This window comes from Theobroma cacao, chromosome 3, assembly GCF_000208745.1.
Source record: "Theobroma cacao cultivar B97-61/B2 chromosome 3, Criollo_cocoa_genome_V2, whole genome shotgun sequence".
Taxonomy (NCBI): domain Eukaryota; kingdom Viridiplantae; phylum Streptophyta; class Magnoliopsida; order Malvales; family Malvaceae; genus Theobroma; species Theobroma cacao.
In genome coordinates this window covers 5,092,176-5,164,264 of record NC_030852.1, presented here as the reverse complement: position 1 = coordinate 5,164,264, position 72,089 = coordinate 5,092,176, and the positions used below count along the sequence as shown (strand labels likewise).

Genomic DNA, 72,089 nt, shown 5'->3' with positions numbered 1-72,089 from the left:
AACTTATCCATTCAGCCCAAAAAGAAGAACAAAATTCCAAAGAAACAAACCCTACACAGATACAACACAAGAGCTCGCTCTAAGATCATGGGGGACGAACACTCGGAGAGAATAGACAAGATCGAGAAGAAGCAAGAAGAGATTATGGGTCAGTTGTCAAAGATTTTGGAGTTGATGTCGACAGATAAAGGGAAGAGAGTGGCGGGGAGTTCTGATGCACCAGAAGATGTTCAATAGACAGAAGCCAATACAAACCCTGTATATCCACCAGGATTCACACCACCACCAGTAAGGAATGCGTCTATGCCCATGCCATTGATAGGACAATATCCGTTCTTTGGGATGCCAATGCCTATAGGGCCACCACCGACTTATGCCTAACAGATGCCAATTGGAGGGGTAAGTCCTTCAAATTCCATCTTTGTACCTGATCTGGATGATCTGAAGGAACAAGAGAAGCTCAAGTGTGGATTCGTTGAATTAAAAGATAATCCCGATACCCATAAAAAATTTAACCTTTTTGAGGAGAGACTACGCATGATCGAACTCTGTCTCGTTCCAGATGTGGTTATACCCCCAAAATTCAAAGTTTCAGACTTTGAAAAGTATGATGGAACCAAATGCCCTGTCACACACATCACCATGTATTGCAGAAGGATGGTTGCATATGCTCATGATGACAAGCTCTTAATACATTGCTTCTAAGATAGCCTCGCTGGTGCTGCAGCAAAGTAGTATGTCTAACTGGACCGCAATCGAATCCACAAGTGGAAGGACCTTGCTCGGGCATTTGTAACTCAGTATAAGCATGTTACAGATATGGCTCCGAATCGCCTTACTTTACAAAACTTGGAGAAGAAACCCACTAAAAGCTTCAAAGAATATGCTCAAAGATGGAGGAACATGGCTTCTCAAGTTCAGCCACCATTGACTGAGAAAGAGACCACAGTGATGTTCGTTAACACCTTGCGAGCCCCTTACTATAAACGGTTGATCGGTAGTGCCACAAAGAACTTCGCTGATATGGTGATTTCAAGAGAAATGATAGAGACTGCCATCAAGCAAGGGAAGATAGAAGGAGGTGATGTGGCACACATGAAAAAAGGGAGAACTTTTAAGAAAAAGGAAAGAGAAGCCCAAGCCATCACTTTGGGACAACCCCAAGGAGGAAGCTACAACCCTTATCAACCATATCCACCATACCCCTATGTGAATAACGCTTCACAAAGCCCATACCTATATCCACCCATGCCAAATGCCTTTTCTAACCTGTACCCATATGCTCCCATCCAACGGATACCTTACCCCAAAAATATCCACCCACCTACTTCCACACCCGTTACAGCTTCAACCACACAACAAACAACACCTTCAAACAACCATACTGCCGGTGAATCAAGACGATGGCGAAACAAGCACGAAAAAGTGCAGTTTGACCCAATCCCAATCCCATATGCTGAACTCTTCACTCAGTTAGTTGCAAACCATTTGGTGGCACCTTTATACATAGAGCCATTAAAACCTCCATTCCCGAGATGGTATGACGCTTTCGCCCATTGTGATTATCATTATGGAATCAAAGGTCACTCAATCGAGAATTGTACAGCATTCAAATATAAGGTGCAAGGGTTGATCAAGGTAGGAATCTTGAATTTTGAAAAGAAGCCAAAACAGAATGTTAACAACAACCCACTGCCAAATCATGCTGGGGAAGGGGTAAATGCAATCGAAGGGGAGGTGTATGTTAAAAGGAATAGTCGAGAAGTGGAAACCCCCATGGATAAAGTATTTAAAGCCTTGGTAAAGACCGATATGCTCGAGGTTTGGCCAAAATGTCCTCATGTGAATGACTCGAGAGATATCCAAGGACCATACTGCTTATATCACAAGGGATGTATGGGGCATTTAATTCAAGATTGTAGTTCTTTTCAGAAGAAAGTGCAAAGGATGATGGACGAATCAAGGATTGAATTCTACATGGAAGCCTCAAGGCCAGCAGTAAACATGATGGCCAAAGATTCCACTCACCCAACGAAGATAAAACCTGTAACCATTTTCTATGAACCAAGAACAGAGTCTGTGGAAGACAGAACCCATGCCAAAACAACCATCGAAGTCCCTAAACCTTTCCCCTACAAAAATGATAAAGTTGTCCCATGGAACTACAATTGCAATGTATAAGTTTCAAATGCGGGGAAATGGATGGCCGAATCTCAAGATAATGCTGCAAATATAACTGGTGTTGGGGGGATTACCCACAGTGGACTTTGCTATACACCGGAGGCATTGGAGAATCTCAGGAAGGAGAAAGGAAAAGAAAAAGAGCAAAATCTGAGAGAAGAAAAAGTGTAATCTCAAGAATTGACAAATGGCTCAAAAGGACCGATGTCGAAAAAAGAAGCTACAGAGTTCCTCAAGTTCATCAAACACAGTGAGTACAATGTGGTCGAGCAATTGAACAGGTTGCCTGCTTGTATCTCACTGTTATCATTGCTCCTCAACTCAGAACCACATAGGAATTCTTTGATGAGGATTCTGAACCAAGCATATGTGGATCACGACATTTCAATTGAAAATTTAGACTACATCATTGGGAACATTTCAGTGGGTAACATAATATCTTTTAGCGATGAAGAAATCCCTTCTGGAGGTAGGGGAAACTACGAAGCCTTGCATATCACTACCAAGTGTGAAGGCTGTACCGTCGCAAAAGTGCTGCTTGATAACGGATCGTCTTTGAATGTGATGCCCATGAGGACCTTGGCCCGTTTACCCATCAACATGCCTTACATGAGAAAGAGCCAGATGATTGTGAGAGCCTTTAATGGGACAAGGAGATAAGTAGTGGGGGACATTGAGATACTGATAGAAATCGACTCGTGCACCTTTACCACTGAATTTCAGGTTATGGATATCACTCTTTCATACAATTATTTGTTGGGAAGACCTTGGATCCACTTGGCTGGGACCATACCTTCATCGTTTCACCAAAAAGTCAAGTTCATCGTGGATGGGAAGATTGTATGTGTTAACGAGGAAGAGGACTTACTCATAAGCAAGCTAGTGGATATTCCTTACGTGGAAGTGACGAAAAAAATGCCTGAATGTTCCTTTCGATCCTTCGAGTTTGTTAACACCACATATGTTGGAGAAAGAACCACACCACCCATTCCGAGGCTTTCCAAAACCACCAAGATGGTTGTCAGTCAAATAGTAGGGAAAGGATACCGAGCTGGGGCAAGATTAGGAAGAGAACTGCAAGGCATTAAAAGGCCAACACGTGCTACCAAATATGAAGAAAGGTTTAGCCTAGGATATAAGCCGACTAAGAAAGAAAAGGAAAAAATAATAGCCGAAAGAAAAAGGGAAAGGTTGGCTCACTTTAAGGGGCACGGGTTGGAAAACCATAGAATGATATATCCTCATCTCAACGAGACATTTCGGTTTGGAGGCTACATTTTTCCTAAATCACTCACCGTTGGGAGCCGAGAATCAGTGTCAGCATTAGGGGAAGCCTTTTCTGATTTGTCAATATGTGTAACGAAGGAAGGTAAAGAGTAGCCAAGAAATATGGATGGGATTCCTACTACATACCTCGGGCCACCGAAGTTGAAGTTGAGTAGCTGGATCACCATGAGTTTACCAGTCACTTGTGATTCAATTTCAAAGTAATGCAAACTAAACATCCGTGCTTATGCTCAAGAGCATCGAAAATTTTATGTATCGACCTTTTTATCATTTATCATTTTAATAAAATGGCATGTGTAGTGCATTTCTCATATCTCCTCTCATGATTCACCATTTCCATTATTGTCATTTCATTTCTTTACTTCAACTGTTTGTGTTTACGATAGCTCTATATCCTTTAATTCCCTTTGTCTGCCAGGGTTCCAAGTAATGAATGCGAAGATGGTAATGACAGTGGTTTTGAAGTTAATTTTAAAAAAGGTACAAGTGTTAGTGAACTTGATGATACAGAAAATGTGAAAGATTATGATTTAACTCCGGACTTGTTAAGACTAGTAGAACAGGAGGGGAGACAAATTGTCCCACATCAAGAGACACTTGAAACGATTAATTTGAGAAATGAAGATAATAAGAAAGAAGTTAGAATTGGTACGACGTTGGTGCCGATTGAAAAAGAAAAACTAATAAAGCTACTTCATGAATATGAAGATGTGTTTGCATGGTCCTATCAAGATATGCCATGACTCAATACAAACATTGTAGCCCATAAACTGCCTTTGAAACCTGAATGCAAACCAATTAAGCAAAAGTTGAGAAGGATGAAACCTGAAATGCTGTTGAAAATTAAGGAAGAGGTGAAAAAGTAGTTCGATGCAGGATTCTTGGAAGTAGCTAAGTACCCTGAATGGGTTGCAAATATTGTCCCAGTGCCTAAAAAAGATGGAAAAGTAAGAATGTGTGTGGACTATCGAGATTTGAATAGAGCTAGCCCAAAAGATAATTTTCCTTTGCCCTACATCGACACTCTCGTTGACAATATTGCTCACCATTCCATGTTTTCCTTTATGAATGGTTTTTCAGGGTATAACCAAATTAAGATGGCACCAGAGGACAGAGAAAAAACTACCTTCATAACTATGTGGGGAACCTTTTGTTATAAGGTAATGCCATTTGGTTTGAAGAATGCTGGGGTAACTTATCAACGAGCCAAGGTGACTTTTTTCCATGACATGATGCACAGAGAGGTTGAGGTTTATGTGGATGATATGATTGTAAAAACTCACAAAACAGAGGACCATGTAACCAATCTTGAAAGGTTATTTAAGAGGTTACAGAAGTTTCAGCTCAGATTAAATCCGATAAAGTGCACTTTTGGAGTCACTTCAGGAAAGTTACTCGGTTTTGTCGTCAGTGAAAGAGGAATAGAAGTTGGCCCGGATAAGGTTCAAGCAATCCGTGATTTGCCTTCTCCCAAAAAACAGAAGGAAGTTAGAGGATTCTTGGGAAGGTTGAATTATATAGCCCAGTTCATATCATAACTCACACTCAAATGTGACCCAATCTTCAAGCTCCTTCGCAAACACAATCCTGGAGCATGGAACGAGGAGTGCCAAGTTGCTTTTGACAAGGTTAAAGAATATCTGTTGAGTCCGTCAGTGTTGGTACCACCTGTGGCTGGGAGACCCCTCCTTTTGTACTTGACAGTAAATGAAGGATCCATGGGATGTGTGTTGGGATAGCATGATGAAACTAGTAAGAAAGAAAAGGGCAGTTTACTACTTGAGTAAAAAGTTCACCGAAGTATGAGTCCAAGTATTCCTCGTTGGAAAAGATGTGTTGTGCTTTAGCATGGACAGCGTATCGACTCAAGCAGTACATGCTATATCATACCACTTGGCTCATTGCGAAGTTGGATCCTATTAAATACATCTTTGAAAAACCATCCTTATTAGGTAGAGTGGCAAGATGGCAAGTGTTGTTGTCTGAATATGATATTGAATATGTATCCCAAAAAGCTATCAAAGGAAGTGCAATCGCAGATTTTCTATCAGAAAGGGTGGAGGAGGATTATGAACCAATGGACTTTGAGTTCCCAGATGAGTACCTAATGTCGGTTTGTTAAACAAATGAGGAAGAATCAAAGGAGAAAGAGAATTAGAAGATGTTTTTCGATGGAGCTTCGAACGCTTTAGGGCATGGCATAGGGGTTGTGTTAGTATCACCAAAAAGAGGTCATTATCCCATCATAGCCAAGCTCAATTTCTATTGCACCAATAATGTGGTTGAATATGAAGTTTGTGTCATGGGATTTCAGGCAGCAATTGAGAGGAAAATTCGCATTTTGAAAGTATTTGGGGATTCTGCTTTGGTTATTTATCAATTACGAGGAGAATGGGAGACACGCGACTCGAAGTTAGTCCGGTATCATAAGTTTGTTTTAAAGCTGATTGAAAATTTTGATAAGATTTGCTTCACCCATTTGCTCCGAGAGGAAAACCAAATGGCTGATGCATTAGCCACGCTGGCAGCAATGTTCAAAGTTGGTACCGATGTCAAGATTCAACCCATCATGATTAATCTTTAAGAGCGCCCCGCACACTGCTCTAGTGTAGAGGAAGAAGTAGACGGGAAACCGTGGTACCATGATATTGCGCATTATCTCAAGTTTCAGCAGTATCCGGAACAAAGCCCAGAAAATGATAAGAAAACCATTAGAAGGTTGGCAATGAATTTCTTCTTGGATGAGGACATCTTATACAAGAGAAATAGGGATCAAGTGCTTTTGAGATGTGTGGATGCAGCCGAAGCTCAGAGAATAATTGAGGAAGTTCACGAAGGAATTTGTGGGGCACATGCAAGTGGGCATATGTTGGCAAGACAGGTCATGAGAGCAGGGTATTACTATCTCACGTTGGAAACGGATTCTATATATTTCGCTCAAAAGTGTCACAAGTGTCAGATATACTCAGACAGAATACACACTCCTGCAAATTCACTAAATGTATTGACATCACCATGGCCATTTTCAATGTAGGGCATGGATGTGATTGGGTTAACAACCCCGAAGGCATCAAATGGGCATCGGTTTATTCTGGTGGCGATTGACTACTTCACTAAGTGGGTAAAATCAGCATCTTATGCCAATGTGACCTAGAAAGTGGTATGTAAGTTCATCCAAAAAGAAATAATATGTCGCTATGGTCTCCCGAAAAAGATCATCACAGATAACGCTAGTAACCTCAATGGTTCAATGATGAAAGAGGTTTGTGCCAAGTTCAAGATCAAGCATCACAATTCAGTGCCTTATCGCCCAAAGATGAATGGAGCGGTAGAAGCAGCCAACAAGAACATCAAAAGGATAATTGAAAAGATGACAGATGTATACAAAGATTTGCATGAGAAGTTACCCTTTGTTTTGCATGCTTATCGCACAACAGTCCGAACTTCCACGGGAGCTACGCCGTTCTCTTTGGTATATGGGATGGAAGCAGTGTTGCCAATTGAAGTAGAAATCCCTTCCCTAAGGGTCCTTAAAGAAGTACAATTGGAAGAAGCCAAATGGGTTAACACTCGTTATGAGCAATTGAATCTCATAGAAGAAAAAAGGTTGACGGCACTTTGCCATGGGCAGCTATATCAAAAGAGAATGATGAGGGCATATGGCAAGAAAGTACATCCTCGTCAGTTCCAAGAGGGAGAGTTAGTATTGAAAAGAATTCTTCCAAACCAGCAGGATCCTCGCGGGAAATGGATGCTGAATTGGGAAGGACCATTTGTGGTGAAGAAAGCTTTTTCATGAGGAGCACTAATTTTGGCAAAGATGGACGGAAGGGAGTTTTCTAACCTAGTGAATGCCGATGCTGTCAAGAAATATTTTACGTAAAAAAAAAGAGAAAAAATTTTCAAGTTGAAAACCTGAAAAGAATGCTTGAATATGGGAGATGTGTTTAGGGCGAAAACCCGAAAGGGCAGTCTAGACACGAAGGAGGTCCAAGTACTACAAGGGCTTAACACAGAAAGGGTGAAAATCATGATCCGAGATGTTCAGATAAAAGACAAGGGAGCTGCAATTGTGCCTGTTTCGGGATAAAATTTCGAGACTACTGTCAATATCTATCGGAATAGTCATTAAGAAAGAACTGTATCCCTTTTGTATTAATCGATTTTCCCCTATTCCTCGTCATTATGCTTGATTGTAGAAACTTCTCTTTTTTCTAATGAAATAGCCTTTTTGCTCCCAACATTGTCATCATTTCCATTCTGCCATGAGAGAAGATATAAGTACATTGCATTGCATTTGTCATAAAATTGGAATGATATTTAATAAAGAGCATGATAAGGTAAGAAATGTTTGCAATATTTTGAAAAAGGATCGTAATTGACGGGGAATGAAATGGAGTCTGGTAATGTAAAAAAGAAAGAAAAAAGACTAAGAAAAGAAAGAAAGAAATGGAAATAGCAACAGAATGGAGAACAGTAAAAATGTGAAGAATGATTGGACCATGCATATGATAGAGGAAGAAAATAGTTGTGAGCAATGAATTGGTGAAGACGAGAGATCGAAAGTGTGATCGGTTCATCCCCCAATGATCAAAGAAAAGGCTCTAAATCACCCAAAAAAAAAAAGGGTTGATGAAAATGATTAGGATATTTAAATTGCCATGTTCAAAGTTTTTCACCATTTCAAAAAAGAAAAAAGGTTTCGTTGCCTCAGTTTTGAGGAGTTCATTTTTAAAGTTTCGTTGCCTCAGTTTTTGAGGAGCCACATTTCCTAAATCCTTCGGGTACATTTTAAAGACCACCGGGCACATTATTCTCTTAAAACCTCCGGGTAATTAGTTTCAAGACTTTAAAAAGTTTTGTTGCCTCAGCTTGGAGGAGTTCATTTTTAAAAGTTTCGTTGCCTCAACTTTGAGGAGTTCATTTTTAAAAAAAAAAAAGTCTCGTTGCCTCAGCTTTGAGGAGTTCATTTTTTAAAGTCTCGTTGCCTCAGCTTTGAGAAGTTCATTTTTTAAAGTTCCGTTGCCTCAGCTTTGAGGAGTTCATTTAAAAAAAAAAGTCTCGTTGCCTCAACTTTGAGGAGTTCATTTTTTAAAGTTTGGTTGCCTCAGCTTTGAGGAGTTCATTTTTAAAAGTTTCGTTGCCTCAGCTTTGAGGAGTTCATTTTTAAAAAGTCTCGTTGCCTTAGCTTTGAGGAGTTCATTTTTTAAAGTTCCGTTGCCTCAGCTTTGAGGAGTTCGTTTAAAGAAGTTTCGTTGCCTCCGCTTTGAGGAGTTCATTTTTAAAAGTTTCATTGCCTCAGCTTTGAGGAGTTCGTTTAAAGAAGTTCCGTTGCCTCATCTTTGAGGAGTTCATTTTTTAAAGTTCCATTACCTCAGCCTTGAGGAGTTCATTTTTAAAGTTTCATTGCCTCAATTTTGAGGAGTTTATTCTTAAAAGTGTCATTACCTCAATCTTGAGAAATTCATTTAAAAAAACAAAAAAAAATAAAAACAAACAAGTAAAAAAATAAAAAATAATAATAATAATAATAAAAACTAAACTTGGTAAGAGAATTAAAGAATTAGTCAAATACAGTGTCTACGTCTTTGCACTATTTCGGATTTTCGAAATGCGCCAAGAGGGGCAGCTGTAGACACTGTAAAAAAGAAAAATCATAATTAATTAAAAATAAATAAAAAATAAACAAAAAAAAGAGAGGAAAAAGGAGAGAGAGGTACGACTAGCAGGGTGCGGACGCACCCTGCCAGCCACCACCCTCACCCTACCAAACGCAAAAAATTCACGTCTGGCAGGGTAGTGGGAGTGTGCCCCCTTTAACCCAGTATAAATGGGGCACTATAGCAATGGAAAGGGGAGCCGGGGGGAAAACCAGAAACAAGCAGCAACCAAAAAAAATCATAGTTTCTAGCAACCACAATAACCCTAGCAACATCAAAAAACGAAAAAATCCTAATCTAGCAGCCAGAAATAACCACAAATCTTCAACCAAAAAAATCACAAAAAAATGAAATCAAAAAATATACAATGATAAAGGAAAGAAGGGTAGATTTTGATTTTTGAGGAAGGTTTTCTTTAGTTTAAGTAACCAGCGGACCAAAAAGGGTTTTGGTAACCGATTGGAGAGGAAGGTCTTGCTGTCGTCGGTTAGAAGATGAATTTTAGGTTTTAAGTGCCATTGACAAAGAGGGAAGCCCGACTAGGGTAGCCGGCGAAAAGGGAAAGGAGGAGATCTTATAGAGAGAACAGGTGAGACCGACAGGCACTAAAGGGAGAAAAAGGGGAGGAGACCGACAGGCACTAAAGGGAGAAAAAGGGGAGGAGACCGATCAGTGCCCAAAGGGAGAGTTGAAGGGTGGATTGGCTACAACAAAGGGGAACCCGTGGGGGAACCGGCGATGGTAGTGAAAAGGAGTAGCGCCGACGAGGGGAGCAAAGCCCGGTTCGAACAGCGAGAGAGAAAGATAGAAACCGACGGGCAGTGAAAAAGAGAGAAGATTTTACCGCTGGTCAGGAGGAAAAGAGCTTGGGTTCGGCACCGACAAAGTGGGAGAGATGAGGTAAGGGAGTTTTTAGGCAAAAGCAGGGGAAGAAAAAGTGTAGAGAGAAGTAAGAGAGTCGGTAGTTAGAGAGAGAAACAAAAACAAAGAAAACAGGAAGATAGAAAGGGAAAGAATGGTTTTATAGTTAGGGTTATAGTGGAACGGCGTCGTTTTGGAGGAAAAGGATTTGTAAATGGGAAGGTTGTGGCTTGTACACCAAAACGGTGCACTTTGGGAGGAGGATCTGCCGACTATAGAATAGCAGCTTGTTGAAGTGGGCCATTTATTTGGGTCAACCTAGCCCAGAAAGGTAAACCATTCATCATTTTCCTTGGATCTTTTGTGGTTTGGGCCAACTCATCTTAGTGGTCCTTAGGATTATTGTTTAATCATGTAGGATTAGTTTCAGAATATTTTAGCACAATGTTCAAAATTTTTTAGATATTATTTTTAAGTTAAAGAAGATAATACATATAAAGGAATATAACTCTATATATAAAAATAATATAATATAAAAATAAAGGCATATAGTTAATCAAGAAAATAATTTAAATGTAGGAGAATGTTTATTAAAGGTGAGTGAGGCAAATATGCAAAACAAAAAATAGATTGCTAAAAGATTTACATATAGATTAAATTAAGTGAAATTGGAAATTATTAGGTTATTAGTGAGGTATTCTTAAATAAAATAATGAAAAGAGCATGGGAAATATTTATGTATATTAAAATATATATTTGGTGAATAAAAATAAAAAGTAAAAAATATTATGTCAAGTATCAAAATAATTATAATAAGATAGGTATGAGAATCAACCTTAGAAAATTGACTCTTAAAAATACCATAATATTGGTTATAAGCATAATATAGAAATACCAATGATGGGATGATCGTTCGGGACGCGAGAAGTCGCAATCCCTGGCCCATATTCCCTAGGTTCAAAATTCGAATCAAGGCTCCACTAATACGATGGGAAAGCCTCGATTTCAAGATCCCAAAATTTTAATAAATAAAGAATTTGACTATACAAAAGTTATTCAATAAAAATAATAAATAAATAACAATAGATAAAAAAAATGATGATAAAAATAACAATAATATTTCAAATATATAGCAAATAATTAATTATGAACATGCAATATACATGACATTAAATAAATAAATAAATAATAATAAAAATCTAAGACAACAACTAATTTAAAATTAAGCATTAAATGGAATCATAAATAATTTATCTAATTATAAAAGGAAAATATAGGGGAAAGTTAGAATAAAAATGTAAGGTAAAAAAAAATAATAAGGAATAAAGTAAAAAATATAATGAAAATGAAAATAATAATTAAATAATAATAAATAAATAAATAGACAATTGCATTAGCATAGCATATGTATATATTGCATCATGCATATCATTGCATATAAATATTTTTTGAGTTTAAGCCCCGATGATGGGATCTCTCGAGGATCTGGCGAAGACGGATATTTCTCGAAAAGTTCTCTAGGTGAAAAGATATCCTCGGGTCCCACCAGTATGATAGGAGGGCTCGAAAAACATCTTTAATAAAAGGCTTTGCCCGAATTAGGTTCATTATGAACGAAAATATTATTTTAAAAAGAAAACGTACGATGACCCCGATGACGGGATTTATTCGTCGAATTTGCGAAGGCGAATTTCTCGAATAACTCCCTAGGTGAGGGAACACCCTAGATCCCACCAGTATGATGGGCGGATCCGGGAGAATATCCACGATGAAAGGTTATTCGTCCGACATATTTTTATCCCATGCCATGCATTTCATCTTGCCTCACATTTGCATTCCATTTTAGGTTAAATAGGAGATAAAATAAGAAAATAATAACTAAGAAAATATAATGAAATTAAAAATTAAAGCCTAATAGGATAATCTAAAAATGGTACTGCTCATGGAACGAGCGTCCCGGGGGTGCTAATCCTTCCCCGAGTGTAACCGTACTCCCGAACTTAGATCTAGAAAAATGTAGACCAGTTTAGGGTTCTTTTCGATGGGCTTATAATTAATTTAAGGCTTCATCGATTAGAATCGAGTCAATAGGTGACCAATCGCACCTAGTAAAAAAAGATTGGTAACGACTCTTAGATTTTTTTAGTTTTTTAGAGTTTTCACTCGTGTCTGGCAGTCGGGTTCCTAGACCCGCACGTTACGACAAAGGGACTTCTCAAGTTAAAGAGTCCAAAATCACCCTTCTCACCCATAATTATGAAATGTTCAAAATAAAACCTGGTGAGGATATTACTTCAATGTATGACCAACTCACTAACAAAGTCAATAAGTTCCATCAACTAGAAAAAGTCATACTTGAACATAAGCTAGTAAAAAGACTCCTTAAAAGTCTACTAAAAAGTTGGAAACCAAAAGTGACTACCATAAGAGAAGTAAAGGACTTCAATGCAATTACTTTTAATGAAATATGTAGTTCACTTTTCACACATATGCTAAAAATAAAGGAAAACAAAGAAAAAAAATAAGGCCAATGAGAAAAACAAAAATCTTGCATTAAAGGTGAATTTATTTGAAAAAGAGCTAGAAAATCTAACAAGTGATAATGATGAAGAGTTAGCCATGATTGCTAGAAGATTCAAGAAGCTCATAAGACAAAAAGACAGAAAATTGGGAGGAAGAAAGAAAAAAAAATCAATACTCTTTAAGGAAAAATCAATACAACAAAAATGATGAAATAGTATGTTTTGAGTGCAAAAAATCTGGGCACTTTAGATCTTAATGTCCACTACTCAAAGAGAAATCCTTAACGAAGACTAAGAAGTCAAAAAAATAATGATGGCCACAACTTGGTAAGACAATGACTTCTTTAGCTCGGAGGATGAAAAAGACAAAATGGAAGAAAGAGCAAATTTCTGCTTAATGGCCAAAGATGATGAATCCAAGATAACACTCATTTATGTGATATTTCATATGATGAATTTCAAGAGGAGTATGATTGCCCGTACGCTAAATTTGAAAAATTGGTTTTAAAGTATAAAGTTTTGAAAGAAGGCCATATCATTAGAAGATGGATTGGAAAAGATTAAGCATGATTTTAATTCTGTTTTAGATTGAAGGAATATTTTTTATATAGAGCTTGAGCATTCTAAAATAGATTTTGAATCTTTGAAGTTGAAACTAAAGAGCAAAAATGAGACCTTGCAAAAAGCATTGGATGATAATGTTGCTCTCGAAGCTTCAATGGAAAAGAGCTCAAAACTGAAGTTGAATAAAAAAAACAAAAAGAAATGTTGTTTTAGAAGAAAAAAATTATGTATCTCCATTCCATTGTTATGTTTGTGGCAAGAGAGGTCATCTCTTTTATGATTGTTATCATAAGGGTAATAACCTCCCTAAAACCAAGATGTTTGGGTGTTTAAAGGTTCTTATGTGCTTACTAACCCATAAGGACTCATCAAAATATAGGTACCTTTGAAAAAGAAATGAAAAATTATTTTGTAGGTTTAGCAAAAGCAAAAGGAACAATGTTTGAAAGCTCAACCAAAGGAAAGACAGCCTTGATACTTGGATAGTGGCTACTTAAGGCATATGACTAAAAATGAAAAAAATTTTGTCAAGCTTGATAGAAAGAAAAGCAATAGTGTCTCTTTTGGTTACAACTCCAAAGGTATCATCTAAGGAATTGAAACCATTGGTAACACTTCTCAAACTCAAATAAAGCATGTTTTATTTGTTGAAAGTTTAAAGCATAACTTGTTAAGCATTAGTCAACTTTATGATAAAGGATTTAGAATTTGTTTTGATTCTCATGTATGCCATGTGATTGATATTGACACTAACAAAGTTGTATTCATTGGTAAAAGATTTGAAAATGTTAAAGTGATTTATCTTGATAAAGTTAAATTTCATAATAAATCTTGTCTTATGACCAATGATGTTTGTGATAGTTGATTGTGGCATAAAAGGTTAGGACATGCTAGCATACACTCTATTTCAAAACTTTTAAGAAAAGACTTAGTCATTGGACTTCCAAATATCCCTTTTAAGAAATGACAAAGTTTGTGATGCATGTCATTTTGGAAAACAAGTAAAAAGTTCTTTTAAATCAAAGAATATAACTTCAACTTTTAGACCACTTGAACTATTACACATGAACTTGTTTGTACTTGTTGATGTCACTAGTTTGGGAGGCAAGTCATATGGCTTTGTTATTACTTGATGATTATTCTAGATATACTTAGGTATACCTTCTTGCTCACATAGTTTATGTATTACCTACTCTTGTTAAACATTGTAAAAAAGTGCATTTCTAAATGGTTTTATTCAAGAAGAAGTATATGTTGAGCAACCTCTTGGTTTTGAAGATTTTGAAAAAATTGATTATGTTGATAAATTGCATAAAGCATTATTTGCATTGAAGCAAGTTCTTAAAGCTCGGTAAGAAAGGCTTTCAAAATTTTATATTGAAAAAGAATTTTCTAGGGGGAGTGTAGATATTACACTTTTTATTAAAAAAAGTAAAAATTATTTACTTGTTTTTCAAATATATGTGGATGATATAGTCTTTAGTCCTATTGATAAAAAATTTTGTGAGAACTTTGCTAAAAAAATGCAAGATAAGTTTGAAATGATTATGATGGGAGAATTAAATTTCTTCCTTAGTCTACAAATCAATTAATGTGATGATGGGATTTTCATTAGCCAAGCAAAATACACTAAGTAAATGCTAAAGAAGTTTTGTGTGATGAATGTAAAGTCAATTAAAGCACCAATGCATCTTTCAACAAAGCTTGATAGAGATGAAAAAGGAAAAGAATGTGGACCAAAAGCTCTATAGAGGTATGACTATATCTCTTTTTTATTTAACAGCAAGTAGACCTAATATATTGTTTAATGTGTGCCTATGTGAAAGATTTTAATCATATTGTTGAAGTTGAATACATTTCAATAGATAGTTGTATAGAAACCTTATGGATTAGGCAACAATTGAATGACTTTAGCATGTTCATACATAATGTTCCTATCTTTTGTGGCAATACAAGTGATATTAACATCTCAAATAATCATATTCAACATTCTAGAACTAAGCACATTGAGATTAGACATCATTTTATTAGAGATCATATGCTTAAGGGAGATGTTAAAATTGAATTTATGGATACCTTGCATCAATTAACTGATATCTTCACAAAACCATTAAGTGAGGAATAATTTTGTAGAATTAGAAGAGAACTAGGAATGCTTGATGTGCATGAGCTTGAATTGAGTTGAATTGAATATGTTTTTGATGATGTATTATGTGATATTTGGCTTCAATTCTTACCTTAATTAGTTAAAAGGCATGCTCTAATTAGTTAAAGAAATCCTTAATGTAAGATAGGACATGCACTAATCAGTTAAGAGTTTCTTTAACCAATTAGAAAAATCTATATGCCTAATGTAAAGCAAAACCAGTAGTGTTTTAATGTCACGACCCGGAACTCCCATCGAGCCCGTAATAACAGCCGCGAAGCCTCGACAGACATTCTTCACCCCGAATGCCGATCAAAACCTCACAAGACTCTCGTATTAGCTTTCACACTTCCCCGGTAAGTAATAGTTATCAAATATTGTAATTCGAAGGATTACGAGTTATTTCCAAATCAGAACATAACATATTGTTTTCTAGCACACAGGGGCATTTTTATCATTTTTCGTCAAAAATCCCAAAACTTGCTAAAAATGTAGTAGGTAAGCAGAAAATATATATTTAGTGATTTAAAAACAAATTAAGTACTAAAACGTTCATTTGAAGTGAAAATTTGACCATTTGAATATAATAAAAATATTCAATAAAATAAACTATTTTCTTGTAAAATAATTTTTATAAAGCTATCGGTAAATAATTCTTATAGCGTAAAAGTTAATTATATTCATATATACTATAAAACAAATAACCAAAGTATAAAATTACTTTTACAGAGACAGGTGGGCCCACATCTAACCAAAATGTATCAAAAGTTGAAAACTTACAGCTTTTGCTGATTCAAGTCCAAATGAAGGTCTTTATCAAAATCAGCTAACTATGGAATTCCTTGAGCCTGAAATGTGAGGAAATGAGGGTGGTGAGATTATAAAATCCCAATGAGTAAACAGACACCATCTAAACTATCTAAAGGCGAGTAAATGGAGATGAATTAAAATAAGTCATCATATTGTAATTTCATTACCTTTCAACTTATTTCAACCAAATAAACAAATAGGCTTATGATTTCCTGAAAAGCTTGGCCCGTGCCAAAAATCATTCTCATACTTAGTTATCAGGGATACCTTGATCGAGGGTTATCCCAACTGAGTCTGCCAAGGTTGTTAAATGTCTTTACATCCGAAATTTTAGCCACACCTTGGCGTTGGCTGAGTCTCACTCTCACGCGGTGGTCCACGTGAAGTGCACTCAAATCTTTACCTTAGGAGATACTTCATCCAACATCTCCTCCGGAGGTAAATATATAATTGGGTTACCGTGCCCCTCTCATAGGTAGTCCACGGAAACCCCCACCACTACAGTGACTATGGATCATTTTATCTACCACCTGATTTATAAAATCGTTTTCTGCATGACATGGCAATTTATCGCAACCTAGCCTCTCAAGGCTGAATACACAGTACAAATAATTTTAACACCAAAATCAGTTTAGCCATTCATGCTCATTTATTGTCATAAGCCATTCAATTTAAAACCATAAATTTACAACACAAGCAGGCAATCTCCAATAACTTTATTTTCAAAACCAATATTCAATTTTCTAAAAAATTTATAAAATCACAATTTCTCCTAAAACATAATAATTTACCATTTAAACCCATTTTCTATAAAATCACACAATTGTATAAAACTACTCTAGATAATTAAGACGATAATAAGTTTACTCATAGTTCTAGGAGTCGATGTACTCCTAATCCCAGTCTCCAAACACAATCTCTGTACTTTTACCAGTGTGATTTTCTCACCACCTATCCACAATGTACAATACATAATTCACCACATCAATGCTTGACCATTATAAAATCAATTCAAGCTCGGTGTATATGCATGATATGATATGCAACTTATCCGACTACCGCTTAAATGCAGTACTGACCTAATTCGGCCTATTACCCGATTAAATGACAATTGTGTCCGATTTGGCTCCAAATTGGTCCATTTCATTTCTAATATTTCAATTCACTGAATACAATTTCAATAATCTAAAATTTAGCCTAACAACCCTCACAATTGTTCTTGAAAATTTCGGCCATTATGGTGCACTATCACTAAAAATTTTCCCATTCCATTTTTTCACCATAAATCATCATTTCATCAATTTTTCAACCAATTCACTTAATCAAAAAATCAATTCATTACTTCTACACTTCACATAGGGTTCGGCCATTGAAGGTTCATGGGGAAAATGGATTCTTTTCTTGTTGTTTTGTTTCTAAACATGCTTAACTAACTAAAAACACTAGCATAACTTAGAATCAAATCAATCTAACATCATTCTCTCTCCATACCCATTCCAACCAGCCATGAATTCATCATGAAAACATGTAATTTAACCATGAAAAATGAGGAGAAATGCATGGGAAAGGTAGATCACAGGTCAAATCAAGAAATTTTACCTTTTGTCACTTGTTTCCTTGAATTTTCACCAATTTTCCCTTGAATTTCTCCATCTAGAGTTTTTGTTTTTCTTTTCGCCCTTTGTTCTTCTTTGCTCTTGGTTTAGCCAACCATATGAAAGAAATGGGCTGATTTTTGTACCTTTTATAAAGAAACAATAAAATAATAAAAGCATGACACATGACATTTCCTTATTGGTTCAAATTTTAAATATTTAACTTTTAATTCTTTAATTCTCCACCACACATTTCTCATGTTTATCCATTTCCATGATGAATAAAATTCCTTGGTCTTGACAATTATCGGGGGTGAAAATTTACCGATTTACCCCCGGGATGGCAAAATTATCGTTTTTCCCATATACTCCAAATTATACCGAAATTAAAATTTTTCACTTCTAAACCTCAAATCATACTTCAATTACTCAAATCATACTCCAATAAGTCAAATGAAGCCAAAAAAATCTTTTCTAAAATTCTCATTTTGTCCCTAGGTAGCAAATGACCATTTTGCCCCTAGATAGTGAAAAATTTCGGTTTGACTCCGAATTACCATTTTGAGTCATCCCTGGACTGTGAAACTCTTAATTTCACATTAAAATCCCTATTTTAATTAGTTCAAGGTATAAATCGACTTACTTGTACTTCTAAGCACAATACTGACTTTTAAATATTCTTCCGGGGCTGTTCAAATATACAATCACTCTATCAGTCTCATGTGTAACATGGTAGATAATTTAGGGCTGGGCTTGACATTTAATCAGTTAAAAATTTTCTTAACTAGTTAAAACAGTTCTGTCCAACTAAAGTGTATCAAGTTAATAAAACTTTAATCAGTTAAATCTTGCTTTAACTGATTAAAATAGTTCTATTCTCCTAAACTAAAGCACATTTTTTCAAGTCATTAGCACTTTAATTGATTAAAGCTTGCTTTAACCAATTAATGCATGAAAGTTAGGAGAAAAGTTGTCACTCATGTTGATATTATTAATTCTTTTGTGCTTAATTGAACAACATTGAATTACTTTAAGCTTATGATTTTGCACAATGCATGTCCAACTCAAATCTTGCATGTTTCAAGTGCAAAACTTTTGAAAAGAAAAATCAAAGTTTAATCCAATTATTTTCTTGCAAAACTTCTTGTTTATTTTGATTGAAATTGATCTATTGGCTTTACTCAAATTTCATTCTGCTTGATATTTCGTTCGTGACTTGTGAATTTGAGTGAAAGTATTTTCTTAAGCATAATCTTAAATATGATAATTTGATGGCATTTTGAATACTTGTGACTCTTGAGTGTGTAATGATTTGAACAAGTATGCCTTACGTTGAAAAGTGTTGAGAATATTAAGTTAATTGCTTGTCATGCTTAACCTTGCCCAACATGCTTGTTGAACATTTGATACATCATATATATGCTTCATGATGAAAATTTAGCATAGCTGAACATATTAGAAATATGATTCTTCAAATGAGTTTTCAAACTATTAGCAGTTGTGAACAATGAGTAATAAAAGTCAAATTTTGAGTTCACATGTCTTCTTTAATAATCTTAAGATATACATGCTCAAAATAATGTTTTAAACATGGTCACTTTAAAAAATTCAATTCATGTCTACATAAATCCATGATTTGGATCCCTTGTGTCATAGAAAATTGCATTGTCTACACTTTTTCTAGTTGTTATGGTTCACAGATCAAACATAGTTAACCCTTAAAGTTTTATAGTTGACTTCTAAGTACTATGAAGCTAAAATGGATAGTTTTTGAACTTTAAAATGTCTTTTTACTCCACTCTTTGTCCATTGCAGTAAATCCTTTCATGAATATCTTTCAATGATGAGTTTTTATTCTTGAAAACACGCATTGTGAACACTCTCATGATCATTGGTTTTAAATACATACTTTCTTTGTGTTTAGAATGTTAAAAATAAAAAATGAGAAATTATTCATGAATGCTTGAACTTATATACTTACATAAATAATATCATCACTTGATAAAGAAATGTTCATGTGCTTATATTGAAAAACCATGTCTCAAGAATTTAAATGTTCAAATGCTTAAGTCTAGGAATAATTTTTGAAAATGTTTCATGTTTGTACTTAAATGATTTTTAAAAAATTGAATCATTGTTTAAGCTCATAAAATTGACTAGGATGAAATCATTGAATTGAAAGAAAATTTTTTTGTTCATCTATTGTTTTGGTCAAGTCAAATGCTTACATGACTTTTAACTTTACTTGACCTTAATGATTGATGCCTATAACTTGACTTAAGTGATCGAATTGCTTATAATGCTTAATTTCATAACTCAAGTCAAGTTTGATCATGACATATATTATGAGTTGACATAGTTGAATTTATTTTGAATATGCATTTAAATGTTAACTATGTCTTCATTAAGCCTTAATGTTTACATGATCTAAAAATTTTGTGTGCATGAAACTTTAGCTTATAGGTTACCATGAATAACTTGGCATGCCAAATGAAAATTGGCCTATAGCTTTAGTTAACAATGAATGCCTAATGTGCTTTGATTTAATATCTCTTTCTTGAATCTTGACAATTGGTATTTATTGATGGTTGAATGTTCACTTTTGATATACTCATGAATTGAGTGCTTTATTTTCAATATTCCACACTCATAAATTATGAGAATTATTGAGAAATAGCATATACCACATTAAAGTTCAATGTTTGCATATTTTTGAATGGGTATATGTTTATTCTTATGAAACTAAAATCATGCTTGCATTTCGTTAAACAAATTAGATTCATGATTAATGTAGATAACCATTTTATTTCTTGTAATCATGCTTGTGCTTACTTGATCATAATATTCTCTTACATGATTGCAATAAGTGCAAAATGCATTGGTAATGCTTCACTGTTAATGATATTTTCTTGATGTAAACATTCTCCCTAAATTGATAGTTTCATTCATGATTTAGAGAATATTTCTTGGACTGCTTGCTAAAAAAATATTTTATGGTAATTAAGAATGCTTATTAATGATACTTTTTTTCCTTGAATTGCTATTTTCATATATGAATTAGAAAATTATTGATAATACTTTATGATTATTGAGAATGATGTTGGATGACTAATGATACCTTAAACATGCCTAGGAACTACTTTGCAAATATTTCTTGAAAATATGAGTATTTAATGTAAATATTGAATATCTATTTAAATGCTCATACTCATCTAGTTCCATAAATACTTGAGTATTAGATGAACTTGTTGAATATCTACTTAAATACTCATTTATTTTAGGCTTATGAATTCTCTCCTAACAGTTGGTGTTTTAATAGTTGGAAACTTATTGGTTTCTTAATTTGTCTAAAGGGGGAGCGTTTGAATTAACCTTGTTTTACTCTTAATCCCTTTTTTGTTAACGACAAAAAAAAGGAGAAAGAACAAAGAATTGTTGTGTTTGATGTAACGAACTGCTATACTTGAATGCTTAATTTTCTTGAAATGTAGCTTATAATTGTCTTGAAATGCTTGTGGTACTTGTGCTCATAAATTTTACTTGCATCACCCTTATTAAAGGGGAGTTGAGTTTTGAATATATTTTGTAATGCTGACAAAAAGAGGGAGAAGATAGGAGAAGAAATAAGATGTAATATAATGTGTTTATTTGTTATTGTTTTTGTTGTTATGTGTTTGTTTTTGAACAAATTGCTATATTGGGCATGTTATATCCATTGTTGATGATTATTCATAAATCTTTACACATATGTGATTAACATTTTATTTTGGTTGAGAATCTTGAAATCTTTTTTCTAGGTATGCACATATTAAAGGGGAGCATAGATTAAGGGAGAGTAATCCCTCAACTGCACATACATATAAAGAATACAGAGACATTACACTCTTAATCTATGAGTGTTTTGTCATCATTAAAACAAAGAGAGAATGTTGACTCCATATATTTTTTATGATAACAAAACATTTCCATTCATTGATTTCTAATTACTCTATTTAAGTGTGCAGGGTAAAGTTTAAAACCCTTAATATATATGTTGATTGGAAGCAAGTAAAAAAGCTTACTTAATTACAAGATTGGTTAATCAGTTAAAGAAACAAAGAAGAAAAGAGTTGGTGAAGACAACATGTTGTTAACTGATTAACACGGAGTCTTAACCAGTTAAGGCATGATTGGGCATTGGGTTAAGGTAAGATAGAAAAGCCTTAATCAATTAGTACCAGACTTAACTGATTAAGAAGGTGCTGGAAGTTGAAAACAGAGGCATGCTAATTGATTAAGGAATTTGCATAATCGATTAGAGCACAAGAACTTAGTACCTTTAAGAAGCAAAATCCAAGTTTGAAATAAGGATGATAGTTGAAGGGAGCGAAAATGAAAAAATGCAAATTCGAAGATTTTTTTATTAGTTAAAATTGATTTTAATCGGTTAAGATTGAAAAAAGTGAACCTCAATCAATTAGAGGGAAAGCTACCAATTAAAGGAAACTTGCTTTGTAGAGAAAAATGAAAACAGAAAGTTTCTAATCGGTTAGAATTTCTTTAATTGGTTAACACAGTGAACAGAGTTGCTAGACAATGCAAGGTAGAGAAGCTGTAATCGGTTAGAGTCTGTCATAACCAGTTAACGAAACTTTAACTGCACATTTGAATTTAACCGCTAGAAGATAAAATAACAGCTAGAAACTGTCTCTAACGGATAGAATCAGTCTCATAAGTATTTAAAACCTCTCCAACAGTCAAAAATTATAGAGAAAAGCTACCAAGAGTGATTTTGAGCTTAAAAGACCAAAACCCTTCTTTTTACACTTGTATTCTACTCTTATTTTTGAGAAAGTGTTTATACTGAAGCTCGTACAACTTAGATTAGTTAAGTGATCATTTGTACCTCATTTTATCTTCTATTTCTTATTTACTTAGAGTGTGTAAGACACTCTAAGGGGTAGTCTAAGTTATAGTAAGCTTAGGACTTGTTGTAATGAACTTGGGTTAAAAGCTCACCTAGTAAAAAGCTTGGTGAAAGTTGTTAATTTTGTTGGTTTTAGTGAAGTTGGGTTGAAAATCATTGATTGGGAAGATCAAGGTAGTGGAAGTTGGTCAAATGGATCAAACTACTATAAATATTGTGTTTTGTCCACTTCTCTTAACCTTTTTTTACTTGGTGCTTACTAATCTACGCAAGTTCTCAACCGTTTATCTTAAATCTTCCAAACATATTTTAAATTTCAAGAGCTATCTTAAAAAATATTTTTAAGTGTTATTCACCCCCTTTTAGCACTCTTTTTGGGACCAATAAACTTGAAAGAAGAAATATAAAGTACATCATAAAGAATCATAATTGTTGTCAGCTTAATAAAACCTAAATATGTGACTATAGTTCCAGAATTATTAGGTATTTGAACATATATGTTATTAACTTTTCTGAAAATTATGAAAAATGCCAATGAATAAACTAGAGATTTGTAGCCATAGCATCAATTATCCAAGAGTTATGATTTATTAGAGACATGGTATCAATTAGAGATTGCCGAGTAACAATATTTTGATCATTAGAATAAAAAAGATGTAGATATGATTATTGCAATAGTGGAATTGATTAAGGAAGGTCTTAATTGAGGGTTGCTTGATGTAAGTAGTTTTTCATCTTTAATTCCTAATCCATGATCACTGATTAAAGCCATAAGTTTATGAGTTTTGTTCTCGATAAGTGGGCGTTGAGACATGGGATTAGTAGGCAATTCTTCATTATGGTCATAATATGTGTTCGTCATGAAAGCATTCTTGCTTCTTGTGAATTTGAAGTCAGTATGAAATCCAATGATCCTACAACATTTTTCTTTTAAATGACTCATTTTTCTCAAAAATTACAAACCAGATCACTTTTGTTGTTTTTTTTTTTCCTCCCACAATCAAAGCTACCATTACAGAGGCTTCAATCAATGTTTGACTTTAATTATGCAAAGCTTTTTAAGACTTCTCTATCAAAACCAGATTATATGCTTTATTTAAACTAAGAAAGGTCTTAGCATTATTGTATGGGATCTCAATCCCGAGTAAGACTCATTCAACCAATTTAAAAACCTAAACATACAATCTTTTTTATATAGATTAAACAAAATTTTGAAAACATTCCCTATTGCAAATTCCACGAGTGCAATGAGGCAAGAGTCCATGATTTCTCAATTCTTCCCATATACCATTCAATTTGGTGAAATACTTATCTACTGACCTAGTAACTTGATTGATGTTATGTAGTGAATACTACAAACTACAGGTTCTAACATCATCAAGTTGTGCAAATCTCTTCTTAAGTGTTTCCCAAATTTGAGCAATAGAATTCATATAAAAGGTTGTTGCAACTTCTGTGGTGAGATAGATTTTAACAACTAGGCAATAATAAGATTATTGTAGATGGTCCACCGATGTACAAATCGTCTATGGTTCTCAATTCTGTGATTGAACCATTTAGAAATCACAATTTATTTCTAATTAGCAATGCTAATTGAAAGATTGACTCCATGAAGTGTAGTTTATGGAAGTGAGTTTAAGGTTAATTGAAATAGATCCATGGTGTGAATAATGAAGAATATAAGGTTAGTGGGTGTTTTTTATATGTTAAAAAGATAACAAATCGAGATGAATTCTCCATGATTGCAAGAAGAGACTTGTTTAGGGTTTCAATTTCTTGGTTCAATTGGGATGAGGATTTGAATTTATTGAATTCAAAACAAATTCTTGACAAGAATCATCAAGACCTGCTTTGATACCATATTAATTTTAAAGTGTGAAAGATTGACAAATTTGGGAATTTTGACTACTAATTGTATTGAACTCAATTAATGTTGTTTACAAAATTCGAGAAACTATATGTACATATCTCTAATCTTATATGAATTACAGCTAATCATCATCTTAATCAATTAATAACAGAATAACCTTAAGTAACAAACTCTTCAAGCACATGCTCTTTATTTGTTGTAACTACCTCTAGATTCTTCAACCACTTGCATGTGCTTCTCAAATTTCTGCTATCATGTGCCAATCATGTGGTAGTTTGTTGATACAAGTTGTATAAAGAAAAGTGATTTTTTCTTATTTCATAACTTTATTTTTTTATTTTTTAAAGCCGGGCTTGAAACTTATACAAAAATTAAAATAAAAAAACTTTATTACGGCATTTTTCATATATTTGCCAACAATAACAAAAAGACATTGGAATAGATCTCTTACAAAATTTTGGAAAAGCAATGATTAAATGTCGTATTCACCGTTGGTAGCATGCCATGCAATATTATCATTGAACTTCAATACCTATTATTTCCAACATTTGTGGCTTACATTTTAAAATGTCACGAAAGGTATTATTTTCCAACTTTTTTAATAATTATAAAAGAGATGTCATTCCGACATCTGTATATGTTACCGATGAAACAATTTATTCATTATTATTACGATATTTAAAAATATTAATAAATTATACTTAACATCAAAATAGGTTTTATATTGTAACATTTGTAAATATTACTAAAAACACATACTAAAACATTTATTAGCATGTCTTTATAGTCGTCATTTTAATTTTTATACATTTTAATATTTAATTTTTTATTAATTACATAAAAATACAAAAACTAACGAACTGAATATGTAGACACCCAATTTTGCCTAAAATCATTTGTATAATGCAAATTTCGAGAGTAAGTTGGGTTAAGTCATTCTTGATAATTAGTTTGATTTTAGTTTTAAATTTTTTCAATTTATTTATTTGGGTTTAATAAGATTGATTATGGTTCAATGGACCAATGAGGTCTTGGACTTGGACAGTCCAAATTGCAATAGGTCCAACATTATGGAAAATATAAAAAAAAAATTGAAAACAAAATCTAAAAAATCTATAGGGAAACAAGAATTGGATCGGCTAAGGGTAAATCTATTTTTTTTTTTCTTGAGTTTTTGATTGGAGGAGATAAATACCCTTCCTCTAAACTCCTACTACTAAATCGAACGCGTCAAACTCCCATTGGCCAAATTCAAATGGGCATATCAAATATAAGCTTCACTTATATATGAAAAAGTCACAAAACAATATATTATTTTCTTTTACATTTTCTATAAATGATTATAGTCCAAATAATTCCTAGCATTTCAAAATCCCATAATTGGATCTCAATTTTATTCAAAAACATCATTTTCAATAAAACAGATTATATTATGAAACAAAACATTAAGTGGGTGTTTGGTTGGAGTAAAATGCTCATTTTGTGTTCTTTCTCTTTTTTCCTTTCAAACTGTATTTTATAAACCTTTAAAATATGGTTTTCTAGAAAATTAAACTTAGAAATTTGATTATAGGAATATTCATCAAGGAAAAGACTATTTTGCCCTTAGTTCAAATCATACCCATTCTTTTTTTTTTTTTCTCTCTTCTTTCTTTCAAACATTTTAATAGTTTAGGAATATGGGCTTTTTAAGTAGAATTAATTCAATATTTGGTTAAATAAAATATTTTGCAAACTCACTATGAATTTACCATTTTGCCTTTGTATTGAAAATCAGAGTTCCACAATTAGATTTTGGATAGTATTTTGTAATTTTAATCAGATTTGAATACTTGATATCTAAATGTTTTCAAGTTCTGGTATCTAAAAAATAATGGATACTTTACCTATTTACATGCTTACAAGCGTGAAAACATGAACATGAAAAGAATCCAAAGCTTTTAAATTTCTATTGTACCCTTAATATGCTAATAAATGTATAATATTGCATTTTTAATATATACGAGTTTGGTTAGTTTAGTCTATTCGGTTGAATATCTCAAAGTAACCGAACTCTCCCAATACCGTTATAACCAAATTGAAAAACCGAACTAATTTTGATTCAATTGATTTTTTCAATTCGGTGTGATTTTTCTCACCCTTACATACTAATGAGAAAACTAAAAATTGAGACGAAGCACATCAAAAGCCAAGCCTGATTTTATATATATATATATATGCTAAGTAGGTTAAGTAACTATATTAATTTTTATTTGACACAAAAAATTCACTTATATTGAGCAAAAATACATCTACCTTTATCACAGATTGAGCTTACCCGTTCTATTGTTTTTTTTTTAATTATTATTAGGAAGGAAAATAAATGAACTCTTAAAGAAGATAATATATGCACTTATCATTAAATCAAATATGTATATTTTTTTAATTAATCTTAATTTCACTACCTTAACAAATAAATGTGAAAAATAATGTTATTGTTATTGATATATTGAAATTCATATTAATTTATTGACAACCAATTTTATTTGAATGATTATTTTATAGTAATTTCAAGGATATATAATTTATAAATTGTTCAAATTAATATCAATGAATTTAGCTTTTCTCTTCTTTTTTTTTTTTAACAAAAAAGGGTTTTGAAATAGCAATTACTGCATTCCTTGAAAATGACTAAGCAAACGTTTCAAAAAGTACGATGATTGTATCTAAGTGCTATATGAAGATGACAATTTTTTTATAAACGTCACTAAAATTGTTGGGAAAACTAACAATATAGCAAAATTTATAATAAATGTTAGTAAAATTGTCAAAAACAGCTTAATAAATAAGATTTTTGAAATATATACAATAAATATCACCATATACGTTGCGAAAGAATAGAACATAACCACATTCATAAAAATGTTGCTTTGGTTTTATCTTTTCCTTCTGAAGCAAAATTGTTGCTTATAAGCATATTTTATTATTATGTGTTTTATTTGGAAAGAACGAAAAATGTTTTTCAAAAATATTTTTCTATATTTGAATGGGAAAATGTATAAAAATAGACGTAACAAATTTTCAAGTCAATAGAATTAAATCTATTAATTTATGAAAATTATCTTATGTTCTTTTTTTAAAAAAAGTAAGATAATTTCACAGAAACAGAGTCTCCACCTTTTATGATAATTTGATAATATGTTTACCAAAATACTAAAAACACCCTTTATTATAATTTAATAATATTATGTCAAAAGATGAAATTTCCTTTTATAATAATTTAATAATATTTTCACCAAAATACAAAATACCCTTTATTATAATCTAACAATTACAATTTATGTCACAAGATAAAATTAGCCTTTATAATATTTAACAATATTTTCAGTAAAATAAAAGAAATACCTTTTATTATAATTTAATAATATTTATGAGTAAGGGGATTTAATAGTGACATGCAACGTACAAAAAGCAACAGAAAAAACCATAATAGATATTTTTCAGGAAATATATTAAATTCCCTCTACTTAAAAGAATCAACCTACCTACAACTACAAGCTTAGACGAACGAACCAGCGGTGAGTCTGGCTTCGGAGTGGTCCTGGAGCCGTGACCCCATGACTATCAAAGGACTTTTTTCGTTCACGGACAGCCAGTGGTCCAGCATCTAAGTATATCAAAGGCAAATGGGGCCGATGTGACTTGTTGCCTCCACCGCAATCCCATCGTCTTGAAGGAGAAAAAAAAGCTATCACATCAATGCTTGGCTCGAATGGTGTAGTTTTGGCAAGATTCAGAGTTTTGGTAATGGGGTGTCTGTTTTGGGTCTTGATGAAGTGCTTGCCCTTTGGCTTGTACCTACTTATGGCTCGTGGAAGCATCAACAGAAAGTTTGTACAATGGGATAATACTATAAAGTGTTCAACAACCAAACGTAGGGTAGGGCTGGGGATGTGACTCATGTGATGTGAGTCTTTTAAAGTTATCCTTTTTTCAATTATTTTCTAATACTAATAAGATATCATAGCATAATCATATCAATAAACAAATACCTTTTCGCTATCCTTTTAAGGCCTAAACTATAGAATATGGGCTTATCAGCCCTACACTTTTCAAAGTAGAACATTTGTGGATTGTAATTTGAAGCCCAATTAAAGTAGTTTGGGCATAGTACATTTAAGTAAAAGCAAAATCTTTTTCTTTTAATTTATATATTAATTGCTTAATGTTACAAGCCTATATTTTCAATTCAAAAAATATACCTATCAAGTAGAGGAAGATATTTACTTATAATCTCAAAACTCATTTAATTTCTTATTGACGTGTGATTCATAACATTTACTCCATTTCATTTTAACTAATATAAGATTCATGATATTCTACTTTACCCAATTATACAATGTTATCGTTGTATGAGTTCTTTCATTCATAAAAGAGAGAGATTCCCCTTTGTTCGAGTCTATCACAATCTTAATATCTCTCGTGGGACCCCACTTTAGTAAAGATTTGAATAAATTCTAGCACAAGACTCATACTTTCAATCTAAAAGACATGTTTATCAAGTAAAAAAAATCCTTATAAACCCAAACTAAAGTGAAATTCGTAATATTAGTATTAAACTAATTTAGGAGTCTGGGTTCAATGTTTTTTGTGAGTACCATGAAAATATATAGTCATTTTTATCGACTCGAGATGTGTAGAGTTAGTATTTTTGATTCATAAAATGAATATAAAATTTATATTAATTTATTAGTTAGTAAGTAAATCAAAAGTTTTTTAATACATCATTTGATACGCACACTTTTGTTGTGAAAATAAGATTAAAAATAAAATCTTCAAATGGTTGCTTGAAAACTATCCAACTATCTTATTTTCAAATGATTAAAGAAAAATTGGGGAAAGGTAGATGATGATAGAGGTTCACGTTCCCATAATAACTGTATGCCTACAATGCTGTAGACATGAAGTTGAATCAATATCTTGTTTTGATGCTTTACTCATAATTGCACTTCCATTTTGTTTAAAGTAAGTGTGAGACCAATTAATAGTTTTCAGTTGGCACTTCCTTAAGTCAACTCAGTTGAGTTCGCCCGTTTGAACTCACTCCTAGCAATTGAAAATTCTGAGTTAAAAATAACTTATCCACTTTATATATAAATAAAAAATAAAATATTCGCGGGATTGCGCATGCAGCTTTGGCTTTATGTTTGGTGCATCATGAAGAAGAGAACGGAAAAGAAGACAGCAGAAATAAATAATAATTGAAGATATAAAAGGAATTCAATTTCTTTATTATTTATAATAAAAAAGGCAAAAAGTTTTTTGTTTTAAGTGGTAGCATATTCTACCCATCTTTATACCCTGCATAAAAAATGTTTAAATAAAATCCTTAAATTTCATTTCCTGTAAATGGAAAAATAAATAACGAAAAATAAGTATAATAATTAAAATAGTTCTTAAATTATTTAATAAATTCAAATAAGTTTTTAGTCTTTTATTGTGTTCAATCAAGTATTTATAATTTTATTTTAAATTTAATAGATTTTTATGACTAATAGTTGACTAATTGTTTTATATAATATGATTTTGATATAATATATTGACATGCAATGGTAAATGATAACGTGACGTACTGATGTGGTACAATAACATGAACACATAATATTTTTACTTTCAATATTAACGTCACGTGATATAAAAATAACAAATAATATTTTAATTGATAATAATTAATTTACTATTAATTATAAAAGTTTATTTTATTTTAAAATAAAAAATATAAATATTTGATTGAACATAATAAAAAATAAAAATTTATTTAAGTATTTTAAAATAATATAAGAGGTTTTTAACACATTATGTCTTAAAAAAAAACTGAAAAACTTTTGTTTTCCCATTTTTCTCTTTTTCTCTATGTTCATTCATTTTGTCTTTTTTTCTTTTTTTTTCCTTTTTGGTCAAAATATTTTGCTTTCCTTTTCAATGAATTAAATAAAGAGCAATGACCTAGTTAGAGCCGGCCATAGCTATCTCTTTATTTGACTTTTGCAGGCTTCGAGTTTTAACCAGTCCCGTGAATGTCTATGCACTTGAGGCTACATTACCCATTCCATTATGGATTTACCCTTTCCTATATTCCTTTCTTAGTTCACATTTGTTTATTACTTTTAATTTTTTACATAAAAATAAAAAATAAAATTATTAATCAAATGAAACCTTAATTTTTTCTTTATTTTACCAAACTATATACAAATATCTTTAGCTATTTTTTCTTTTTTATATAGAAAGGTTATTATTATATCTTTATTCTCCATGCAATCTAATCCGGACCCAAAATTTTCAAGAAAATTAAAATTAATGGTCCCATCATGTTCATATCGTACAACTCACCCATCAATTAATGAACATAATAATTGCTTAAGTACCAAGGAAGTTCTTTTAACCACAAAAAGGTATGAGTTTAGGTTTTTTGTTGATTTATTTGCTATTTGATTTTTTTAATTTATTTTGTTTTATTTTCTTTATAGAATTGAGGACAGCTTTGGGTTGGTGTCACCGAATGAGTTTCCATCATCAACATCCAACACCTTAAAATTGCAGATGGAAATTGGAAAATGAAAAGGATCAAAAGAAAGAAAGGAAAACCCGAAATGATTAAGCATCATTTCTTTAACAAATTTTTTGGAATATAGAATTAGCCTCCTGATACAATAACCATGATGTCACAAAGAGGGAGATTAAGGCCCAATAACTAATGAGATCAATTTCTTTGGGAAAATTGATTACCACTATGGAAAGAGGGATCATAAAAGGGGAGGTTTCCTTGGTATGTATTGCTATTGTTAATGATAATCAACATCAAGGAACAGCCAATCATGTCTTTTTTTATATATATGTTTTCACATGTAAACACTCAATACCCTCCAAAGCAAATACCAGACAAAGTAACAGGCGTACTTGATTTGGAGCCAGATGCATCGACTAGGCATACCTTAATTAATTGTTCTCAAACATCTCGGTTTCTTGAGTTTCTTTTCTGCACCCTTTGCTTTGTGCTTTCTTTTAAAGCTTTTTTTCTTTATCTTTTCTCTTGTGATCGACTTCTGCTGATTGCATGGCTGATTCATATGATGAAGAGTGTGATTACCTGTTTAAGGCTGTTCTGATTGGTGATTCTGCAGTCGGGAAATCAAATCTCCTCTCCAGGTTTGCAACAGATGAATTTCGATTGGATTCCAAGCCAACTATAGGAGTTGAATTCGCTTACCGGAATGTTAAGATTGGTGACAAAATCATCAAGGCTCAAATTTGGGACACCGCCGGCCAAGAAAGGTAAAGCCCTCTCATCTTCTTTAACAGTACCATCTTTACTATTCCCCCATCATAATCTTCTTGAAATCCTTTGAATCCTTGCTGAAGCTATGAATTCATAAGATCAGCTAGTTAGCTAATATAAATATGAGATGACCCTTGAGTTTTGATGGATAAAGCACAAGTTTTAAAGGAAGAATACTGCTTATTGAACTTGATCAGTTATTATTATTGTATTCAGCCTATGATCATAAGCTTGTTTAAGAAGATGAATGTTGATTGATTGATGGAACTCACTGAAATTCAGCCCAAGCAGGACCTGTCTAAACTCTCTGACTCAGTTAAACCAACTTCTTAACTTTTTCTTTACTAGGAGAAAAATCTAAATGAAAATTCTTTCACACCTTCCGTTTCATGTAGATCACGAACTTGTGAGTTAAACTCAGACAAATCACATGAACATCTTCCCAGCAACCTGATGAGCCATGTGTATCAATTAACTGTAGGAGGGTTTTGATCTTAACAGGGGGAAAAGAAAATAAAGGCATTGTTTATAGATAGTGGAAGCAAGCATTTTTCAATACTGGTGGGACCCAAAATTTTGTAAGAGAATTATCTCTAATTTAATCCCAATCAGTTAAACTGAATGAAAATTCTATATCCAGTGGCGAATTCTGGAAAAGGGTCGATGAGTTTTTAGCCTAAATCCAAACTTGCTGTCAGCTTCGAAACTCGCTTCTGAGTTGTTCTGCCATTGATCTTGTGAGTCACCAAGTTGAAAGCCTGCTCTCATCTAACCAGCAAAGTTGATGATGAATGAGAAACTTTTGTGGTTGCATCCAAGTGGCAAAATGGGCCATTTCTTTTTGGTTGTTGCAAGGTCGTGTACATTTTTTCCCCTTTGGCAAGCTTTCCTAACCCAATTCCAAATGAGATTTAACCCCACTATAGCCCTACTTTTGAGGACTTTAAAATCAAGATTTGACATTTTTCGTTGTTGTTAGGAGGTGGTTGGTATTTGGTAATTCTTCTCTAAGTCAAATAGTCATTGACTGAGAAGTTTGTTTAGAGTAAGTAGACATAGTAATAATTCATATTTGTGTGACTTAATTATGTTATATAAACACAAAGTATTAACAATTATATAAAAAAATATGAATATTATATGATTAATTAATAATGTTAAGATCCAAGTATATATACAAATATGTTTATTAAATGTGTTATATGACAAAACACGACATGAATAACATATTTAATAAATATGTCAAATTACATTTTATATGACACGAGACAATTTAAATTTTGATTTTTTTTTATTTATAACACATATAACTTCATTATAAAAATTTAAACCTAATAATCTTAAAATAACTATGACAAAATAATAATATTTTATCAAGCATGTTAAAAATCTGCAAATAAATCCATCAATATCAACATAAACATAATAATTAATAAAAATCAGTATCAACATCAACATTGGAGACTCATAATAAAATTCAAATTATATCCATAATCCAAATAGGATCGAAGAAGAAACTTTGATTTTTTTTTTTTATTATTTTGGAGGTCATTTTTTGAAAATCAAGAAAATTAGGGTTTTCTTAGGTAGCTATCTTATTACCCTTACAAAATTAAGAAAATACCTCTAAAATTAATTGTTTAAAATAATTTTAAGAAGATTAAAATAATCTTTTAAATACTTATATTAAACAAGTGCATAAACTAATTATATAGGTCAAGTTATATAGGTTAACATGGTAACTTGATTTACTAAATGGGTCTTAAATTGGTTAAGCAAGTTTAACCATCAAATCGTATAATTGTCTTGTCTTAAACATGTCGACACAATTAATATACGAAACCTAACGGCTTAACTTCGTATCATTTAAATATTATGTTAACAAGGTTTATCCAAAATTGTATGGTTTAAAGTCAATTTTTATTGGTAATTTGTCTTAGTGCTATTTAGTGAGAGAGAGATAATCTTTGAATTTTTAGAGCCACCAATTAGCCCATTTTTTTGACAAAAAAAAAAAGCTCTTGGTTAGGAAACATTCTTGAAGGATAAGATATTTTTTGTACATTGGTAAGGAAATGATTTTGGGTTCAATCTTTATCGATAGCCTGTCTTGGTGTTATCCAATCTTGAATTTTTTTGAGCAATCAATCAGCCCATTTTTTAGTTTATATAAAAAAGCTCTTGGTTAGGAAACATTCTTGGATTAATGGCATTTACAAGACATTTTTGTAATTTATCATGTTCATGAAGAGAGACTCTAGAAATGGTTACCATTTGACTTATAGGTAAATAATGATATTTATGGTAAACAATTGTATATTTTAATAATGATAAATATAGGCCCTTTTTTTTTTATTATAACTTGGAATAGATGAGGAATATAATGTTGTAGTTTAGTAAATTTATTTATAGAAAAAAAGTCACTAACTATAAGTCATTATACTTATTTATTTATCTACTGTAGCATTTAAACCCAAATAAAAAGAATAGTCCAACATAGAATTGTCAAAGTTGATCCGGACTCAAAAAATCTGTGAAACTTAACTCAATTCGATTTGATCGAAAGTTAACAACTTAAATTCGACTTAATCCGATTTGATAACAAAACCAACAACTTGAACTTGAACCATCCGAAAATCTAATCCGAAGTGACACAAAATTAAATTGAGTATAATTTTGTATTTTAAAATATTAATTTTATTAAAAATAGTGAATACAACGCAAACTATTAGTCTTCTAATATTTATTGACTTTAAATTATCTCTTAAAATTTCTTTGCTTTACTCTTAGATGTTTTACAATTGTCTTTCTTAATTATGAGTAAAAGAAGTACAAAAAATTCTATTATTATAATTAAATTCATTTTCTTCAATTATGAATATATAAAGGTTGTTTTATAATTTTTCTTCTTTTTTTTTCACTCTTATGAAATAATAAAAGAAAGAATTAGAATAGATAATAACAAAATTTAAAGGAAAAATTAATTCCTAAACTAGAAAAATAATTGACAATAATTCAATAAAATTAGTTGTGCACCTATTTTTAAACATTTATTTTATTTCACCTTAAATTGATATATTAGATAGTCATCGAAGATAATGACTTCAAATTCAACTGGAAGAACACTAGATTAGAAAATGTTTTTTCATGTCACATGGAAAAAAATTGTTTTACATATCATTTAAATTTCATAGAATAAATCTTAATTTTTAAAATTAGTTAAAGAGAGAAATAAATATTATTTATATTAAAATTTTCAAATACTTAGTTTTTATATCTCAATAAAATTCTAATATTTGAGAACTAATTAACACCTCTTATGGATTTATGGTTCAATTTGTACATTGTAAGCCATAATCATAATTATGGTGAATCACGGTTAATAATCAATGCAATGAAGATAAAAATTAAATATATCAATCAATAAAAAATTATTAATATTTTTTCCAGTAAGATGTTAATTTCTTTATATAAAATAATTTAAAAATAGTAAATGACTTAATTCACTTTTTTTTTTCATTTTATATGATTTAATTATTTTTGAAAAAATTATTTTTATAATATAAAAAATTAAAGGCATAATACTCAAATAAGTTCCTAAACTGTACAAGAATATGTCATGTCAAATAAGCCTATATAACTAATGATTGACTAATTGCTATTAGTAAAAATGACATTGATCATTTTATATCCACATGGCACTAGCATGGTATTGATGTTGGAAAGTGAAAAATGTCACATGGTCATGTTATCGTGTCAAATTTGCATGACACGCTATTATCAATTATGATATATTAGCTTGTTATATCATCATCAATTATAATATTTTAATATTTTATATCAACGTCACGTGATATAAAATAACAAATGACATTTTGACTAAGTCAATAATTAATTATAAGGACTTATTTGACTCAAAATAAAAGTATAATAGCTTATTTGGCCCAAAGTAAAAATATAAGGGCTTGATTGAATCCAGTAAAAATATAAAGATTTATTTGAATTGTTCTAAATGGTTAGGGGTTTATTTATATATTATGCCAAAATTAAAATTAGAGACATGTTAGAAGTTGAAAATGTGATTTTGTATAGCTTAATTATGTTGATAAAAACTGTCTTGATCTGCCACTTGGACCCAAAATACCAACAAAACCATAAACCCAGCTTCCAAATTCAACCTTCGATTACCAACTTAATCTCCTAGAACCCAGAATTCTACAGATTAATTGCCATTTGGGAAGTGTCAACAATGGGAATCACTATCTACATGTATTTGAGTAGGATCATATATTTGCTGAACTTAAGTTTATATATGTGTGAAGTAGTAGTAAATTTTTTTTTCTCAATTTTCTTAATTTGACCCCATTAAAATTAAATAAAAATCTAAAGATAGAGGTCAAATAAATAAAGTTTTAATTAATTATTATAATGATAATAATGAATAATTAATACATAACTTCCCAAAAGAAATCATCTTTATATATTTGTGTTGTAAATTTGACTATACACTTCTTCTTCTATAAAATATGGTCACTAATAAGCATAATATAATAGTATTACCTAAAATAAAATCATTCATTTCAGATATTATGACAAGAATTAATCTTCAATATTTTACTTATTTATTTACATAAATGTCATTTTGGTGACAGGTTTAGAGCCATTACAAGTTCATACTATCGTGGAGCATTGGGTGCATTGTTAGTATATGATATAAGTAGGAGAACAACGTTCACAAATGTGAAGAAATGGATGCATGAGCTAAGAGAATTCGGTAACTTGGATATGGTGGTGGTTCTTGTTGGGAATAAATCAGATTTGGCTGATCAACGTAGGGAAGTAAGCGAGGAAGAAGGGAGAAAGCTGGCAGAGACGGAAGGTTTATTTTTCATGGAAACCTCTGCATTGGAAAATGTGAATGTAGAGGAAGCATTTTTACGAATGATTACCAAAATCCATGAGATCACAAGCCAAAAATGTTTAGAAGCTAAAACAAATGAAACAACACTTCATGGTGGAAAACAAATAATCACTATTAATGATGAGGTGACTGCCACTAAACAGTCAAATAATTGTTGTTACAAGTGAATTTTTTTTATTTCTTTTTACTTCAAAATTTTTCCTTCTTTTTGGGTCATATTAGTTTGTAATTCCTTTAACAAATCTATTTTCTATTTTAGTATTTCCTTACTGTTATGAAAAAAATATAACTTGAAAGAACAATTATGAAAGAAAATATTTAGAAAGAGTAAGAAATGTTAGTTACTCACGTTCAGTTCTGGTCCGCATATCACTTACTCTCTACTAACCTTCTGTTAACTACTTTGACATACTCACTTTCTTTGTTTTGATTACGTCTTTGATAGGAAGACGATATAGATATATATAAATATATATATATATATATATTTATATATATATGTATATAAGAAAATCAGATATGAGTTCCTAAACTCAGTATTTTTTAAATACACAGCATCTAAGTGAGATTGCTAGAGTTTAGAAGTGCCCTTATATAGAAAAACTTATTCTTGGGAAATCAATGGCTGGAGGTTAATATCTAATTTCGCATTTCAATATTTTTGTATGTTAATTTTGTCAATTTGTATATGTGTAAACATTTATGATGTCTTTTAGTTGGTATCAGTCTTTTCAACCTCTGTCTTAATGTGTTTGAGTTTTTATATTTATATGTAAAAATGATAGAAAGTTTCGTTTTATAAACTTGAAATTGTTTAGTCAAATTTTTAATAAAATGATATTGGAAAGCTAAAGGAAATTGAATTATGAGCAAAATGGCTTTTGAAACATAAAAAATGGAGTCCCAAAGACCAAGATGTGATCGAGATTATGAAACAGGTTCAATTTCAAATCGAGTAAACTAGTCTGGAGGTAAAAGACGATGAATGAAACAAAAGTAAAACAAAAGACTGTATTACTTCTTTTTCTTTTAACAAGTTTTGGGCATGGCTTTGGTTTTTTTTTTTTTTAATTAAATTTTAGTCATGAGCTTGCTTCTTTTCTTTCAATAAGTTTTGGGCATGAGCTTCTTCCATACATTGGTAAAAAGCTAGACCATAAGTGTTTTAACTAACTTTAACAAAGTTCAGTAGTTATTCTTATGAGACATACATATGTTCCTTAGCCCAAAACAAAGAGGCCAATAAAAATAATCTACCATTTTGAAACAAAATTTTTTTCTTGGCAATTTTTGGTACTTGATTTTATGCATAAATTGATGAATGTATGTATTTTTATTGTCTACTTATTATATGTGGATACATGCATATTACTTAATTATTTTATGCATAAAATTGGATGTCATGTGATCAATATAACTTTAATTAATTGGAGATTAGCCATATCATCTTTGATTATGCTAATTGTATATGAAATATTCTTGGATCACATGTAGAAAATGGCATCAATTGTGATTAATCATATTCAAATATGATAAATTTTATACCACAGGATTTTTTTATTATATTCGTATGGTTAATTAGGATGAATTAACAAATTATTTTTCTTAATTTACCCACAGGAATTAAGAAAAGGTGTATAATTTGATAGTTTCATCATGAAGTTTGTATATGAATCTTTTAAATAAAATTTGGCCCACAGGCACTTTTTATTTGTTATTTTGTTCATATATTTTTAAGCATGATTTACATTTTTACATTGGTAAAGTATGACATATATTTATTTGCCTCAATTTTTGTAACATAAGCATGAATATATATATATTTTTATTTTATGCAATTATACAATCTGTGAATTTTTCTAATATCAAATGTGATATTCTAGATTTAAATGGTGATAACTATAAAATATGGAAGGAGAGGATTCTTCTCTAATTAGGGTGGATGGACATTGATTACTCTATTCGAAAGGATGAATCATTTACACCTACTGATACTAGCACTCAGGCTGAAATTGCTCTTTATGAATGATGGGAGCAATCTAATCGTCTCAATGTGATGTTTATAAAGACAAAAATTTCTGCTTGTATACATGGTTCAATAAAAGAGCGTGACAACGCCAAGAAACTATTGAAGGCTATTGATGATCAATTTGACTCTTCAGATAAGGCCTTAGCCAGCACTCTAACGCCAAAGTTATCATCAATGAAGCTCACTAGTGTTAGAAGTGTGCAGAGCACATCATGTAGATGAAGAACATTGCGGTTTAGCTCAAATCTTTTGAGGTTGAGATGTTTGAATCTTTCCTTGTGCCCTTCATTCTAAATTCTCTTCCACATCAATATGGAGCTTTCAAAATCTCTTACAACATGCATAAGGATAAATGGTCAATTAATGAACTTTTGACCATGTGCGTTCAAGAGGAAAGCAAGTTGATTGTGGAATCAAGCGAAAGTGCACAGATGGCAACACAAGGAAAGAACAAATGGCAAGCCAAACAAAAAGGAAAAGGTAAAATACCCGTCCAAACTAACTTCAAGAAGGAATCCAAATGTTTTTTCTGTAAAAAGAAATGGCACATGAAGAAGGATTGCGTCAAATTTAAGGCTTAGCTTAAGAAGAATCCAACCTCACTTAGTTGTTATGAATCTAATATGGTCGATGTTTGTCATAACACTTGGTAGATTGATTCTGGTTTTACAATTTATATTCTGAATCCCTTGTAGGGCTTTTTAAACTAAAGAAAGCTAATGGGTAATGAGCAATGCATCTATTTAAGAAACAAGATGTGTTCATGTGTGGATGCAATTAGAACATGCAGATTGATTTTAGATTCTAGTTTTGTTTAAAATTTGGAAAGAACATTTTATATTCCAAGTTTCTCTAGAACTTTGATTTTAGTTTCAAGATTTGTACCATTTAGTTAATCTTTTAACTTTTCAGATACATCTTTTAATTTATTTTATAAATCTAATCTCGTTGGAAATGGTACAATGTCTATTGGTCTTTTCCGAATTAATTTAAAAGATAATGCCTTTTTATAATGCAATGCATGCTCATGATAATGTTGGTATTAAACGATGTGTTATGAATAAAAATTCCTCTATTTTGTGAACAGAAGATTGGGAAATATATCCATAAAGAGGATTAAAAGATTGGTGAATGATGGAGTACTCAGTGCTCTGGATTTTAGTGGTTTTGATGCTTATATGGACTGCAAAAAGGGAAAATAGACTAACAAGACAAAGAAATGTGCTAAGAAGAGTTCGAACATATTAGAGATCATACATGTAACACCCCGTACCCTCGTATAACAGTCAATGTAACCCTCCCGGTAAGATGAAGGAATAATTGATGCAAATTTAAGTATCGAAGAGCGGTTAATGACGAAAAGAATATTTTAAAATAAATATTATTTTATGAATAAAATAATATTAAATATTAATATTTTATTAATTAAGAAGATTAATCTAGAAGAAGGGCATACGACTAATTTCAGTGGGGGAGAAGAAGTAAGGATGGATTGTGGAGAAAAACGATGGTAATTGTACCGCGTGATTTTATTAAGTCGAGCTAATGCGGTTAGTAAATATTTAAATATTATGGTGACACTACATTGAAATGCGACTTCGATATTTTAGTTGTACACGTGTAAGAGAAGGAAGGCCGATTGGAAGAGAATAAAAATAGAGAAGAAAAGGAAGAAGGAAGAGAGAGGGAGAGCAGCGACGTGCCGGAGGAGAAAAAAAAGAGAAAAAAAAAGAAGAAGGAAGAGAGAAGGAGAGCAGTGACGGTGTCGGAGGAGAAAGGGGAAAAAAGAAGAAAGAAAAAGAAAAAGAAAAAGGAGAAACGCCGACTGAAAGGAAGACCGACAGTAAGAGGAGAAAGGAAAAGAAGAGAAAAAAATAAATAAATAAAAAGAGGAGCTGGAAAGAGAAAGAAAGAAACAGGTAAGGAAGAAAAAATAGCTAGATACACGCACAAACCAATAGCGAAGTAGTGTCCCACTATTGTGAGGTGAGTGGGTGCTAAATTTCAAAAACTATATCCTTGTAAATATATCATATATATTACATTTGATGGTTGACGAAATTGTGGAAAACATGAGTTGGTAGAAAGCCCTAGGTTGTTTGTGATTGAAATCAAGGATTTTAAATCCGTTTTTTTTATATTATATATAAGTATATATCTACAAGGTTTTAATTACGGGAAATAAACCTTTAACTAGCTTTTTGCTTCAAAATCATACCTTGCAAGCTTGTGGATGTTTGGGCCAATGGTCATTATTTGATTCATGAGATTTAAAAAAAAATTATTATTGATTTCACTTAGCATGCTGATTTGATGGATATGTCATGCTTTGAAATAAATTATGCATAACATTCAATTTATGATTATATTGCTTTTGATCTGTCATGTTTTACAAATGAATTAAATTGCAATGATTTTCATTTTAACGTGATTGAGATACTCTGGGTAGGACCTGTTACCACACCAGGTTAAGTGTGGTCTTTGTGCACAAAGTAGCGATTGTTGATTATCAATATTTGATTGTAAAGGGGGACTTGAAGCCTCCATTCATATTGGATGGCGTGGACAGTTCCCACAAGTAGGTAAAGGGGGACCTGAAGTCTCGATTTATATTGGGTGGCGTGGGCAATTCGCACGAGTAGGTAAAGGGGGACCTGAAGCCCCAATTTATATATAGTAACGTGGGCAGTTCCCACGAGTAGGTGATGATGTCTGAGAGAGTAAGCCTAAGGGTTATACTAAACCTACTCGAAGATGATGCTCACTTGTGGATTTTTATTACACAATGTATGGCATTAACACTTGAAATTTACCATTGAATGGCAAGTGAATTTTACATATTTATTGGTGCTCAGTTATTTTCATTTTTTTATGTTTGAGACTTTTTATTCTACACTTGCAATTGGATTTACTGTTGACTGAATATCAAAATTGAAAGATTTTTTTAGTACCTTAAATATAACCGTTTTCATATATGTTTACTTATGATTTATTATTCTTAAGACTTGTAAGGTATAAAAACAAAATCTTTTAGTTGAATGGAGTGTATTTTCTACGCCTACTCTTGGTTTTATAAATATCCCATCTTTATGTTTGTTTCCCTTCTTCGCCTACTCACGGGACCGATGATCACTGAGTCTATGAGATTCACATCCTTCTTATTTCCCTTTTTTGTAGATAGGGATCAACCTAGCGTGTGTTCATCGGTGCATACAGTCCACTGCAGATTAGGTAAAGGCATTTCTTAACCCGCTCTAAGTCGCTCTACTGCCTAGGGTTGTGTCATAAAGAAATTGTTAAATGTTGCAAAATGTTGTAAACTCATGGACATGAATGGTTTAAGACCTTATGATTGATATTTAATTGTTATTATTTCGAATTGAGTAAACAGTAGTACAATTAATATTTTTTGCTTACGTATGTGAATGTATATTTAATGAATCTAACGAAAATCTCAAATGAGGCTTGTTCGGGACTTGGCTGAATTCCTTGAAAGTCTCGAATGCCGGTAGCGACTGAGGTGGGGTTGTTACAATACATATAGATATTTGTAATTCAAATATTGACTTATATGGTTAGAAATACTTTATCTCTTTAATAAATGATTATTCACAATACATATATCTTTACTTGCTTCATAATTAGAATGAAGTATTAGATGCCTTTAAGGTATTTAAAGCTAAAGTAGAGAGACAATGCGAGAAACAAATTAAGATAATGAGATTAGATAGAGAAGGAGAATATTAAGGTAGATACATTAAGGATGGACAAGCACCTGGTCCATTTTGCGAAGTTTCTTAAGGAGCATAGGATAGTGGCCCAACACGCCATGCTTGGATCTCCAGACTAGAATGGTGTAACAGAAAAAAAAAACTGAACATTGATGGATATGGTGTAGAGTATGCTTAGTAGCTCCAAGCTTCCTAAATCCTTGTGGACTGAAGCTTTTAAAATGACAATGTATATATCAAACAGAGTTTTAACAAAGACTGTCCTTAAAATGCCATTTGAATTGTGGAAAGGTTGAAAACCAAGTTTACAATATGTACGCATTTGGGGATACCTGTCTGAAGTAAGAGTTTATAATCTACAAGAAAAGAAATTGGACACAAGGACTATAAGTGGGTATTTCGTTGGATATGCTAAAAGGTCCAAAGGGTACAAATTTTATTGTCTATCTTATAGCACTAGGATTATGGGATCCAAAAATGCAAAGTTTCTTGAAAATGACTTGATTAGTGGGAGTGATCAATCTTAGAACTTAATTTCTGAGAAGAATCATTGTGATATTCAAACTCCCACTTTAAGTGATAGATTGATTAATCATTCATAACACTCCTCAAATTCAAATGGGTGTTGTACACTAATCGTTAAAGCTCCACAAGCTATTGCTGACAATATAGTAGATTCGGTTGTTTGGCAATTTCTAGAGATTGTTGAGCAACCAGTTGTGCAACATGCTCCTCAGGAGGATGTTAATACAACATTGAAATATTTTCACAAGCCATGAGTTGCAAAAAATTTGAATTGTGGTACAATGCTATGAAAGATGAAATGAATTCTATGGCATCTAACAGAGTTTGGAATCTTGTTAAGTTACTTAATGGTGCAAAGGCCATTGATGTAAATGGGTCTTTAAAACAAAAATGGATTCATTAAGCAACATTGAGAGACATAAAGTAAAACTTGTTGTTAAGGGTTTCATTCGAAAGAAGGGAATTGATTACACAGAGACTTTCTCTCTTATATCTAAGAAATATTCCCTTCGTGTCATTATGACATTAGTTGCCTATCTTGATTTGAAACTGCATCAAATGGATGTGAAAACAACGTTCCTTAATGGAACCTAGAAGAAGAGGTTTATATCGAATAACTAGAAGGATTCTCCTCTATTGATGGTGAGTATTTGGTGTGCAAGCTCAAGAAATTCTGAATTGTGGTACAATGCCATGAAAGATGAAATGAATTCTATGGCATCTAACGGAGCTTAGAATCTTGTTAAGTTACTTAATGGTGCAAAGGCCATTGATGTAAATGGATCTTAAAAACAAAAATGGATTCATTAAGCAACATTGAGAGATATAAAGTAAGACTTGTTGTTAAGGGTTTCATTCGAAAGAAGTGAATCGATTATACAGAGACTTTCTCTCTTATATCTAAGAAAGATTCTTTTTGTGTCATTATGATATTAGTTGCCTATCTTGATTTGAAACTGTATCAAATGGATGTGAAAACAACGTTCCTTAATGGAACTTAGAGGAGGAGGTTTATATCAAATAACCAGAAGGATTCTCCTCTATTGATGGTGAGTATTTGGTGTGCAAGCTCAAGAAATCCATATTTGGATTGAAACAAGCCCCTCGTCAATGGTATTTAAAATTCCATGATGTCATCTCTTCATTTGGTTTTATAGAGAACAACATGAATCAATGCATATATCAGAAGGTTAGTGAGAGTAAAATCTGTTTCTTTATTCTATATGTAGATGATATATTGCTTGCAACCAATGATAAAGGGTTACTACATGAGGTGAAACAATTTCTTTCTAAGAATTTTGATATGAAGGATATGGGTGAGGCATCTTATGTCATTGGCATTAAGATCCACAAGGACAAATCTAAAAGCATTTTGGGTCTATCTCAAGAAACCTATATCAATAAAGTTTTAGAGAGGTTGTGGATGAAGGATTGCTTACCGAGTGTAGCACCCATTGTGAAGGGTGACAAGTTTAATTTGAACCAATAACCAAAAAAAGGAGCTTGAAAGGGAACCAATGCAAAACATTTTGCATGCTTCTACTGTTGGAAGCTCAATGTATGCTTAGGTATGTACAAGACTTGACATTGCATTTGTTGTTGGAATGTTGGGCATATATTAGAGTAACCCAAGTATGGACCACTAGATAACTGCAAAGAAGGTGATGAGGTAACTTGAGGGCCACTGGAAACTCTTCATATTTGGGCTTAAAATTGTGGATTCCATTTTTAAGCCATTGAGGATGTATTGTGATAATTCAGTTGCGGTTTTCTTGTTTAAAAACAACAAAAGTGGTAATTGAAGTAAACACATTGACATCAAGTATGTAGCCATAAAGGAACGTGTTAGAGAGAACAAAGTGGTCGTTGAGCACATTAGCAATGAATTGATGATTGCTGATCTTTTAACAAAAGTCATGCCACCAATGAAATTTAAGGATCCTGTAGCACGAATGGGACTTGGTTCCATCATGTGATTTTTTGTTGTATGGACTTTTATCATTTGTAATGAAACTCTTATTCATTTGTGTATTTTCTCATCTTTGTGTACACATTTATTTTGAGAATAACAATCATTATTGGATCTAGAATAAACATAAGGTTTATTCATTAAGTTATAATGGGCTAACATTAAAAAAATAGAATGCATAGTGATGCATGGAAGATAATACTTGTTTTCAGAGGACTTGTCGCTATGATTCATGTATTTTGTTTCTTTTCTTAAGAAGAAGGATTCATGGATTTTGGATATTATTAAGTAAAATATACGAACTAAGTGGGAGAATGTTAGTTACCCATGTTTAGTTATGGTTTGCATATCACTCATTTTCTATTAACCTTTTGTTAACCACTTTGACATATCCACTTTTTTCGTTTCGATTATGTCTTTGATGGGAAGACGATATATATAAACTGAATATGGTTCTCTAAGCTTAGCATTTTTCAAAATATATACCATCTAAGTGAGACTGTTAGAGTTTAGAAGTGCCTTACCCAAAAAATTTAAATAAGATAATTCGATAAAATGTTTATCTCAATTTAAGTTTAGATAAGATAATTTGATAAGATGTTTATCACTATCTAGTCTCATACTTGTATTATAAATAAATTTTTTAATAATTAAAAATTAAAAATAAATGAAATCATAAAAAAAATTGAACCAAAGAAAAAAATATGAATATGGAAAAAAAGTATAATTCTTTTGTATAATTTTATGAAAGATTAAAGTGTAAAGTGAAAATATAAGGAATCTCATTAAATATTTGTTATTACATATTAACCTTTTTTAAAAAATGAACTGATTTATAGTTTCCTCTAAAAATCCAAATGGACTTTTGGTAAAAGCTAAAAGTTAAAAGCCTTTAAGAATCAAACACTTACTTAATGTATTCCTTCATTTTCTTTTGAAACAAATGTATTGATTTATTTGTTTAGTTATTGGATTCTCCAGTTTTATAAGTTGGATTAATTTCTTCTTTAAATGTAACAATCATATCTTATATTTTTTTACTTAATGCTTTTACATTTTTTATATTTCAAAATTTTTTTATTATTGACATTTAAAATCATATTTTATAAAAATATAAAATTTAAATATAGTAAGATAAATTTCTTGGTGGCAATTGCCAAGCGATCCCTCTTTTGGAGGCCCGAGCGATCCGCCCGACGCTGTTGGTCAGTCGCAGTCGCGCACGTGTGATCTGTCATTGGCGTGGACGTTTCACGTGCTATAACTTTTCGATAAACTCGCATCAGTCAGTGACCTTCACCGTCACAGACGGCCCAACCGTTCCCTCGCCTTTGATCGATCAAAACTCACGCTAACACCAACCTGTCAGTTTAGTACTTACTCCCGACCAAATCTCTCCCTTCGTCCTTCCCCTTCTGTGTAACTCAAATTCTTTCTTCAGAACCATAAAAAAAAAAAAAAAACCGAAAGGGCGTAACGCTAAAATGTGCTGATTAAACAAAAAATAAAGAGAAGGGAACAAGGTTGAAATGGCAAATTGGATCTCCTCTAAGCTCAAAGTCGCTGAAACTCTCCTTCAACAAGTAATTTTCTCTTCCTCTTTATAATGTCTTTTTTTTTTTCTTTTCGTAATATTAGTTTCCTGCTTTTCTCTAGGGAAATGTAGTGAGAATTTGTGAATTTACTCGATCTGGTTTCGTTTTATTTCTTTATTTATTATTATTTATTAAAAATTATTAGTTTGGTTTAGAGTAGTTGTAACTGAATTATGTGGTGGACGCTCAGATCGATCAGCAAGCGGCGGAATCGCTTGGGAAGAATGAGAAGGCACCGTCCGATGAGATTAAATTCGACACTCCTACCAAAACCAGTGGAGTTGTGTCTTTAAAGGATCAGTTAAAAAAGAAATCACAAGAAAATAACGATTATCAAGGCAAACTTTTCAGTGATCCCAATGCTAACTTATCTTATAATAATAATAATAATAATCATAATAATAATAATTCAGTTCATGTTTCGAATCGGGACAAAGAGGTTTCGTCCACGAAAGCTCCATCAAAACCTAAGTCTACGCTTACAGATAGTGATTGGACTGAACTTCTTAGTACACCAAGTCAGGCAACGAGTTCGACAGGGAATAATCGTAGCAATGGGGTGTCTGGGATTCGGGGATTGAGGAAAGATGCTAGAAAGAAAGGGAATTTAGGGTCAAATTTGTCCGTGCTGGAAGGAAAGAGGAATCAAAAGAGTAATGTTAATGTGATTAAGTCTGTGAGGAAGCGGGATATTGTGTTGGGAAATAAGTTGAATGGGAAGCCAAGTGATGGTGAAGAGTCTAGCTCTTCAGGGAGGCCTTCTAGTGTTGATATACAGATTGATGGTAAGAATTTGGAGGGGTTGGAGCTAGATCACAAGGACACCACTGCAAGCTTTAAGGTGAAACTGAAAGATGAGATCAATGGGGAAAATGGTTGGCAATTGGATTCAAAAGACCTTTCGTCCAACGTGGAAGGGTTTTCACGATCATTAAACAAGAACCATTCTTTCCAAAAGATGATGGAATTGGGAAAAGCTGATGGGCTACCTGATGTGAAGATAGGAATGGCTGATGCTCATGATCAGTTGAGAAGTACTGTAAGTGGCAAATCCAAGTCTATTGGTGCCTCCAGAAGTTCAGTCTCGGATGATGTTAAAAGGGTCTCTCAGTCAACAAGTGATGGAAGCTCTGATTCAGATTCAGATTCTGGTTCAACATCTGACTCTGAAAGTGAACATGAGAGGGAGGAAAGGAGGAGAAGGAAGGAGAGGATTTTGGCTGAGAAAGCGGCAGCTAAAGCTGTGGAAGCCATCAAAGAACGAGAGAATATGGTTGCCAGATTGGAGGGCGAGAAGCAGAGCTTAGAGAAAATACTTGAGGAACGGGCCAAACAACAAGCACAAGAGGTAACATTACATAGCATTTTACAATATTACATGCATGCATGCATGCAGGCATGAATTCTTTCTTTCTTCCTTTTGTTGAGATTGATAAGGAAAATATTTTGTTCTGACGATAGGAATTTTCTTTTCTTGGAAATTTTTTAGACACTTTGAAATTGAAACACTTAACTAAGGAATTTGCTTGTTTCACAGGAAAAACGAATGCATTATACGATTCTTTTTGGGGGTTTGGGTGGTTGGGGATGAGATTGAGTGGGCATACAACAATGGAAAACAGCACACTTAGGCTTCAGGATTTGCCACCGATAAATTCTGTATATTGTTAAGAATAGAATGTACGACTTCTGTAGAGACTACCCCCTTCCAGGTCTTTTCAACCCTCCCTTTTTTCTTTTTATAGTACCCGGTCATAACTCAGGGCATTAACAAGTTTAGCATTATGCCTTCATGATCTGAATAGCTCTTCTACCTTAATTGTTAAGCTAGAGCTGCAACTAGACATGAATAAATACTCTAAAATATTGCGAAGGATGGAAACGCCTGGAACAATGTTTGCACTAATGCATCTTTATTTGCTATGAATTGGAAAGGGATCATAGCCATTGCTACATTTTCTTTTTCTCTTCTTTTTTATTAATGATTAGTAGCTACACCTCAACTACATCTAAATGGTGTATGCTTTTAGTTCTTCTCTCACAAATTTATGCTTGCAATTGTTCTGAATGTCTACAAAGTTGATGTGGAACAAGATCATGCTTATTGATGGATTTAATTATCGTTAGAGCATGTGGGGTTATATTTGGTATTTCGTTTTAATGTTACGATTTTGAGAGTGGTCTATAAGTGCATATGTCATTTCTGTTTCTAGTAGTTTAGGTTTAAGGATATTGAGATTTGAGTGTTGAATTCTATCCCTACTTTTTCTTTTTGTCTTATTACTCTGATTTTCACCCCTACTTTTTGTATTCTACCAAAAGTTCCTCTGCTTCTCCCATATTTTCCATATGTCCTCTATTTCTCTCTTTCTTTTCTCCTCCCTTGTTCTGTAGCAGAAGTTGTCTTCTAGTCTAGCACTAATGAATCGTTATCTTCTTACTTGTGTCAGGCTTCAGAGCTGCAGACAACTATGATGGAAATAATGGAAGCTGTTGAGCTAGAAAAGCAGAAACATAATAATACTAGAATGGAAGCCCTCCAGCGATTGGCTAAGCTAGAGGTGCTGCAAAAATGGGTTCAGATGGCCACTTGATATTTTCTTAATATTTTTGTTGGTCTATTGCATTTGGCTGGAAATTTTTCTTTCTAAATATCACTAGTAATTGCAGACCACAAATGCTGATCTTGCAAGATCACTTGCTACTGCTCAGAAGAAACTTGAAGTGCAGGTATGATAAAATTTTACTATTAATTGTCTGGTTGGACTTATCCCTTTCATCTTTATTGCAGTTTTTATTTGGAAGAAAATTTTTTTGCTATTTGTACAATGTGTCATTAGTTTCAGCATAATGTGGATTTTCATCCATTTATTTTTTTTTCTGAACCATACTTGTTTTTGAACTTATCACAATAAAGATAATGGTATAGAAAGAGAATAAAAAAGAAACAAAGAAAACCGGCACTGTTGTTTCGTGTTGTTCAATCTGTGATAGATGGCAATATGAAACATATCAACTTATTTGTAGAGAAATAGATTATACATAGTATTGTCCATTCTATGGGCTTGGTTCTTTAGTTCTTACTTCTCTACAATTTACTAATAGTAAATTGACAACTCCAGAATATATAGATATGTTCTAAATGTAACTAACATCAGAATGATAGCATTTCTGATCTCATCCTTCCATAACCTTATATATGGTGCTCATTATGTTTTTGCTTTCTGGATCAGATCAATCAAGTAGCAGATCTCCGACAACAAATTGACTTGAAAGAAGCAGCCCATGAAGGTATCTATTTTATTATTTCGATCTGATTACAGTTTCTTGAAAGAATGTGGAAGAATCTCTTCTCCCTTCGTACTCCAACCCCCAATAAAGAATTAAAAGAGAAGAAAAGAAATAAAACCACTTGCCTTAAATGAGTTTCAGGAAAAAAGAACGGAAGAGAATAAATATGTATTGTTGCAAGATGAGTTGTGCTAGGATTTTGACTACTTATCCTTTTATGGTGGATGAATGGAAAATGGCACATTAAACGGTATTTTTTTGGAGTTAATTGGTCACCAAACGTTATGAAAGAAATCAATGGAACTTCATACAGACATGAAACTTTAGGTTGAGCTGTTCTTGATGTAAGACTAAGCCATTATCTTAAAGTTCTTTCCAAAGTGCCAATTGCAAATGCATAAAACCAATTACACAAGACAGATAGAAAAATCTTCAAAAAGAACAGAACAAAGAACAAGGAGACAATTAGCTTTAATTCTGAGGATGTTCTTTTACTTATTGTGGGGTCAGCAGGAAAGTCTTAGACACACCTATAAAAAAGCTGTTTTTTTCCTTTTATGGATAGTAGTTTGGGATTTTATTTCTTTCCACAGCTTCCTTTTTTTAAAATACTAATTTTGCTTACTAACTATTTTGGTAGTATTTATTAGTAATGTCTTTCTATAAGTTATGAGGATGTTAAAAGTGCATTTTTAGATATCATAATGACTAATAATGTTGCTTGCAGCACACATAAGAATTTGATGCAGCCAATTTTAGTTATACCTTGTAATTGTTGAGGACAACACAACGTTGCATAATTATTAAAAGGGCTGTGCAGTGCACAAGACTCCTGCTTTGCAGGTTGTAGGGAGGGTCATGCAATTTCTTGATTAATGCTACCATGAAATTTCCCTGGCTTATTTGTATCTGGGTTTACAAGTTATGGATATTTCTTTTTAACCTTGTAGAACTCAAGAGGAGGATCTCCAATAGTCACGAGAGTGGAACTTATCTGAACCAAGTGAGTTAAATAGTTTCGTATGTCATATTTTTCTATAAATAGAGACTAAAAGGAATGCTACAATCTGGCATTTTCAGTAAAAGTACTTTGCTCATAGGTTTTTAGGATAATCTTCTCTGTAATCTTTTCATTTTAAAATGTTGTAGTTAGTAGCTTCAAAGGGAATTGAGTTAGAGCGTGAAATCCTTGAAGTGGAGTACTCTCTTGTCACTGATAAAATTGGGCAATTGCAAGACAAGGTAAGCATTCCTCTCTCTCTCTTCCTACCTATCTACACACTCACACAAACACAATTTTCTATAAGTTTGCAGTGAGCTGACAACGTACATAAAACTAGATTTTATCATTCAGTTAGACCACGGTTAGCTGCTTTTTTTTTTTTTCCCACTTACAAGGGCAAGTGGGAAAGGAGTTATAGAGATCAAAATCCCTAAGCTTGATAGTGCTAATCCATGGCTGTTATAAAACATTTCAAATAGGAGAAAATATCTATAAACATTTCAAATAATAATAACTAGCACCATTTCAGCTGTAGTATTGATATTCTTTAACTTCAGATAGGGTCATTTATCCTCCACGAATTGATATCTTCTTTCGATATTTAGACTGATCTATTTAATACTAGAATTTGTGACACACCCGGGGAAAGTGGAAAGGCAATATTTTTTAAAATTAAAAGGTCGTTTTTCCTTTTAAGAGCATGTAAAACTTAAGAACTGAGAAATGGTCCTTAATCCTGAATTTAGGAAGGCAAATGACCAATTTGACCCTATTTTTATCTGTTATTTTATTGTTTGTTAGATTTTTATTGATCTATACCAATATACCAAGGAGCTAATTGAGTTTGGTGTCATGAGTCAAGCGACACTAGCTTAGTTTGTGGATTTACATTAACAACAGAAAAATAAGAAAAAGTACAATACAGAAGGGATATTTATCTACATTTGGACACAAAGTTCAAAGAAAAAAGTTGACGTTCTTTCTACCTTACACATCTGACCTACTACGTTCTCCCTTTTTTCCCCTCACTCTTGGGGAAATTACTGTTATAACCTTTCCATTTCTTCACTTGTAACAAGTCGGTAGAGATTTTTTTGAACACACAACTTACATAATGATACCTTCTCACATCTCCTGAGTTCCAACACCTCAAACATGGTTACCACATTCGTTTTCTTGCAATCAAAACAAGCCTTCATCTCCTTTGCCACACTGAAAGTTTACTTCTTTTTTTTTCTTTAATGGATACCAATTAATTAATACTTATGAAAGGTATGTTCACTTGTTCTGCTTCATCAAAGTTTCGTTTATTGCACCAGCTTCTACGTTTTCTCAATCTTGAATATTTACATTTCATTATGGAATTGTAAAGTCAAAAATACGGTAAGGAGAATTTTATTTTTCGTACATTTCGAATGGCCAAAGGCCAACAATAGCACTGCTAAAGCGCAATAGAAGAATCACTTTCCACTAGTGGGAGGAGAAAAAGAATCAGTCAAAAGGACATAATTTCTTCTGGTAATAGCAGCTGCCCAATTTGCAGGTTCACTCCCTTTTCTTTGCAAACGTGAGAAAGAAATACAACCAAAAGCAGTTTATATAAGGGCTGGTCATGGGACCTTGACTATGTCTTATACATTTAATTATGTTTCATTAGTTCATTAAGAATAAATGTGTCATGGGATTATTGGAATGATGGAAACTAGAGTAGATTTTAGACTATAAGCTTTATGGGTTAATCAACAGTAGTTGTTTTCTCTGGATACAACACAACGTTCCTTTTTGAATTTTCAAGTTTTAACTCTTCCATTTAGAGTCTCTACTGCAAATCAGCTTTTTTACTTTTTAAACCATCAATCCTTACTTGTCTTCTTTGCAATGAGAGAATCCTCAATAACCACAATCCTGCAGGTCTTCTTTTTGGCAGTACTAGGTATTTTTTAATAACTTTTTATGCAAAATGGTTTTTAAACCAAATATGATGATAAGTTATTTTGTTCCTGTATTTTTTAGCTTTACAGCCATTATATAATTAGTTGAACATCACCAAGGTAAGTCAACATTTTTGTTTTTCCAAAAATGTTTGGTTCTGTATTGTGCATTCCTTTACATTTTTCTTGATTGTTTAAAATAAGTTTTGATGCAAATCTAATTTATACAACAGCATCGTGATATCATCTCTTAATATATAGGAGTTGTTGTACATGACATGGAAATGCAATCCTTAATTTGCCCTAAGAAAATTTCCTTTGTGGGCTTTCTTTTGTATTTAATTAAATTAAATATTGTAGTGCTTTTAAATTGAATGAGTCTCACTTTTAAATTGATTTTCTCAATAAAACAGTTATTTTTTTTTTGTTTGCTTGCACTTAAAAGGAACAAAGTACCTTTTTATTTTTAAAAAATCTTCTTTTCACAAACCCCTTCTTAAGCCCACATAAGGAGTGTTAATTCTAGTTTTAGTAAGTAAGTTGGTATCACTAAACTCAAAATATACCGTAGCCGTTTTTCTTAGTAAATAAAAAGCATAGCACTATAGAAGCGAAGGTAAGCCTGTAAAAGGAATTTTTTTTGGAAAAATTAAGCATTGCATATCCATCCATATAGCGAACAACCCTTAAATTAAAAGATGACATTAGATACTGGTCTATAAATTAGAAGCAAAGCATCAAAACCTATTTCCAGCAGTAAAAGGAAAAAAGTTTTAGGAATTGCAAAATATAGAACTAAACATTTTTGGGGTTAAAAAAAAACATTGATTTACCTTGATGGTGGTGTCAATAGTTGAAAGGTGTGCAACTAATTTTGTTTGATGGTTGTAAAGGTATAAAAATAGAAGAATAAAATAAGTAATTATCATATTTAATTTAAAAAAAGGATTTTTCATAAAAATGGAAAAAAATATTGAAGATATAAAACAAATGAAGAGTACCTTGTTTCTTTGATTGCAGAGAAGTTAAAAATGAGGATTGATACTTATATGAGTTACTTGAAGAGATTTTAGAAGGAAGAGTTGAAACTTAAAAAAAAAAAAAAAGAATTAAGAAGCTAATGCAATAAAAAAAAATTCAATGAAGAAAATGTGAACATACCTTTAGTGAGTACCACTTAATTGGTATCCATAAAAGAAAGTAGCAAGCTTTCAATGTAGAAAAAGAGGTGGAGAAAGAAGATTTGTTTTTGCTGCAGGAGAGAGAAAGTGCTAACGGTTATTGGAACTTGGGAGTTGTGAGAAAGGTTGTGTGCACAAAAGAATCCCTACTTGTTACTATTTATTAGTTAGAAAGGATATAAATGTGTCAAATGCCAAAGTTAGAGAGAACATCTATTTAAAAAGAGAACATATATATATATCCCTTGTTTATTTAATATACTGTTTATTATATTTTGTGGTGGTTATGTTAATTCACAAATTGAGTTGGTGTCAGTTGACTTGAGACACCTAACTCTTAGTTCCTTTATTCATTGGCTAAAATATTAGAAAAGCTATGTACTTTCTCTAATTTTTCAAATAAGCTCTTATTTTTTTATTTTAATTATTTGAGCCCATAAAATACTATTTTTGTTTAATTAGGCTATTATTCTGGATGAAACCCATTAAAATTCGTTATCTCTACCATGCCAATGTCTATATGGTTGTTATCTTGGCCAGATCAGCACTTACGTGGCAAAATATGAAAATTCATGCTGAGTTGGTGTTTATATGGCATGTAGCACCGGCTTACAGGCATGCTGCACTATAGCATCTATATAGTCCTTATTTTGTCATGTATGTACCATGTAGACTCTGATGTGGCAGAGAGAACATTTATGTAGACATTGATGTGGCAAAGATAACGAATTAATCAGTTTCCATCCAAATAAAGGCTCTATTAAATAAAAATAGTACTATAAGGGCTTAATTAAATGCAATAAAAAGATAGGGACTATTTGTGGAAATTTGAGAAAGTACAAGGACTTTTAAGTATTTTATCCTTATCTATTAGTATGTATGAACTGTTTTAGGTTTTATATATGTCAATTTGATTTGCTTGTTACAAACAGGTGAGACAACTGGAAGCAAGCATTGAATTGGCAAGGAAAGAGATGGAGGACCCATCAGAGGTAGAAGTTGAGCTGAAGCGAAGGCTTGGACAGCTGACTGATCATTTAATTCAGAAACAAGCCCAGGTCTATCTTCCAAACATTGTACATGTGATTGGTTCTGGTTAATTAGTATCACCTCTATGTTTTTCCCGTCTTGTAAGTCATCAAGTGTTCAAGTGCTCAAGTACAAGGGACAGAGTGAACCTTTGAAACCTTCAAGTCACATCTATGTTTTCAGCTTTAAGCTTGGAAATGTGAACCAAGGAAAAGTAAACTTACCTTCTCCTATTAACTGCTATTAATTAGGTCACACTTGAGGTCTCCACTTCACCTGGCGCCTTGCACAGAGAGCATAAACTTTTTAACTTTAGTATAGCATGCCTATGATGATCAACTGTGTTGAAACGGTAGCCGAGGAACAATGAAGTTTGACTCCAAATATGAAGTGGTCATGTGCCAAAATCTGTGGAATACGGACCCCAATCATCTCTCTGCAATAATTCAATTGAGAAACACCAATATCAAATGTTGAAATACTTGCTTGTCTAGTCACACAAATATACAAATTGATATTGAAGAGTTACTTCATGTGTTGTGCACCTCACTGGATCAAATAGCAATGGTTTTTGCAAAATCTCATTCTTTCGCTCTGTTGGTTTCTGCAGGTTGAGGCTCTCTCCTCAGAGAAGGCAACACTGTTGTTTAGAATTGAGGTACCTATTTTATGAATGTTTGGCATTACAATTGTTCACAACTAAACAGCAGATCTTGTAATTTGCACTTCTATGAACTTGTTTAGGCGGTTTCAAGGATGCTGGATGAGAGCAAGTCCATGAATACGAGTGATGCCTCATCAAGTGATTTAGAGTCAGGAGCGTGGGATCTTTCTGATTCAAAGTTGAAGCCTCTGCTTGAGGACAAAATTCGTTTCGGCAGACGGCAACTTGGATCATTGCTTATGCAGTTGGATGCTATTTTTGTGGCTGGTGCAATATTTTTAAGAAGAAATGCAACAGCAAAACTTTGGTCTCTGGTCTACCTTGTATGCCTTCACTTTTGGGTCATATACATTCTAATGTCACATTTCCAACCATCAGATGAGGGAAGATCTGGTGCTGTCATGTCCTTGGAAAACATGAACAAAACTGCAGGTGTATAATTTGCTAATTATGTATTTCTTATCAATTCTTGACCTCAACTTTTGATAAATCTATGTGCGTAGGGCGTAATTTGTGCAGTTTTTCCCCTACAAATTACAAACAGAATCAATAGGACTATTGATTCAAAGTATTAATGAGAAATGTACATGTTAATCCAGACTTCGATTCTCTATAAGAAAAGGTAATATTCATTGAAGCTTCCTACATTTCTCTTCTTACTATAAGTTTAGCCAACATTGATTCTGCCAAAGAATTATAGTTGACAAGTGAGAATGAATTAACCAGTCAGATAAAGTCCGATATACATGCAGGAGAAGTCAGATTACAAACATTTGTATTTATTTACACATAACAAACTAGAAAATGAAATGCTCCACAAAGTGAACAAAAGCACTGGATTCTATTTGCCTTCATCTGCGACCTGGCAAATCCAAAGAACAGTACTAACCCATCTTCAGTTCATCCTTGATTTCCTCTTGGCTTGTTCTACACCTTGCACAAAAGTAAATGATATTAAAACTCTTGAATCAGTAAGATCAATGTAACGTTATAGTATTTTTAGACACAGGCAGACTTGCCTGCAAGGATAAACTATAAAATATGCTTAAACAAGAATGCAGCAACTGTATGCAAGTGAGTCATGGACTCACATTTTCAATTGAAAATACTTACGTACTAAGCCTAAGACGCATTGCATCTCCTATTGATGCGAGATCCATGATATTCTATTCCACTCAATTATGCAACTCCATGACATTCTAACTCACCCAATTATGTGATGCCCTCGTTGCACTGACTCTTTCACCCATATAAGAGAAAGACTCACCTTGGTCCGAGCCTACCTCGACCTTGATCTCTCTCATAGGGCCTCTCATCAATGAAAAGTTTGGTAAACTTTGATACCATTTGTCACTGATTTCCTACTCAAAAGACATGCTTATAAGGTGTCGAAAGACCCTTATAAACTCAAAACCTATCTCATCTCTTACTAATGTAGTATCCGTGACGCCTAGACTCAAAGCGTTAGAACTGACGAATTAGCTCAACATTTTCATCCATTTCACAAATGGCTTATAAATCTCTCCTTACTCTGAACAAATTTAATGGATTGCTTGCCCCAACAGCTTCTTGTTAAATATAGATTAGAGACTTAAAGAGTATAAATGCATTAGTCTGCAACATGAAAAGTATAAGCTAAATACATAAAGATAGGCTTGAACTAGAAAGCAATGTCTTTATGCAATTGCCAAGACTGAGGATCCATTTTTCCTACATAAGCCCATCACCAAGCTTATCAAACTAATAAAGAGTAAGACATTCATCCATGTCCAAAGACATAGCAAGATCACCTAGTTAACAAATTGAATGCATGTAAGTCAGCCTATTAAATAGGCTGAAATTCATAATGCTTTAGTCCGCATAGTGAGAGATGATATTTGATTAAGAATGAAGACTATTTGGTAATAAGGAAAATGGAAGAGCAGAGGAAAACAGGTAGGTACTGCATTTTTTCACTTCCTCAAGTTCAATACCGAAGTAAGGAAAGTGGAAACTCATTTAACCAACATTAAACATTCTATTTACAAATTTACTTTTATCTCTTTTCTTTCAATCCATTGTCACTCTCTTGTACCAAACATGAGGAAGAGACCAAATCCCCTCCACTTCCTTCCCTTTTCCCTTCCCTCCATTTTCCATCCTAAAGGAAAATGTCAAATTTCCACCTTATGAAGGACTATGAGTATTAAAAACCTTTCAAACAAAGAATGGTAATGAAGGAGGGGGAAACAAAATACAAGAACAAGTATTAGGGACGTATTTATGGGTAATTAACAAGATACATAGTCATATCATAAGAATTTTTCAGATTAAGTTTTTGCTAGGAAGATTGGGTTCATGGTATACTGTGAGTTTCATATTGAAAAAATTAATCCTGTTTCCCACAATTTCTGTTTCTTATAAATGTAGCCTTACATACTTACTTATAAAAGAGAATAGAATATTGGCAGTTAGAATTATAACATGTTGTTTAGGAAAGAGAAACTGAGTTGGTGAGAGAGTAACTCAGATTCTGATTACATATTAGTATAGAAACCTTTATGTCATGTTCCGGCAGGGCTGGCATTGTTGTCTGGGTAGTGAGTGTATTTCATGGGTTAAGTATAATTGTTTGCTCGGACAAAATCACGGACAATAATATGTTCCTCCATTTCTGTACCCCAAGAGTCTCAGATTTCAATTTCAACTTCCATCCAACAAATTTCTTGCCAGATAGAAATGACAGAAAGTAGACAACCTTACTAGCGGAAAATAGGTTTTAAAATTGTATAACAGCCCAAAAGTAACCATTTAGGAAAGTATTAGATTAAGTCTCACCAGTTTGGCCCTTCCTGTGGAAAATTACGACTGTAGAAAGGAAATTCAAAGAGAAAAGTGGCTTTGAACCACAATGGCAGGTTTCCATATACGAATGGTGGCAGTGGAATAAGAGGGCTGAAATGAGAATATGTTAGACTCAGTTATCTCTGCTTTCAGTTCTTATTTCAAGAGACTAAAAGTGGAAGAAAGTATGACTGACCTAGTTGTTTTCTTGTAAATCCTATATGCATTCACATTACCAAACTTCTTGTCTGCTGACTCCTGTGTCCATACATGTAACATAAGTATATAACATCAGTATATTGCAAAATTGTGGCCAAATTGTATAACATAAAATCTGAAGCAAGGAAAACAAACCTCAAGCAATGGTATGCCACTAACAAAAAGAAGCAGCAATGTCAGAAAGATTGGCCCAAGAATTACAAGCCATTCAGCACCTTCAAGTACGGGAGCAGAGGCCACAAAAATTCCCCACCAAAGTAAAATCTGGGTAAGATATTTGTTAAGAAATCATTTAGAAAAATAATTATCAAGGAAGCAAAATCAAAGGTCCAGTGGCTCTGATGTTGGGTTGAACTCTATTTTCACTCTGACTGAAAGGGAAATTATGCCATGTCCACGGGCACAGTAGAAGAGATTCATATCCTATTATTTACTCAACATAAACCCAAACCCCAGATCTCTCAATTAGTTGAATCCCATGTCATCTATTTGGGTGAGATTCTACTCAGTCATCTAACAGAAAGCAAAACTATATCCTGTTATTCTCAGCTTCGAGATATCCAACTGTTGCAACCTACAACTACAGGAACATTATAGGTGGTACAGAGAGCACATAAATGGAGATTGGAGACTGTTCCTAACTACGAAAAAAGTTAAACCAGGCAGAGACAAAGTTAGTTAGAAATGATGTTGATGCAAAAGCAAATATGATTTCAGCATTTATTACTGAAGGTGCAGCACACAGTTTTAGACTAACAAAAAAGGTTACACCCAGCAATGCTCCAAAGTAGAGGTCCATAACATGCATATGCTTATAGCAATCCGTACACCAAAAAGACCAAGATGAACCTACTGTCCTTTATATTTCATAAACACATGGTTGAACCATGAAACAGGGTCTAATTGGAGTCAGCATGGTAGAGTATGGCAGCTAACAAGATATGAAGCATGCACTTAATCACACAATCAGTTAGCACTGGGACACCCATAATTAATCAGGTAGTATTAGCTAATGTCATCTAGGGAAGAATGTAACTGGATATATGAGAATTCAAAGCTCTTTTTCTAATTTTCTTGCTGGTTAATGGTGACATTTGAAAGTTGTGATGCTCACCTCACCAAAATAGTTTGGATGACGAGTATATTTCCATAGTCCAATGTTGCACCACTTTCCTCTGTTTTCTGGAGAGTTTTTGAAAGAAAGTTTTTGCTGATCAGCTGTAGCTTCAACAGAGATACCCACTGACCACAAAATCCACCCTATAATGTCTTCAGCCTGAATGGATGGATCTCTGTCACTTGCGTTAACCACTGTTACAGGTAAACTCACAGTCCACACCCAGACAGCCTGCGATGCATGCAAAGATTAGGGTACACAAATGTATTAAATGTCACCCAATAGACAGCAAAGAAATAGCTACATTGATCAGAGGGATAATATAGACCAATAAGACAAGAACCTGAAATATCCAGAAAAATGCTAATTTCCCCAAGTTACTGCGCATTTCATCAAAACGTCGGTCCTCCCCCCATTGCAAAATTCTGTTCACCAGAATGTCACAAAAATATAATTATTGATAAGTACCTTTGGAGGAATTGTTGCAAAAAGTATCCCTTCCACAAGTCAGAGAACCAGTACGATAGAAAGATAATATGAAACATTGGCTGCTTCAAAGTAGCAAAACGTGCCTAGTTTGGCATGTTTTTTTTCTGATAATGAAAGGGATCCTTCAATGCTTGGGGCATACTGTTAATCCAACCACGGGCCTAAATGTACATTTTTTAAATAGCCTAGCCCACAGGAACGGAAATAATTATAACAGTAAAATTATTATCTACCAAGTGTAAAACTTACATAAATCATACAAAATGAGACATCTTGCATACGTAAAGAAAATTGCAAATTGATAAATATCAAGCTATCATTAATAAGAACTGAAAAATGCAGTGCTGAATCTTGACCTAAAAGACAACAAGGCCAAAGATGCAGTTCATGGCCTTAATTTACATGACCATATGACCAGCAATAAGCCCATAGATACTTCCCCTCTCCTCCTCTCACTTTTAATCATGCATACACAATGTTTAAATCACCATTCATCTCTCCTTGGTCTGCTGCTTCATGAAAAGTAAAAAATAAAAATAGAAAAACCCTCAAGAACCTTTCCATGCTAGTATTTCTTTTTTATTGTCTTTTTATCGATATTATAGATGCTGAAAGATAAGTCAAGGATTAAATTTTTGTTTCTATATAAATATAACTAGATAACAAGGACCACGGAAATAGATACCTCAAGCTACAAACCAGACAAGAACATCTAAAATTGTCCATTACCGTATCAGGAGGAGTTGGTTTTACCTAATTAACACATATTAGACAAAAACTGGAGAATGGATGCACTCTAGAGACAAAAACACCAGTCATCTAGCTAATCTTGCAATAAATACCAGTGTCCAATGCTAAACAAGGTACTCAAAAGGTGAAAGATGTTTCAGCCAAGAAGGTTACTTTGATTAAAACATTAATACAATCTTCTAGTTTATGCATGCTTATAATGTTGTTTCTTGATCTCATTAAGTTTCATCACGTCACTGTTGAAATAAAAATAAAAGTGTATGTATATGGATATCTGGTGAACAGAGGTAGTTGCCATGCTTATGTTGTGTACGGACAAGTTAAAGACAATAAAAACCAGCAATTAAAATTTCAATGCCTAGAAATAACTAGACCAAGAAAAGCATGTTAAACTTCTTTTTTGGATTTCATATGCAATGGAAAAGGCAAACCTTTGATTGAGCCACTACAAATTGAATGATAATATGTTAACAATATGTCTCGAAAATCAAAAGCATCTAGAATTAAGGGAGACTGTCAAAAACACTGGTCTGAAATTAGAGAACATTGATAAAAGCATAATTTGGAGCACCTTGAGTCTTATGTTTGGTCAAAGCCTGACTATTGAGAAAGGAAGGTACTCTAGATAGCTCTAAGAAATCGATATATACGAAGGTAGTCAAGGAGCAATAAATAAATTGTTGATGCTACAATAGTGGAGATGAAAAAGGTGAATGAGATGACTAAGTCATGAACATCAAATACCAATAACTGGATCTGCAAAGAGCAGCCAATCTCTTTTATGGCCTTCAACTTGGCAAGAAGCCCTAAATAGAGTTCAAGAGTGAAAAACCTTATGAGTTAACCCAAGTATGGCGTAAACAAAAGTTTTTATTCAGCTGATATGGAAAAGGGATAAGTCAGGCCATATAATAACTGGGATATGCATATAAGTTGTTATATTGCTACTCAGAAAGCGTTTCATGGCATTTGGTAATCAAGAGATTAAATCATCAAATACAGAAGAAAAAAAAAGGAAAGATCCATATGAAAGGAGTGTTTTTTTTATAAAATTTCATACTTTATACCTCATCAATAGAAACAGTCCCAAGCGAAGGCCCCATATTACTACAAGTAAAGTCAAGACTACCTGAAAAGCAGAGCTGCAAAATCAATTATAGCGAAAATATGTCTACAGAACATAATTTCAAGCTGAGATATAGACAGAAGCATCAGATCATCCAAATTCTCAGTTGTTAACTCAGGGCATACAAATCTAGTGGTGTCTAGGATGACAGAAAATAACATAAATTTTTTGTCTTTTTCATTGTTTTTAAGATAAGAACAAAAAAGGAAGAAAAAGGAAGTAAAATGTTAAGAAACCTTTGCACCCCTCCATTAAAAGCTTGAATGTAGTTCATCTCATTAGCATTCTGCTAAGAGTTACTTCCTTCGGTGAATATGGAAACAACTTAATACAAAGTGTGACTGTAAGAAAATTAAGTTGAAGGTGTTGACTTGTAAAAAACAGATAACCCAATGAAAATAGATTTAGAGACCTCAACAATGACTCAGAACCTTCTGCTAAAACATCATAATTACATCTCAAAATTAAATTTATTGATGAGAAGTCTAAGAATCCCGCAAAATACACATCCAGAAAATACTCAAGATATGATACACAAAATTTTCGATGTGGAAGTTGCCATATGTTGAATGCAGAGGTTAAGGACCATAGAGTTTACATATCTCTTTATGAAACACACCTCAGCCATTTGGAGTGACGAAATGCAATCCATTCAAGACAGACATGTAGGAGCCTAACCTAGAAAAGGAAAGGGCAGTGGCCATTGAGGTAAAAGGCCTTTGACAAGTAAAGATTTGGACAGGTAGAAAGAGGGGCAAAGAAGATTGAATACAAACTAGGATTTTGATAATGAGATGAAAGAACATTTAAACTGCCAGCAGTGGAGCAGTCCACCAAAATACACAAGTCACAGCAAGTTTGATCTTTTCTTTCCTTTCAAAATTGATTGAAGTATGAATGCTCCAACCAATTGCTTATTCCACTCTATGCATTTGAATTTTTCTTGAAAAGTGAGACTCATTAAAGACAATTTTCCTGAAAGGGGAAAAATCATTTCAATGAAATCAATGTATGACATGTAGCCCATAGCTTGTGCTAGACATTTTAGGAAAAGAAATAGAGCAGCTCCGTCTTAAACAAAGGATGCATCCCAAAGAAGGAACTCTTGTAAATTGAAGTCTTATATGCAACAAGTGTTGAATTATTATAATTACTAACAGTTTTAGATGAGCTACAGCATGCTCCTTATTAAAACAAAATCAACCACAATTAGAACCGAACTAAATTAAGTGATCAAGTACTATCCATCCAGAGCTGAACAATGTTTGAGTAGAATTCGTATCAGAATCCTAACATAGGTACAATCTTTATATTTCATGCACACGTTCTAGCAGAAAATGATTTCAGATAATTCTATAACATTTTCTTGGTCAATGTATTTCATGTTTGAAGGTCAGAGAGAGATTATCACTTACCTGTCGAAAATGCCATGACCCTTTTGTTACCAGAGTCAACACAGCAATTATAATGAAATTCGTGCTTCCTGAGTAAAAAATAAAAAAACATATCCTTACATACCATGTCAAAGGTAACTGTACAAAAGTAACTCCTACCTAATATTAGCAACCAAAGAACCCAAAAAACTGTTTTTGCATAGGAAGAATTCCATGAATTGCTATATGGGTCTTTGCCAAAAATTTGAACTTTGCCAAACTTTGCTCTAAACAATAGTAAAAAAGAACATGAAAAGAAGCTAAATGTATGAATTATGTACCTGCAAAGTCAGTGACTTTATCAAACTTGAGGAGAGCAGTGATTATAAAGAAAAATAACTGATATCCCACCTACACAAAACACCAAAATAACTCAAAGGATCAATTCTAGAGGGAAAAAAAGAAAAGAAAGAGAAAGAGAAGGAAGATAAAAACATACAGTTACAATGGCAGTTAGAGCTAAGAAATGGGAGTCTATAACAGTTCCCATTTTGTTTGATGATTTAGTATGTTGAGTTTTTCTGTTTGCTTAAAGATGGGTTGTTTTTCTTTTTGTTTCTGTGTTAAGGCTAAAGATAAGAAAAGGGTAAAAGGGGGTCGCTTTGCTTCCCTGCTTTCTTTCTCAGTTGGTGATGCCTGGTAAGTGGCCAGTTTGGCCGTTTGTGTGTGGCTGTGATTTGAACAGCGTTGTTTGTTGAATAATTCCCCATTGCAAATAGATTAGGAAAGGCTTGCAATTTGGAACAATTTCCCTTTCCCACAGCCCCACAACATCGTTGAGAACAAAGATTTTTCAAACTTCAGTTCAAAGCCCCTAAGTTCGTTTATTTAGTGTTTGTCATTTTGGCTTCAGCTACTCCCCTCTTCCCAATATCTTATTTTTAAAGAGTAAATAAAAAAAAGTAATTAAAATGTTTGTCTTTTAATATACTAGAATTGATCCCGTGCTTTATGCTCAGATCATATAACAAACCTTGAAAACAAGTATTGATGACAAAAAATGTACACAGAAATGTTGTTCTAGCTTTTACTACAAAGTAAAAGAGTATATCATAATTGTTTATAATTATATACATTCATTTTTATATATTTAAGAAAAATTGAATGTTAATGAACAAAATTAAAATCATGATTTGCTATTTAATACATCATGCTTGGTGTAAATAAAAATATAAAACAGTGTTTACAATCCTATACATGCATTTCTATCCACTTAACAAAAAGTCAATGCTCATGAACAAAGGTAAGATCATGATTTGTTGCTTTGTTTTTGCAGATCTTTGTGTGTGTACAAAAGTTAACATTATAATGTTGAATTTATCATGCTGCTTGTAAACAAAAAATATAAGGTAATGTTTATAATCTTATACATTTATTGTTACCCAATTAACAGAAAGTTAGTTCTTATGAACAAAATCAATATCTTGGCTGATTATTGTCTCTCTGTTAACTCAGTTTAATGGATTAAGTTACTAACGTAGAGTCTTAAATTATTTACAAGTCTCTGTCGAGTTTCTCATAATAATACCTCTTCCAATTAATTTACTATATGTCTATGCAAATTGAATTGAAAAAAGATTCATTAAATTTGTGCTCTAATTTTAGCTACGTATGGGTTATAAGTGTATGTCTATCTTATATGCAAATCAAATCACCTAATCAACTAAGTGCATTCGATCATACACTATTCTATTCAAGGTCTACCTGAATCTCCTTTGTCAAAGTTTAACCTAGATTTTCAATTCAATCTAATTGGTAATCAGGCAATTAGAAGCATTAAGAATAGAATAAAATAAACAACTTAAATCTATCAAATATAAGTAAAAGAGAGATAAATAAATCAGACTACATATTAAGTTCAATTATAATCTTAAATTAAAAACTTAATTCTCCATCAAGTCATACATCATCATTGAATAAAATTTAAATATTAAAAACAAAACTAAGAGAAAAAGAGAATAAAAAAAGATAGAAAAACTCAAGAATTGTATTCTTGATCTCCAAATCTCTTTGAATGCTTCAAAATTTTCTTAGCTTCAATGACTTTGTGGCTTGACTCTCATATATCAATCTAATGTTTTGTTCTCTTCTCCTTTAAACATCTTCCGAAAGGTTATTTTTATAGGCTTTGAAGTTAGGTCAAGTTGGGTGAAGAAAGAAGTCAATTTCAGCTGGGATTTCCTCATTCGACTATGTGAGCCGCAGCCTTACCCAATTAGAAATCGTAATTTTTCTAGGATTGCTGTAGTGCATTAAATTCAATAAGATTTTTGACTACCTTCCAGGCCGAACTGGGTGAAGTGGTAAACATAAAAGTTGTAGATTTTTCTCTTATCTTTCCAATGGTTTAAGAATCTCTTCATTTGAAACTCATTAGAGAAAGTTATGACTAAAATACTAAAACATGTGTAGTGAAAGTTTGTACCTTGAAATTGCTCTTCTTTTTCCACTAAAATTGTTCTTTCATCAAATACCTACAAAAGCACGAATAAATCAATAACAACCTATCTTAACCATATTAACACCAAATTAAGCACAAAATTAACTAAGATTAGATTGACTCTCCTAAATTAACTAATTTAAAATAATTAAATAAAATCTATTAATTTTTATGCATTACTACAAGAACTAAGCTAAATTATTATCAAAATTAAGCTCAAATAACTCTATATCATAGAGTTATCAGCTTGTAAATGAGGAACTAGTCAAATTTTCTACTCAAATGCTACCAAAACTGTCAAGTCTGGTGATGGAATGACTTTTGAATTCGAAGAAATGTTCGTAAAATTAGTTATGGGAAAGGAAATGCAAATTTTTTTCTTGTAATTAATCATGCCTTATAAATCCCTGAGGAAGGAAGAAAACTAAGCAGTTAAGGGATGGACTTCTTGAGAAAGACTTGCAAAAGGAGTTTTTTATCTACCCCCTCCAACACCATTAGAGCCATTCAATGAAAACCGACTCAACTTTCATGATAGAATCTTGCATCTACTTCTTTTTTAGAACCTAAGGCCAAGTAGGACAAACTCCACACATGTGATAAGAAAAGATATGTTCTTCATGCACCACATTAAGCACAACATAAAGATTTACTTGGCTGATTTCATTTTGCAAGACATGATGGAAGTGACTACGAAGAAGAATAGAACTCTAGTATATGGAATGGTGGTAAACAGGTTGACTGAATTCGACAGAGCTGACATACAAATTGATCCTCCTATCAAGCTTAATACTCAGTAAATTATTAAAGATGTAGTAAATGAAATTCAGTATAAGCAAAGTAATGGTGGATGGTATCAAAGTCATGTGACGTCTGCACAAGTCCTAGAACCAAGGGAGACAAAGCTTGAAAATGAAAATGAGGACACTGAGGTCCTTGTAACTTCAACCATTATAGACTCACAAATTGCTGAGATGAAGGACTATTTTGGAAGTATCATCAGAAGACTAATTAAGGAATGAGAAGAATACAAAAGGAAACTAGATCATATCAAGAAAATGGTCGCTAAGCCAAATCCATGAAATTTGAGCTCATTTGGGATCCTAATTCTGTGCCTTGAGGCACACTTTTTTCTAACAAACACCTTGGATGATTTTTTTTAGATAATTAACTCAAAGAATATTGCATATGCATCATCATCATCATTCTCTACATAAGCATCATGATTTATCTTGAATATTGTCTTAACTTGATCAATGTGAATAAAACTCAATTTGGCATTTATTTGTTCTAGTTACTTATGTAAATCATACATACCCGGGGCGAAGGATACATATACTTGAATGTTGCCTTGAGATAGAATACTATAATTCTAGAATTCACTTAATGCTTTATGGTTGATTAATTTTCCAATTACTATGCTCAACTTCTTTTTGATATAACAAAAAAGGGGAAAAGGATTTTATGAGCAAAATGCACCTCTCACACATACACTTTTTTTTTTTTGCATAAAGTGAAGGGAACTTCCTTTTTTTTTTTTTGTTATGCTTGAGCTAACAAACTCAGATGGAGCTTCTAAAATTCATATTTTGCTTATTATGTTTTGTCATATAAAAAAAGGGAGATTGTTAGCTTTAGGATTTATCCTTTGTTTTAATATAATAAAAGCTAATGATCAAAAAATTGAACGCCTAGTGCATTTGGACTTTAAAGAAAACCCCATGACTTTGATTGACAAATAGGTTGAGTACTTAAGTTCAATAATTGTTAAGAGGCTAAAACTAACCTGAAGTATCAAGACTTTGAAAGAGGGTATCGAGATTAGTTTGTTTGTGTATGCCTCAGGAAATAGCCTAAGAAAGAAGGTGTATCAAGACTACTCTAGGCGGTATCGACACTCCACTTAAAAAGAGTTATATTTCCAGAGAATGAATGCTGAAGTATCCAGAACAAGAGCATCAAGTATTGAGACAACTTCTTAACAATGTAGAAATCCAGAAAGCAAGGATTTGTGTATCGAGACACACTTTCAGAATTTCAATAACTTGTCTTTAAACTTTAGACTCTAGATAAGAAGTCCAAATGTATCCAAAAGGAAAATTTTCAGTATCGAGACAACAACTTCAGAGAGTGAACAAAAAATAGGAAGTGCCTAAGTATTGAGGCACACTATATTAGTATCGAAAGCAGAATTTCAAGATTCAAAATTCAAAATGGCCAAGTAAATCAGTATCAAGATCAGTTTGTTAGAGTATCGAATTGACATCTCATGAGGCAAATTCTAGATAGCAAACTGAAATGTATTGAGACTAAGGGAATATGGTATCGAGACAAGTCTTAGTCAGAATTATGCATGGAAGATAAAAGTATCGAGAAAGGAATTTGAAGTATCGAGCTATCAATAAGCAAAGAACTTAAAGTATTGAGACTTATATCGCAAGTATTAGAATATCCCTTCAGACAAGCTAGAAAAGTACAAGGACAACTACCAAATTTTGAAGTTCAAAAGCCCAACGGTTAATTTGAGGTTTCCAAGTATAAAAAAAAGGCTAAACCCCCTTTGTGAGTTGAGAGAGCACATTAAGAAGAAATTTTAGACAAGGGTGAATCCTCCAAGAGAAAATTCCTCATTCTCACTTTCCAAACTTAGTGTTCTCATCCTTTGTTGATTATTAAGTAGAATTCTTAAACCCTAAACCCTAATCCTCTAAGAAAAACCAATAATAACATTTAATGATCATTGTTCAACCTATAAACATAAGTAATCATTTTTCAATCCATTTAACTCAGTGAACAATATTCAATCCATAAAATTCAAGTTGTCATTCTTTTTTTATAATCCATAACTCAACTATTGCACTGAGAGTTGTTTTGTCTACTAATCTATAGCTTAGATTGTAATCTATAACTCAATCAAACATTTCAAGTATAAGAAACATTCACAATAAGCATCACAATAACAAGAGTAATATGCAATAATTATGAATGCAAGATGCCTACTAGGTCTTGGACTTCGTTTGGGCGTCCCACGTCTAGGCTCGTGAGTGGCACACTGGCCTCACTCATGTGGAGTGTTGCCACCATGTAGTGGAATTTTGCCTCACCATGTGTGGGGATCGTTCTACTCATATCACTATGCATTGGCACTATGTGTGAAATGTTACCTCACACCATATGGAATGCTATCATCATCATACTAGGTGCAATTTAACATGTGTGGAATGTTACCTCACAACGTGTGGACCGCTATGATCATCATACTAGATGCAATTCACCACGGTTGGAATGTTATTTCACACTGTGTGAAAGTTCTAGGAAACAATCACATACAAAGTATTATCTCATAACTCAATCTATTATCAATACATAATCAAAGTAGACTTAAGTTACACCTTTAAATCTCTAATAGGGTATGTGGAAACTATATCACATATTATCCCAAAGAACCATGATTCACATGTTCTAATGTTCATCATATAAAGCATATCATAAGCTTAAGGGTGGGAACATCTATCTCCACTTAAGCGCTCATATCTTTTTTTTCATAATAACAATTTAGATACTAATTTACCATGAATCGTATTCTTCCAATAATACTCAATCATCATGCTCATCATCAAGTATAAAGGTAAGAGCTTACATCCACTTGTCATCCATAAATCCATGTACATTTCTCATTTTCTATTCATAATGGGATTGAAGTTTTGAAGTAAAACATTTTAAAGGACTTGTCCTCTTTTATTGAAAACTAATATATAGTAGTGGTATTTACATACATAATTAGATTCTAAAACTTCTTTAAAAACATTTGATTAAAATCATTTAATTCAATATTGTAAACATAGTATTCAAATCATGTAAATCAAACAATTTAATAAAACATGCTTAGCTTTACAATATCAAAATACTTAAAAAGGTGTATCCACGCAACTATTCGAAGACCCGACCTCTAGCAACGACCAAGTATTCACTTCAATGAATTCCTTGGATTTACAACAACACCTAAAGCATTCAATAATTATTATAACATTACTCAGACTATAAATCACACAAAACCTTTCTAAACCTTTTTAAAACTAATAAGTTCATCTAAAACTAATTTTCTAACTTAAACCCATTATTACTTAACATAATATGTACTTAGAAACCCATAAATCTTTCATCCTTACCTTAAGTGGGCTTTGATGCTAAGGAAAATCACAAAACCTTGAGCTTTAAGATTTAATAGAAAAAATTTAAGCATAAAAATAATATTGTTAGTATTGAAAATTTCATAAATCAAATTTTAAAAGTTGAAAAATGTCACATTTGTTTGAAAAACCCAAAACCAAGCTTTCGATCTTCCAAAATAATGATTTGGGGTGAAAATGGGTTTGAGAGAGCTTAGAGTTGCTGAAAAACTAATGGGAGGCAACTTAGAATGAAAAACCCTTAAAGTAGGGGTCACATTTATACTATGGGATGTAAAAATACCTTTTTACCCATTTTATTTTTTTTTGAAAATGATAAAATGTATTGATACATTTAGGCTATATATTGATACATTTGGTTTTGAAAAATTGTATCGATACATTATGAAAATGTATCAATACATGTTCATCAAAAACTCTTTTTGGGCTAAATGTATCGATACATCATGAACATGTATCGATGCATTTGAGAAAGATTGCTTATAAAAGCTTACCTAGCTTATTTACGTTAAATACCATTTAAGTAAATGTCCTCATTTTTACTTATTTCCTTTTTACTCACCATTTACTTAAGATATTTAATGTAAATAAGCAAACACCCCCATTTGGATTCAATAAAAATATCAAAAGAATCAAATTCCAAAAGAATCAAATTCCATAAGAATCAAAGTCTAAATTTTGGTTTAAAGATCAAAATTAAAAAAAAAAGTTCAACTAGAATTAAATTCCCAACTCTCATTTGCCATAGCAAACGTACTTCAAAAAATATGAAAAAAATCATTTTTGGTTATCTAAAAATCAAGAGAACCGTTACTACCATTTTTTATTTCCGATAGACTGTTTTATAAAGATCACATATTTTGACTCCTTCCAAATTTAAAATTTTTTTGCTTCAATAGTAATAGCCAACCAAAGTGATAGTGAATTCTTTTTGAAGGTTAAAACGAAATTCGATGTTCAAAACATGAAATCTACATGCTCACCTAAGGATTTTCTAATTTATTCTCTTACATCAAGGTGGGGTTTCACACCTATTTTCTTGACTAATAAATTAGCCATTCGTAAGTTGAAAATATGTAAATTTTGAAGTTGAAATTTTGCACCAAGACATGAAATGCAAATGGAAATAATCCTATTCCTTAATGTGAAATTTGACATTTTACTCATAATCACAACTAATATGAATGTTTGAAAGAAAAAAAAATGTGTAGGAGAGATTCCCCACTTTGCATCATTTTTTTTTTGAAAAGTTTCTTTGATAGCATGCAAAGGAATCCCCATTACAAAGTTTAGCTTGAGGTTACTATGCTAAAACATAGCAAAATACCTTATCTTGTCACAAATAGCTTAAAAAATAAAAACAAAAACACAACCACACAATATTCATAAGTAAGCCAAAGTTTCTAACCTCTAATCTATCACTCAATGAGCAGGTAAGTATTACATGGTGCACAAAACAAAGGCTTATTCCTCCACAGCAACTAACGGTTAAGGCTATCATCACAATAAAAAAACACAACTATAAACAACCTCACGATAGAGCACAATATTAAATAAAGTCTCCAAGCTTACCTTAGGACATGCAATAGTTCAATCTCCCTCAAAACCCTATCTTTGGCTAGTTTATCTGCACCATTTTACATTAGTTACATTCCACATTGCAAAATGGTATGGGAGTAATAAACGATGGAATCAAGGAAAAATTATTTTTTACATGTAGCCAAACAATTTGATTGTCAAATACTATAATATTTTTTATAAGGAGAAAAATTAATTTTTATACCTATATGCACATTTGTTTGAAATTAATTTATGAAAAAATAAAAATGCTTTAAACAATCAAACAATAATGGTACAATCTATCGAAGAACATGTGAATATCAAACGATGAACAATTGTAGAACACATTATTTGCT

General features: G+C 32.6%; 4 protein-coding genes across 5 annotated transcripts; 3 read left to right on the top strand and 1 right to left on the bottom strand.

Moving 5' to 3' along the window:
* LOC108661122 lies at positions 820–2,181 on the top strand. Its single transcript, XM_018117008.1, has one exon. It carries the CDS (start codon positions 820–822, stop codon positions 2,179–2,181), a length of 1,362 nt encoding a protein of 453 aa, XP_017972497.1.
* LOC18604318 (ras-related protein RABA6a) lies at positions 31,235–36,899 on the top strand. Its single transcript, XM_018116754.1, has 2 exons — positions 31,235–31,713; positions 36,370–36,899. Exons 1-2 carry the CDS (start codon positions 31,496–31,498, stop codon positions 36,803–36,805), a joined length of 654 nt encoding a protein of 217 aa, XP_017972243.1. The 5' UTR covers positions 31,235–31,495; the 3' UTR covers positions 36,806–36,899.
* On the top strand, positions 46,175–56,181 carry LOC18604317 (golgin candidate 2). The gene is made up of 10 exons (XM_007036724.2): positions 46,175–46,475; positions 46,678–47,835; positions 48,938–49,048; positions 49,158–49,217; positions 49,721–49,778; positions 50,729–50,781; positions 50,928–51,020; positions 54,826–54,951; positions 55,533–55,580; positions 55,667–56,181. The coding sequence occupies exons 1-10, from the start codon at positions 46,422–46,424 to the stop codon at positions 56,024–56,026; spliced, it is 2,121 nt and encodes a 706-aa protein (XP_007036786.2). The 5' UTR covers positions 46,175–46,421; the 3' UTR covers positions 56,027–56,181.
* On the bottom strand, positions 56,213–64,411 carry LOC18604316. Of its 2 annotated transcripts, none has more exons than XM_007036721.2 (10): positions 63,983–64,411; positions 63,825–63,894; positions 63,526–63,593; positions 62,052–62,113; positions 60,089–60,170; positions 59,743–59,976; positions 58,764–58,892; positions 58,606–58,667; positions 58,404–58,520; positions 56,213–56,513 (listed from the first exon to the last, which is right to left on the bottom strand). In XM_007036721.2, coding segments are annotated over exons 1-10 (876 nt in total). In that variant the 5' UTR covers positions 64,034–64,411; the 3' UTR covers positions 56,213–56,512. The 2 variants fall into 2 exon arrangements, with proteins under 2 accessions (XP_007036783.1, XP_007036782.1); XM_007036720.2 differs by having other exon boundaries at positions 56,215–56,519.

Bases quoted from the DNA above. Each gene is read 5' to 3' on its own strand.
- LOC108661122 (XM_018117008.1), top strand. From the start codon at position 820: ATGGCTCCGAATCGCCTTACTTTACAAAACTTGGAGAAGAAACCCACT.
- LOC18604318 (XM_018116754.1), top strand. From the start codon at position 31,496: ATGGCTGATTCATATGATGAAGAGTGTGATTACCTGTTTAAGGCTGTT. The intron at 31,714-36,369 runs GTAAAGCCCTCT...TTTTGGTGACAG, and splicing joins GACACCGCCGGCCAAGAAAG to GTTTAGAGCCATTACAAGTT.
- LOC18604317 (XM_007036724.2), top strand. From the start codon at position 46,422: ATGGCAAATTGGATCTCCTCTAAGCTCAAAGTCGCTGAAACTCTCCTT. The intron at 47,836-48,937 runs GTAACATTACAT...TACTTGTGTCAG, and splicing joins CCAAACAACAAGCACAAGAG to GCTTCAGAGCTGCAGACAAC. The intron at 49,218-49,720 runs GTATGATAAAAT...TTTCTGGATCAG, and splicing joins AGAAGAAACTTGAAGTGCAG to ATCAATCAAGTAGCAGATCT.
- LOC18604316 (XM_007036720.2), bottom strand. From the start codon at position 64,033: ATGGGAACTGTTATAGACTCCCATTTCTTAGCTCTAACTGCCATTGTA. The intron at 58,668-58,763 runs GTTTGTTTTCCT...GTATGGACACAG, and splicing joins GTGGCATACCATTGCTTGAG to GAGTCAGCAGACAAGAAGTT. The intron at 58,521-58,605 runs GTCAGTCATACT...TTCTCATTTCAG, and splicing joins ATTTACAAGAAAACAACTAG to CCCTCTTATTCCACTGCCAC.